Source organism: Setaria viridis, chromosome 1, assembly GCF_005286985.2.
Source record: "Setaria viridis chromosome 1, Setaria_viridis_v4.0, whole genome shotgun sequence".
Classification (NCBI taxonomy): domain Eukaryota; kingdom Viridiplantae; phylum Streptophyta; class Magnoliopsida; order Poales; family Poaceae; genus Setaria; species Setaria viridis.
In genome coordinates, this window is record NC_048263.2 from 14,423,668 (window position 1) to 14,495,266 (window position 71,599).

The window sequence follows — 71,599 nt, forward strand, 5'->3', positions numbered from 1 at the left end:
CCAATTTTCCCTTCATCCTGGGCAAGTGCTGGGAGCCCAAGAACAACTTCCTGGTGGATCCCCAGGTGTTGTGCACGTGAGTCCAACTGGTGACCCATATGCTGGAGAGGCTGCTCAGTCGGTTCCTGCACAATTGCCTGAGGAACCCCCTCATTGAAAACCACCAGAGGCAGGAGTGGATCATCCATACTGGGGGATGGCGAAACATAAGGTGGTGGGGACAAATGGAGGTGGAGGTCTAGTTCCATAGGTGGTTCTTCCTCTTGATGCAGTGCTTGGGCTTCCTCCATAAGAATGTCCAACAGAACTTCATCATCCATTCCCTCCTCTTCTTCCATAGGTTCATCATTCACTGGGTTGCCATTCAAGTCAGGAATGCCCTCATTCTGGTGGATGGCCAAGTTTTGGGGACCCTGGAGTTGATTTTGCTGACCAAGGTTCTGAATCCCAGGGAACACAAAATTATCATCTAGCCCCCCAGGTGGAATGTCTTCATCTTGCAGTTGAGCCCCCAAAAGGTTCTGTTGAAGAATTTCACATTGGACAGTATACGAAACCCCTTCAAAGTCATCGCCCTTAGACAAGATTAGATAGTGAGGGATGTCAATGAGATCAGTGACTCTAGCTTTCAATATGACTCTTGCAAGCACATTATCCTTCTGCCAGAGAATCATCCTACCAAAAGATCTGATGGCATCTTCAATTTCTCGTGCCGAGCGATTGTCCGAGGGGAAGCCAATCAGCATTAGCCAGCATTCCCTGTTGAAAGCAACCCGACGAGCATTGGCAGCCCTATTGTGTTGAATAAAAGAAAACGAGAACCCATTGCGGAAATGTGGACTGCGTGCAATTAGAGCATCTCTATCAGACGGCCTTCCCATCCTAACATATGCTTGCCCCCTTCCAAAGGGGCATCTTTGTACATCCAGCACCTCAAGGCCCAGGTCATGCTCTAAAAACTGTAGAATAGCATTGCGCAGAGGGCCAAAGGGAATCTCACCCAGGGAAAGATTTTCCACCGTGACGATGGCAAGATTCTCATTTCTTGGAAGAGCTCTGGGAGTGACGACCCTTGAGAACTGTTGTCTGCCGTGGACGATGACCCTGTGGAAGCCGTCCAGCATCATCGGTTGTGGGTCGATGTTAAGGAACGCCATCGTTTCTGGTGGAGATGGAGTTTGGGAGTGGCAATGGAGAGGTCCCCGAGAAGTTGGGGGAACTGTTGCAGGGTGGAGGAAGGCGATGGAGATGAAGGGTCTGGGGGTGCGACAGTTGCGATGCTTGCCTGGTTAACTGTTATTGGGGCAGTTGAGTTGGGCCGATGTTCAGGAAGTGGGCCAGCCTTGAACCATGATAGATGGCAGTCCAGGGGCCAATCCCTAGGAGAAACACCTGGGGAAAAGCACAGCCGAAAGAATCCCCACAGCGCTTAATAAAGTTTTGGAGCTCGAGGTAAAGATTGCATGCATTACGCGAGTGTCCCTCTTTTTTACAGTGCCAGCAGCAGATTCGGTTAACACAAGAAGATCTTGAGTGGTTGGCAGATAGACATCGGGAACAATGGAAATCTCTGCGCCCAGATATTACCGGCCTGTTTATCCTAGAGCCTACCGGCCCATGAGCTACCGAAGGCCTAGATTCCATAAAATTTTTCTATTTGAATCTTTGAAATTCAAACATTGGAACACCGAACGCCTCTCTTTGCTGGCTAGGAAGTATTGGGTACCATCGATTTGCCAGACTATGAGATTCTGATGGGAGTAGCGTTGGCTCCAGTAAGAGGAACAAATTTTCCAGAGTTCGCTTTAACTGCATCCGCATAAGAACGAGTAGTTCTTGGGAGATGTTGAGCATTGTGTGGTCTAGAGACACGCCCTGGTAAGATCTGGCCATCTGAAGAAAGTGATTCAAAACCAGAATGCCTATTAGCCGAGAATGTGTGGGAATCCATTCTGCTATGATCAAAATCCATTCTACTGGAATTGGGGACTAAAGCTGATCGACCACTCATAGAATTGTTGTGAACAGTAGAAGGGTCTTCGACCTGATGAAAAACTGCTTTTCCCTTTCTGGGGCGTACAAGCTCCCAGTGATTAGCAGGTCCAGAATCCTTTCGAGCAAAAGAAGATGCTTGAGCCAAACCAGAAACATTATCGAAGAAGAATCCCAAATTGAAACCATCACAAGAGAAATCCTTTAGATCAAGACAAAGGAACCCCACATGCTTGGAAGACAGAAAGAATCTGAAAACTTGTTGGGAAATCTGGGAGACAAGAAATCCATTTGCTTGCCCACCAAGAATAGCTTGGAGGCAGAGACCCACTGAAGCAGGAGTTAACCTGAAGTTGTTTCTACTGAAGGCCACCACGAGAGAGAATCCCCGGGACTTGGAGGACAGAGGAAGAACCACTTGAGAACCAAGGAAATCTCTCACTTTGGCAGCGAAGGCAAGGCCATGACTTTGCGCAAAGTGGAAGTAAGTCATGGCTCAAACGGAGATGGAGAGCTTTGATTGGTCGTCGAGGCCGGAGTGGCCGTCGTCGAACGGCGGTGGACGCCGGGACCGGGGTGGTCACCGGCGGGAGGGACCAGTCGTCCCCCAAGCGCTCATCCCCCCAGTTAATTATTAAGTGCTTCTTTTACCCTTATTTTGATCGTTGACTAGGAGAAAATTGCATTGACTTGTGAATAGCTGAGGGCAAAATCACAAAGTTGAGAAAATAAGGGCAAAATCACAATTACATATCAAAGTTAAGCCAAGAACATAAATACCCCTCAAATAAAAGTGCCAATGTGTGGCACTACAGGAGCAATTCCATCAACCAACAACAACCCTAAGATCAGAGCCCTCAAATGTCAAACAGAGCAATTTCTGTTTTCTGATAGCCTCAAAAGTGATTCCACCTCTAGCAATACACTCAATTCTATATCCCATTTTAATATAAAAAGGATTCATTCATCATTTTCTTGCATTTTTCTTTTTCCTCCACTAATGCATCTGCCCGTGGCCTCCTCTCCAATGCCTCAGCCCTGGTGACCAATGCCGTCGAGAGGCGTGCCCATCCTGACTGGAAGCGCTCCGCCATCGTGGACCAATTATATATGCTATTATAAAAAAATGAAGTAATCGCATATATGTAAATCTGTATTAAGAATAACCTTAAGTAATATGTAAATCTATATCTAAATTACTTATATCTTTTATTGTAAAAAATTCCAAAATTCTAAATTACATATTTCTACCATTGTTAATATAGGAAGTACTAATTTAGTGTATACATGTATGATTGCGTCATTGTTAACAAAATCTCATAATTCTAAATTACTCATTTCTACCATAGTTAATATAGAAAATACAAAATACTAATAATTTAGTGTATACATGTATGATTGCATCACCAAGTAGACCATGTATATGTGCATGTATGCGAGGAGTACTAAAAATATTGATTCCAGGTTCAATAGTGTTTGGTTGGATCAATGAACTTGAATGGGAAACACAACTCAAAGGAAGGGTTCATTTTAAACACATGTTAAAAACATAAAGAGATACAATGCAAAGTAATAGAAGTATGAATTTTGATGAAAAAATGTATAGAATAATTTCTGAGTAAAGTCTATCACAGCCTATTGTTTCATCAATTTCTAGTACTTATGCATTTGAAAATTACTAGCCTATGCTCATGGACTAGTTATGTTTGGGCTAGCAATTTGGTACAGAAAAGGCCCGAGATTGTAAAGCGTTTGGTGCCATCCATTTGGAGGGGAAAAGGCTAATAAGCTATTGCTGATCATGTGTCTTTTGTTTTCTTTTTTGAGATTGTGTAGTGTGTGTATACTCCTATGTTTAGATTTGAAACACGCTCTGCAGCTGATGTGAGGTGGCCAGGGTGTGCTGTTCTTCCCCACTTAAAACTTCGGCCGAGTATGCCCTACCATCCTTGATTGTGTTCTCGAGCTCAATGCTTTGATGCTGTAGGAAGAAGATAATTATGCCGACAATCGACCTTTACTAGCAGGGGAAGGGAAGAGGAGGTATCCTGTTGTGCTGGACTGGCTGCCTAAGGCAGGGCCGGGCAAGGCGATTGTCTCATCTAGGTAGGAATAGTATTAGTAACTCCAATGCATGGATATCGTAGAGATGGTGTCTTTTTCAAGGACGAATCTGTACAATTTTAGCAATATTTGTGCCGAGGTTAAGGAGTCCTCGATGCATACCTCTTCGGATGAGAGGTAATGAACTTTATTATCAAGTGATAGATATATGCATTACTCTTCTTAATAGTTTCAAATACTTAGTGACGAAAAATGTGGCAATGGATACTCCAAAGGCAAATACCTAAGACTACAACTTGAGTACATAATGTTGAACCATTGTAGGTATTTTTGATATTCTATCCAAGTGATTTCTGCCGTTTGATCTGCACATGCTTATCTTGGCGCTTAAGGAGGTGTTTGGCAGCACTCCACTCCATCAACTTCATCCTTAATTTTGCAACTCCACTCCACCAACTCCAGGAAAACATGGAGTTGTTGTACATGTTTGGCCGATTGCGGTACTCCAGCTCTCGAAACATGACGACTTGTTGTGAATAGTCTATTTTACCTCTATGAATGGGATCACATGTCAGTCTCTTTTTTTTCCTCTCTTCCTTTTTTGCCTGTAGCTCAAATCAAGGACCTCACAGCTCAATTCACGGCGGCAGTGCTCGATTCCCCACGCTTCTCATCATCTCCGCCCTCCTGCTCTTGCTCTTCCTCTCGCCGCCGGCAGGAGGCCCGCTGGCCATGGCGCTGAAGGGGGCAGGCGCGCAGCGTGCCCAGGGGACAGGGGGCACGGGCAGCCCAGCCTTGCCCCGTTGTAGGGGCCAAGGGCGGCTCGGTAGGGGCCTCCACTGGGGGCCATCGCTGAGGGGGTAGGGGGAAGGGACGGCGCGCCCCTACGCAGCCTAGCGCCATTGCAAGCCGCAGGGGTGGCGCGGCCCTGCAGGTGTGGTCGACGGGGACAGGGGGCAGTGGCCGTGCAAGCTCGGCGTCCGGAGTCAATTTTCGGGGGTGGCAGCCTGGTAGAGGTGCTCTGGCGTCGTCCATGGCCGACGGGGGTGCCCTCGTGCAGTTGGTTCGATCTCCATGGCCTTTTCTCCATGCGTCACGAGGAAGAAGAGGAGGTTGGAGTGGGGCTCAGTAAAAACGAAGCGGCAAGTTGTTTAACTGGTGGTATTTGGTGGGTAAATAACCCTCAATTTCACGAGGAGGTCTGAAACTGGTGAGGTACTCTCGGAAAAACATGGATCTGACTCCAGCTCAACGTTTTTTCTAGAGCTGAAGTTTGTGGAGCTGGACGTGTTTGGCAGGGAATTTTATGAAGCTGGTGGAGTGAAGCTATTTTTTATGGAGTGATGCCAAACATCCTAAATCGCACACAGTGGGGCATATGGAAGCTAACATGTCACATGGTAAGTCCTTAACATATTTTATTATTAGTAAAAAATGGCATGTGAATTGATCGCCTTGTACATGCATCTAAATCTGGCCAGCTCATTACACAGTTGGAAATAGCCCAACTACATTTCACTGTTAGCAGTTGAAGTTTTAATTTGTCGTGTACCCTGACCGCTTCCCTCCAAATCTGGAGCCCATCACTCACGGATCCACCTCTCCTACAAAACCCCACCGTGGCACCACCACACGCTGGCTCACTGTACCATCGCAAACTTCCCACCAATGGAAATGGCCTCTCACACCGTCCTCTCCCTTCTCCTCCTCCTCCCTTTCCTCTTCGCCGCGGCAGCCGACGTCGCCCCTGGTCCATCCCCACCCGGGGAGCTCAACCTGACCGGCATCCTTGAAAATGGCGGGCAGTACTCGACGCTGCTCCGCCTCCTGCAGACCACCCGGATCGCCCAGCAGCTCACCGAGCAGCTCAAGAACTCGTACGACGGCCTGACCTTCTTCGCGCCCAACGATGACGCCTTCACCAAGCTCAAGACGGGCACGCTCAACGGCCTCTCCGACCAGCAGAAGATCCAGCTGCTGCTCTACCACGTCCTGCCCCGGTACTACAGCGTCACCACCTTCCAGACGGCCAGCAACCCGCTGCCCACCGAGGGGTCGGGCCCCGGCGGCATGTACACCGTCAACGTGACCACCACCACCAGCAGCCACCTGGTGAACATGTCCACGGGCGTCGTCGACGTGCCCATCAGCAGCACGCTCGTGGCCAGGTTCCCGCTCGCCGTCTACTCCATCGACGCCGTGCTCCTGCCGGAGCAGCTGTTCGGCGCGTCGCGCAAGGCGGTTGCGCCGGCGCCCGCGGGGCAGGCTGCTGGAGCGGCGGCTGGGAAGGCGGCAGCGCGGAAGAAGGGTGGTGTCCCGAAGAGCGACGTGGCAGCGGAGCCGTCGGCAGCGGGGAAGGAGACAGAAGACAGCACGAAAGCGGCGGCGGCTTGTAGAGGGATGAGTGCGGGGTGGACGACGATTGCTGCTTTTGCTCTCATGGCCGTTGTCAATCTGGTCGGCGCTTGAGAAGTGTGTTTGCTTGTGTCTCTTTGTAATTTACGTCTTATTTCGCCATCTTCCAGTTACTAATAAGTTTACTTATGTCATGGTTTTGTACGTAATATTGTGATAAATGATGATATGATTCACTTGTACTTATAAGCAGCTCACTCTTCCTCTGTTCTAAATTTCTCATGAATTACAGTCGATATATTTCCGGACCGCCCAATGCATGTTGTCTTCAACATCCAGGCAATCACGTCAGTTGATATACACCTGCTGCTCTCACCAAGGCACCAATGCAAGCCCTTGCTACTCCCTCCGTTCCAAATTGTAAATTATTTTGTTTTTTCTAGATTTATAAATATTATTATGCATGACATTCATTATATCTAAATATCTAAATGTATAATAATATCTATAAACCTAGAAAAGTCAAAACAACCTATAATTTGGAATGGAGGGAGTACATTGCTATGTTGCTGCCTACCGTGCAGAGCATCCATAGAAGCCTGAGGAACCTCCAAAACCCTAAACTCCGTCCAGCGACAATTGGCATAATGATCAAAGCTTGGCATCAACTGTAACAAAGACAATGAAGATCTCAAGCCATTCAGTGTACGAAATTATCGTTTGAACCGAATTTGAGCAAAGGGAAAAGAAATAAAGACAAAATGGAGCAAATTTGAGCTTGCATTGGGCTAGATACTGTTTACATTGCACAGAAGGTACATTCCTTGCTCTGTACAAATGTTGATAAATCATTGATGTTTTCTTGTGCATTAAAACGAATAGCTAGCAATTTGAAACATGCTTGGAATCATTTCAAAACTACATCTATGTCCTTAAACTTCGACAATGACTTCATCTTCTTTTCCTTAGTGTCACGCCATCGTGTGACTAGAAATTCGACGGCAGATGGAGTTCTTAGGGCATCCATAGTGTATAGCACCTTAAGCAGTTCTAAGATGGGATCCATACGGAAGGTGCTAGCTTGGCTAGTTTTAGTTCAACCTTTAGCACTCCTGTGGGACTCAAAAAACCAAATATAAAATTAGAAAGATTCTTCTCTCTACCCACCCAATACGTATTTTTCTCTCCCACATAGGAACAAGCAATAATAGAGCACGGAGAACGAGGTGAAATGTTTTCTAATCCTTTGCACCGGGTGCTCAAGTTTGCACCAGATGCTGCATAGCACCACTTCCAAACTTTGCTCCAGTGTATTGCACTCTTGTCATCTCAATCTCTCTCCTCTTGGCACCATAAAAAGGATACACTGGAGCTGCCCATGTTCATGTATCGGGTTTTTTGTGCTGCAAGAGGCCTCGGGCAGTGGCTGGACCTATGGTGGTGGGTGGCGTTGTGGTGGTGCAGCAAGCTAGCGTTGGTGCCACCGGAACTACAGGTTGCAAGAGACGAGATGGTGGAGCCGATGGCGTTGGAGTCGTGTGGAAATAGCCTGGTATTGGTAACATCAAGTTTGTGTGGCAGCGGTAGATCCGACGACCTGAGCAATACTAGAGACAGAAAAAGGGAGGAGGCGAATGGGGGCAAGTAGCTGTAACAGGGAGAAAGAGGCTGATAGCATCATCCATAGGTTTGAGATGATATGATATATGAACAGTCTCATCGCTGCTCTCAGAATGCTGAGATTTGTCCGTTGACAAAAAGCCAATTTTCCACTACTGGAAAATGGGACCTTAGTCCCAGTTGGATAGAGCCATAGATCCCGAAAATCGAACAAAAACTAATCATTCGAGACAAAGGGGGTCCTTTAGTCCCGAGTCGACCTCCTTTAATCACAGTGGGTAAAACCAACCGGGACTAAAAAATTCAAAAAAAATGGGCCGGCAGCGCGGCGGCGCCCGCTACCCGCCTCCACTCCTCCCTCACCCGCATCCACTCCGCCTCCGCCCACCGCTGCCCCCTGCCGCCCGCCTCGGCCCGCCTCCGCTCCGCCTCGCTCGCTGTTGCCGCCTTCGCCTGCCCTCACCGGCCTCTGCCCGTGCCGCACCCGCCAGCCGCCCATCGCCCGACCGTGCCACTGCCCTGCCCTCGCCCCACTGCCGCTCCTCACTGCCACAGTGAGGAGCGAGTAGAGGGGGAAGGGGAGGGGCAGCAGAAGGGGAGGGGTGGTAGCGGCGCAGAGAGGGAGGAGGGCGGCGCAGAGAAGGAGGAAGGGAGGCGCCGGCGGGAGGAGAGGGAGGATGAGGAGAGGGAGGAGGGGAGGTGCAGATAAGGAAGGTGGAGAGAGGGGGCCGCGTGGAAAGCTCCCCTTTTGTCCCGGTTGGTAATTCCAACTGGGATAAAAGATTTAGTCCCGGTTGGAATTACCAACTGGGACAAAAAGGCGGGCTTTTGTCTCGGTTGGAATTTCCATCAGGGACAAAAGGGGGGGCCCTCAGTGCCAAATTTTTTAGCCATTATAACCAGGACTAAGGGCCTTTAGTCCCGGTTGGTCTTTAGAACCGGGAGTAAAGCCCCTCCCGTAAGTGGCTTTCAGTGCCTCATTCTTGACCTGGGAGTAAAGATAGTTTTTTAGATTCAAAGTCAACCGGGACAAAAGCAACAGGATGGAAGGTCAGTTCTCCAGTAGTGTTAAGGCAGCTCAACCATAAGACCTACCTTATTTTCACAGTAAACAGAGTATCCATCATTGCACAATGATGCAGTATATATAAGCAGAGCCAAGCAATGAAGACATTGACTTCCAATTTCCTACCATATCTGACAACAGTTCCAGCATGAGCAACAAAAGCATTTTCCTCAGTTATTTCGTCGTCTGCAATGAGAGGCATGTTAGCTAACATTTATCAGTACCTGTCAGTCTATCGATCTACTGCCGACGTACTGGATGAAATACATGTGGACTCTGAACGCTGGCATAGTGGCATGGCAGGGTAGATCTGCGACGTGAATCGCCGCCGGGTGACGGAGCCACGCTGGCCTGCCGCAGCCACACAGCCACACAGGCCAAACTCGGCTTAATTTCACTGCCTGGACCACGCGCATGTACGTAGAGATTGATGCAGAGAATGAGGTGCTTCTCTGTCGATGAATCCAGACATGTCATGGTGTTTTGCATGCATATACAGACATCAGCGTATATGCTAGCTTGTGCGCCAATGTAGTAGTGCAGCGTAAGTACTCTCGCTATTGAAAAACTCAACATTGAAAGTTACCATTCATCCTGAGGGTCAGTACCGCTTGCGTTTTAATCCGGTATTAATGTGAGTATCAGTACTGGTACTAAATCGCAACCTCCCCTTACGTGTCAGCCCCCCTTCTCTCTCATCCCACGCTCACCCCCTCCCCACACTTATTCGCTTGTCCCCTCATCCTCTCACCCACGCCTCTCTCTCTTCTTCTCCCCACCGAATCACCTATCTCTTCCTAGCTGAATCCTCTCCCTCTCCCCCACACAGATCCCATCACTGCCCTCCCATCGCCACCCCTCTCCTCCCCCCTTCGCTCGTCCTTCACCTCTTACATGTGGCGAGGAGCGGTGGCGGGGCAAGTAGCGGCGGAGGCAAGAAGGGAGGATGCGGTGGCGGAGCGTCGGCAGGGTGTGGTGGAGTAAGGAGCTCGTGGATCTTGAAGTAGTGGTTATTTGACCCAGTAGTAAAGGTGACTAGTACCGAAATAGCAATACCGAAATAGCAATACCGGTTGCACAACCGGTACTAAAAGGGTTTTGGACCCTATATTAAAAGTGCATTTCCCAGCAATGTGTACCAGTCCAGGTACGCCAGGCATATATACCTCCAGCCAGACGTACAGGTCAGCAGCAGCCGTCGTGTGTTTAGCTGTGTTGCACCTAGAGTCCGTAGCGCAGCAAAAGACAACGGTCCAGCTCTGCTGGCCCAGCAAAGAAGCTAACGGTGTACCAACCCATGCAAATGCCAGTGTCGTATGTGCTCCTAGTACTTTGGCGCAGCCTCCCGCTCTTCCCCAGCTCGAGCAGAAGACGAGAGCATGTGAAGCAAGGGGCGTCGCGCATGTATAGGACGGACGCCGCGCGTGAGCTGTCGCGGGCTTTAGATGCATGGGCGAGGATAGAGAGAGAGGTCGTTTTGAGAGGTAGCAAAATGGTACTAAATTATACTTGGATTTTAGATTTTACCACGAACTACCGTTTAGACCATAGTTCACTACTAGAAAACTGTGCATTCGTCTTGACGGTTTGTACCGGCTGCTTTTTGACCTGGTACTAGTGCAAGTATTAGTAGCGGACCTAATGGCTAGTCCCTTAGGAAGGCCATTGGTATTGGTTTGGGACTCCAACCGGTACAAATTTACGTGCTATAAAGCAGGTTTCTTCTTCCTTCCTGAGCTCGAGCCACCAACTATTTTGATCGAGCTCGGGCTTCTTCTTCCATGGCGACCTAAGGGAGGTGCTGCCAAATTTTTCACGATTTGTGGGGTTTTCACTCATCCAAATGTTTTAACGGTAGCAACTTCATCTTCCTTTCTGTCAGATTTAGTAGCCAGGCAGTCCACTGGGGGTTTACCCAAGTGGTTGATTTGTAGGTGAGGACAATCGCGAAACCAAAAACTCGAAGGTGATCATGAGAACACAAGGGACACAGGGGATTTTAGACAGGTTCGAGCCTCCGGAGAGTAATACCCTACATGCTGTATACTTGTGGATTGTATTGCTAGTATGAGATAAGATGCCCTCGGGGGGCTCCCTTGGCCGCCTTATATAGGCTGACGACCTAGGGTTACAAGTTGGTTTGAATCTAATCTACTCGGTAGTTACATGAAAAGTAATCTGACTCGGACTATAATACATGTTCCATGGTATCCGGCAGATTTGGATTGTCTTGTTACCTTGACATGTACTCCAAGCAACTTCATGTCCTTAGCCCACATACCCTGATCGGGCGGGCCCACTTGCTAGGTCCGGCCAATGTCCTGATCGGTAGGAATCCATGGGGTACCCATATCCCTTAAGCCCCCGAGTGATGTGTAGGCGAACATGAACTTGAGGTCATTATAGCAAAGCTTGAAATGAAGTCAGCTGATGCTGCGATGACGCCATGGTGATGGAGAGACTACGCACTGCTCAAAAGAGAAGAAAATCCGAGCGAACGTAGAGCCAACATGCAGAGCAAAAATGAGTGCCAAGTTGATGGATGCCGGCATCCAGTAGGTCGAAGCGAAGGTTACGGAGGGCATCGCAAGATGCACTCCGTAGGAGTAGCCCCCGGGCATTGAAGCGATTAGAATAATCGGTCCAATAGTCAAAAAAGAAGAAATTGACCCTTGAAGCAGATCCCAGTGCCCGAGCACGAGGATAGGCATAGCCACGGAGGCCTGCCGACCAAAATTACACGTCCAAATCTCTGGAGATAAGGATTCGTGCAATGATAGATAAGCGACAAAAATACCTGCTCATGGGAGTACTGCACCGTCTGAGCAGCGTTAGGATTCCCATCAGTACCTAAAGATCAGTCCGAGCATCACGTGAACACTGTAAAGCCGTATTGGTATGGGAAAGTCTTGTCGTGCACCCTCACGAGTACACTAGCAATTTGGATGTTATCTTGTGATCCGGCTATATATAGACCAACGTTCAGTGCGGAGAGTCATGGCCCAAATAATAGCACTCGTAGGTTTGAAGCTTGTAGTTTTTAATAGGACTAATACCTGCCCGGAAGCCTGATGCCAGAAGAATTCTCGTGAAGAAAATCCGGATACTCCTTCCCTTTGCAGTCTCTTCGATGGAGCCGGGAGGTAACGATGCTAGAAGAATCCTCGTGAGGAGGCTGTATCGTGAACCATGCCACTTTGTCCAGGACACCACTAGGGGAAGTGTTTCACCCAACTTTCTTGTATTGAGCTTTTTCTTTTTCTGCATTGTAGCTTCTTATCCTGGGATGTCAGATATCCCAGAGCTGTTCACAGTCGCTTGTAATATGTGTTGCCAGTAATCTTTCTAGGGAAAGGAACTGTAGCTAAGCAAAAATATGTTCCAGCATCTGGTTTTGGGGATTTATGGGGCCACAGAGGCATACTAACTTGAAACTAGGCGTCTAGTCCCCGAGGACGAGGACTAGCAGAGCTGCGTAGGCACACCGCCCACCCCCCGAGGATGAGGACTAGTGGAACCGCGAAGGCACGCTAAATAAGATTAGGCGCCCAGCCCCCAAGGTCGAGGACTGGTGGAGCCGCGGAGGCACGTCGAGTAGAATTAAGCGCCTAGCCCCTGAGAACGAGGACTAGCGGAGCCACGGAGGCACGTCGAACAAAATTAGGCGCCCAGCCCCCGAGGTCGAGGACTGGTAGAGCCACGGAGGCACGCCGAGTAAGATTAGGTTCCCAACCCCTGAGGTCGAGGACTGGCAGAGCTGCCGAGGCACCCTGACTAAAATTAGGCGCCCAGCCCCCAAGGTTGAGGATTGGCGGAGCTGCGGGGGCACCCCAACCAAAATTAGGTGTCCAGCCCCCAAGGACGAGGACTGACGGAGCCACGGAGGCATGCTGTTGCGCCGCGATAATGAGAGGCCCGCAATTTTTGTCCATAGGTTACGCTGTCACCCCCCTCAAAAGCGCGAGGGGTCACAAAGCCATTTTACTTCTATCTTGAACACTCTCAGCGCCGCCGCCTCGAGGCCACTAAGCACTTCGCCGCCATGCTTGCAAACCCTAGGCCGTGCCGCCACAACCTTTATTCCGCTCGCGCGCATGCCGCCGCCACCACCTGAGTTACCGTGCTATCGTCACTCGAGCTGCCGCACCACCGTATGCGCAGCAAGGCTCTAGTTCTTTTTAGATCTAAATCTCAAGGCATCGAGCTCGAAGAAATGGCACAGTCCAATGCCTCGGAGCCTTCTTTAGTCTGGATGAAGTCCGTGATGACGCAGGAGTGCATCCAAGCCCTCGTCGGCTGAGGCCTCCTCGGCCCTTAGACATTGCTGGAGTGGAAGCCCACTGCCAGCCAAGAATTTCCGTCGGAGGACATGGCGGAGACGGTGGTGTTCACGCCATTCTTCGAATGTGGATTCGGGATCCTGATAGGAGACTTCTTCCATGGCCTTCTCCACTGCTATAAGATTGAACTAGTACATCTGAATCCAAACTCAATCTTGGATATTTCTATTTTTATCCATCTATGTGAAGTGTACTTGGGCATCCCCCGACATTTTCATCTGTGGCGCTACTTGTACCAATTGAAACTCGTGATTAGTAAGGTAAAAAAGACCGGGTTGTTGGGGTTGTGGATTCTCACTGCGGCCCAAGAAGGTGTAGGAGTATTTTGATCTGCAGTTGAGAGAGTCCAACAAGGGGTGGCACAATGAGTGGTTCTTTATTGCGAATCAGCATCCTGAGCTACCGTCGCACAAAGGGTACGGGCCAGTGTCTACGCCTGAGTGGTCAAATCAGCCCACCTCGGCGGAGCAAGTTGAAGTGGATGAATTGCTAGAAAAGATCACCAACTTGAAGCCTCGGGGACTGATAGCCGGAGCCATCTGTATCAACTTGTGTCAAAGGACGACGCAACCCATCAAGTACCGAGTGCACCCGTCGTATGAGTACTCGAGGCTAGATGATCTGACCCAAAAGGTCCATGGCAAGGTGCCTAACTCAGAGGTCATCGACAGGGTGGTCGAGTTCTTCAAGGGTCATATCAATAACAAGGACATCCCTAAAGCTTTCTCGTTGAAGAGGTCGTCGCCCAACCCAGTAAGATTGTACTCAGCTTTGATTTAATGTAGTGTCTATCTGTTTGTGATGTTTGTGAATTGAAGCGATGAATTGACCAGGATGACGCATTTGTGTACTTTTGCCCAGCGCCATTGCCTGGAGAGGCAGAAGCAAGGCCCCCGAAGATCTCTGACCGACGTGCCCGTTGCGCCGGCCGCCGAATTCGAATGGGACTCTGAGTCTTCATTTGGGTCGAATCTGGGGGTGACGAAAGAGGTGGGCTAGGTTCAGATTGGGCGATGGACACGACAGGCCATGCAAGCAGTTCGCCTCCAAGGCTCAGAGTCGAGCTTCACGAAGAGGAAAATGGTCGGCAAGAAGGGGAAGGAGAAGGCCGCCCCTAGCGCGAACAAGTCGGTTAGTGAGGCGGAGTCCGATATGCCACCTACGAAGAAGAAGAAGTCGGTGTCGGGCATACATCCATGGGACCACCATAAGGTTTGTACTGATCCATACGAGGAGAAGTACAACGAGACATACCGGGACATAGAGACTATGATACAGGGTGGTGTAGTCTACATGGACTACCACAAGACTAGTCATAGATAAGGAAACTACTCATCCGAGTTAGAGTAGAACTCTGCAGTCGTATCTGACTAGTGTTCTTGTAAAGCAACTACCCTGTAACCCTGCTCCCCTGGAATATAAGGGCGGGCAAGGGCCCCCTCAAAACAGGTGGAATCCAATACAAGAAAACAACACACAGGACGTAGGGTATTATGCGATCTAGCGGCCCGAACCTGTCTAAATCGCGTGCCTGCGTACACCATCGAGCTCTTGATTTCGGAGACACCTACCAACCAAAACTCTACCTCGAGTACTCCCTTGGTAGGTTGCTAGGTTAAAACAGTGACGGCTGGTGCTCCAGGTAGGGGAAGTCGCCAAAATTCTCCAAGTGAGTTCGATGGCTCAAATCATCATCAAGCCTACGATCATGTTCGAAGCCGGCGCGATGTTCGTCTTCAACTCCTGGGTTTGCATTGCCAATGGCGCTGGAGGTTTCCACCGCTACATCGCAGAGGCCTCGAAGAAGCAACTCGACATCACCCTTCGTCGACAAGCTATGGAGGATTTTGTCAAGAAATTCAGCAAAATTTTTGGCCTGACAAACAGCAAGCTCGAGTACAACTCGGACTCTACAACAACTCGAACTAGCTCCCACGAGCAGGCAAACAAGTCATCATGCGGACCGAATCAAACTCCGAGTCAATTCTCGTTTGGACTCTGAAACGCGGCTTTGGTTTATCAAGCAACTCTATCCAAGTCACAATCCAGATCGGAGATGATTGAAAACCACAACCTCAACTTTTACTCAGATTCCATCGAAGAAATTCCTTTATCAGGTCCGCAACAGGGCCTAGTAATTACTTCAACTCCCCAAGGTAGATTCGTCTACTGGTTGGACATGAAGTCGTCTTTCCTTGACCAGTAACGAGTCACGAATAATCGCCAACCTTGAGATCCTACCATACCAAGAAGGAATACCCTTGTCGCCAATCTATGAAGAAGATGGCTCCAAAGAAGTCATCACCTCAAGCTCTAGTAGCTATACTGCAGAAAGAGAACTTTTCGATTTAATCACAAACGGGGAAGAAGGTGAACAACATCAGCCAAGAACCCCCTGATGAGAGCATTACCCAGATGATGTCTCACAAGATGAATTATTTGCCAACATCGTTGAAGAAACTGAAAGCCAAAGGACTCGGCGGGAGGGCAAGAAATGCACAGAGAGTGGAACGGTGTCTTCACCTAACTGCCCAGCTTCCAATTATGAACCTCGATAGAGCATTCGAAGCAGTGCAAAAGCAGCAACACAATACGCCACTCGCCATTATTGCCTCCATCGACCTCATCAGTCGTGCTATGCCTCAAGAAAAATACAGTACTCTGATAGCACAATTGGCAGAACGCGCCTATGAACTACTCGACAGAGCGACTCCAATTCCATTAGTATCTCACACCTCGTCGGGGCGTAGTCAGCATGGCAGCAGCAGAGACCACGTAGGACCTTTAGCTTGACCACACGAATACGCCAGACAACACGGGGGGCGTAATTCGGGCTCCGAGGCAAAACAGAGATGTACTCAAAAGCCCAAGACAATACAGAGGAGCGCCCGAGGGTAGTCGAACAGCTTCTAGGGGAGGCACTCGCCACAATAGAGCTAACCATGAACCCTCACTCATCGATGGTGATCTTAGGAATAAAATCAATAGCAACCGTGATGCACGCAACATCATCAGCAACCGGCATCGAGAGCATGACCTTGAAGAAGACTACAGGGGTGATGACAATGATCACTTTCCCGCCTTTACAAGTCGGGTTATGAGCACAATCTTACCAGAGAAATTCAAGCCCCTGGGTAACTCCAAGTACGATTGCAAACAAGATCCAGTTCAGTGGCTCCGCTGCTACTCGCTAGCAGTCCAGGCTGCAGGGAGGACTGACGACACTAAGGTCATCTACTTTCTTGTATGCATGGAAATTGCGCCACTGAGCTGGCTCGAATCCTTGAAGCCCAATTCCATCAACTCTTGGCAAGACTTGAAGAAAGCTTTCACCAGCAACTACGCAGGGGCAATGCAGCGCCCCGATAACAGAATAGACTTGGCACAAGTCGAACAGCAATGAGATGAATCACTATGCAGCTATCTACGATGTTTCTTTGACAAAAAGGCCACAATTGTGGATATTTTAGAATCAGACATGATAGAATGCTTCCAGAACGGCCTCTATGATCGCCGCATGTTCCAAGACTTCAGTAGGCGTCGTCCTGCGGATGTCAAGGCACTCAAGATCATGGCCCAGTCATGGGCAGACGAGGAGGATAAAGAACGCGAGAGGTTTGACTCAGATCGCAATCGCGGCTGTGACAACAGCAATAATCACAGCAACAACCAAGAGAAAGATAGAAACCGCAACAGTGACCACCAAAATAACTACTTGGGCAACCAAAATTGCAAGCGCAAGCCCGACAATACCATTGCAGCAATGACGAATTCAAATAAGAAAGGGTCTAATAGAAATGAAGATAGGCCTCCATTCAGCGAGCTGCTGAAGAAGCAGTGTCCGTGGCAACTACACAGCAAGCACGCCATGATAGATTGCTACAGCCCGAACAATAACAATGACAAGGGGAAAGGCAAGGTAGACGAAGGTGAAGACGGTGAAAACAAATTCCAGACCCCATCCAAGACCGTCAACGTCATCTTTGGCGGGATCTCAGGCACTTCCTCTAAGTGGTCCCAGAAACTAGTACTCAGAGAGATCATGTCCATTGAGCCCGCTGCTCCTATGCCCCTCAAGTGGTCTGAGGTATACATTACCTTCTCCAGGAAGGACCAATGGACAAGTTTCTCAGAACTAGGATGGTTCCCCCTTGTCCTGGACCTGGTTATTGCTGGCTCAACACTTACCAAAGTACTCATCGATGGCGGCAGTGGCCTCAATGTCATTTTTACCACAACTCTAAAAAAGATGGGCCTCGATATTGCTAACATGCTCACCTCAACGAACTCCCCGTTCTATGGGATTGTCCCAGGCAACGCAACTGTACCGCTTGGACAAGTAGTCCTACCGGTTACCTTCGAAACCAAAGACTACCGGATAGAATACATCCAGTTCAAGGTGGCAGACTTTGAGACTTCTTATCACGCTATCCTCGGAAGACTAGCACTAGCCAAATCCATAGCAATCCCGCACTATGTTTATCTACTCCTGAAGATGCTAGGACCCAAGGGAGTACTCTCCCTCCATGGAGACTTGCGAAGGTCATACAAATGTGACACAGAAGCTGTTGAGTTGGCGGCGACTACTCAAGTACCCAGCTCGATACAAAAAGTCTTCACTGCTTTAAAGAAGCTCTCCCCGATGGAACTCAAAAATCCCGGAGAACAGGTCGGGGGTTACTAAGGTCAAGCTGGCAAGTGATGTGGACTTCAAAGCCATCGACCTTGAGACCGGCGACTCCACCAAGACAGCCCTGATTGGCACAGGGCTAGATGCCAAATAGGAAAGCACGCTCGTCAGCTTCCTTCGGGCAAACCAAGATATTTTCGCATGGAAACTGGCAGATATGCCAGGCATACGCGGCAGGCTTCATAAAAGAAGTCTTCCATCCTGAGTGGCTCGCTAACCTAGTCTTGGTCCACAAGAAGAACAACAATGAATGGAGGATGTGTATGGACTACACATACCTCAACAAGCATTGTCTTAAGGATCCCTTCGGGCTCCCAAGGATTGATCAAGTTGTCGATTCCATAGCTGGATGCGCATTACTCTGTTTCCTGGGTTACTACTCAGGATATCACCAGATAGCCCTCAAGGATGAAGACCAAGTCAAAACTGTGTTTATCACCCCTTGTGGAGCTTTCTGCTACAAAACAATGTCCTTCGGGTTGAAGAACGCAGGAGCAACGTATCAACGCGCCATCCAGATGTGCTTTGAGAAACAACTCCACCGCAACATGGAAGCATATGTGGATGATGTGGTAGTTAAGAATAGAAATCCAGATGATCTCATCACAGATTTGGAAGAGACTTTCACCAGCCTGCGAAGCGTTCTGTTGGAAACTCAACCTTACAAAGTGTGTCTTTGGGGTACCGTCAGGGAAATTCCTCGGGTTCATCATCAGCCACAGAGGCATTGAAGCAAACCCCAAGAAAATCACCGCCATTACCAATATGCAAGCTCCGTCCGGCATTAAGGACGTCCGGAAGCTGACAGGGTGCATGGCGGCCCTCAACAGATTCATCTCAAGGCTTGGAGAACGGAGCCTCTTCTTCTTCAAACTACTTAAATGGCAAGAAAAGTTCTAGTGGATAGAGGAGGCGGACAAGGCTCTACTACAGGTAAAGGATTTCCTATCAAAGCCACCGATCATCACAACGCCAACCCCAAATGAGGACTTGCTGTTATACATCACTGCTACTACTCATGCCGTAAGCATGGCAATAGAGTCAAAAGATCAGAACCAGGTCATGTATACAAATTCCAGAGACTAGTTTACTTCGTTTGTGAAGTACTCCCAGACTCCAAGACATGTTACCCACCGGTCCAGAAGTTGCTCTACGTTATACTACTCACCTCACAGAAATTGCGACACTATTTCCAGGAACACAAGATCATCATGGTCACTGATTTCCCCTAGGTGAAATTCTCCATAATTGAGATGCCACGGGCAGAATCTCTAAATGGGCAGTGGAATTTGGAGCGCTCTCCCTGGAATTCAGGCCACGAACCGCGATCAAATCTCAAGCTCTACTCGATTTCATGGCAGAGTGGAGGGAGAATCAATTACCAACATCAGCAGAATGCCTAGAGCATTGGGTCATGTACTTTGATGGATCACTCAAGCTCGAAGGTGCCGGCGCAGGAGTACTCTTGATATCCCCAAGGGTGAACAACTCAAATATGTTCTTCAGATATTCTGGGAGGTGTCGAATAACGAAGCCGAGTACGAAGCATTACTACATGGGTTACGCCTAGCAGTATCCCTAGGGATCAAGAGATTACTAGTCTACGGTGACTCGCTAGTAGTCATCAACCAAGTCAACGATGAGTGGAACCGCAACAAAGAGAACATGGATGCGTACTGCAAAGAAGTCCGCAAGCTAGAAAATAAATTTTCAGGCCTGGAATTCCACCACGTTGTCCGTGATAACAATGTTGCTGCGGACGTCCTGTCCAAGATGGGTTCAACACGTTCTCAAGTTCCAGTAGGAGTCTTCATCCACGAGCTTCGCAAGCCATCCATCGTGGAGCAGGCACCCTTAACAACCACCGATCGCAGCATAGTAGAACCAGATCGGGTGGTTATGATGATTGATGTGGATTGGAGAACACCATTTATTGACTACATCAAAGAGCACAAACTACCCTTAGACAAATGTAGGTAGAGCAAGTCTTACGACGAAGCAAAAGTTATGTACTCGTCGGAGACAAGCTATACAGAAGAGGCGCATCTTCAGGAGTACTCATGAAGTGCGTCACACGAGAAGATGGCAAGGACATATTGGAAGAAATATACAAAGGGATCTGCGGCAACCACACATCTTCGTGCACAATAGTGGGAAAGGCCTTTAGAGCAGCGTTTTACTAGCCTACCGCACTAGCCGATGCAGAGGAACTAGTCTATCGATGCCAAAGTTGTCAGTTCTTTGCAAAGCAACAACATGTCCCTGCCTACAAGCTCATCACGATACCTCCAACATGGCCCTTCTCATGTTGGGGACTCGATATGATTGATCCACTTCCAACAGCGCCCGGAGGATTCAATCGAGTACTCGTAGTGATCGACAAGTTCACAAAATGGATCGAAATGAAGCCTGTCACCTGCCCCAAGTCAGATAAGGTACCGCGATGAGTCCATCACTATGGATTCCCAAACCCATCACGGATTTAGGCTCCACTTTCAGCAACCATGAATTCTGGGAGTTCTGTGAAAATAGCGAAATCGACATTCGTTATGTCTCTATCGCTCACCCAAGAGCCAACAACCAAGTTGAGCGCACCAATGGGATGTTACTTGATGCCTTGAAGAAAAGGTTGCACGACATTGGCAACACCAAGGGAGGCAAGTGCCTCAAAGAACTACCCAACGTACTCTAGGAGCTACGTACTCAACCGTGCAAGCCTACGGGGTAGTCACCCTACTTTCTAGTCTATGGTTCAGAAGCCATACTCCCTGCCAACGTCATGTGGAAATCTCCCACAGTCTAACAAAACAATGAAGGTGCGGTAGAAGAAACAAGGCGTCTAAACATAGACAGTCTAGAAGAAGCCCGCTATGCGACACTCGTCCAGTCAGCAAGGTACCTTGAAGGACTCCGCTGTTACCATGATCGCAACATCAAAGAACATTCCTTCAACGTTGGTGACATGGTCCTCAAGCGCATCCAAGACACCATAGGGCTGCACAAACTCAATTCGCCATGGGAGGGGCCTTACATCGTATCCAAGGTCACAGGCCCAGGATCCTACAGGCTACAACATCTCTCCGGTGAAGACGTCAAGAACTCGTGGAACATCGAGCATCTCTATCGTTTCTACCCCTAGTTAGTAGACTATGGGACATTGTACACAGGCCACTGGCCTCAACCTTTTTTTTGCAATTATTTTTTGGTGGCAGTCGACTATATGTCCTCGCCTCAAATAGCAGCTCGCAAAGGCAGGTCAGTTGCAACCATGAGCTATTCAGCTCTCTGGGCCTTAGCACCCCAATATGACTTGTAGTTACAAGTCTACTCACCAAGCGGCTCGCAAAGGCGGGTCAGCTACAACCATGAGCTATTTAGCTCTCTGGGCCTTAGCGCCCTAGTACGACTTGTAGTCACAAGTCTACTTGAGTTATTCAACTCACCAAGCGGCTCGCAAAGGTGGGTCAGCTGCAACCATGAGCTATTCAGCTCTCGGGGCCTTAGCACCCTAGTTCGACTTGTAGTCACAAGTCTACTTGAGTTATTCAACTCACCCACATCTAGCTAGCAAAGGCGGGTTAGTAGCAACCATGAGCTAGTAAGCTCTGTGGGCTATGACGCCCCAACATGGCTTGTGTTCACAAGTCTAAGAGAGTTATTTCAACTCATCCAATGATCTGCAAATGGGGACCAACAGCGCAAGAAGCCAACCAGTTGACAAGAAGAGTACAGAAAACTGCTCGTTTCAACCTACTTATCTCATATATGCATTTTTCGTATTAACGAATCTTGCAGGATACATCAATGCAGTACTAGAAAACCCTCCTTTAGCTACGCTAGATTTAGAGTTAGACACGCTTTATTTCGTCTCTGTGTCAATGTAGGCACGCTTTCATAAAGTGTGTTAGAAGCATCTTCATACGTACCGCTTCAGACCTTGTAGAGACGAATCCTTTAAGCATTGCTACGAAAGAAAGAGACATTTTATAAACACGTTAGATGCATATCTAAAAATATTGATACAATTTTGTAGACATACATGTAAAACGTCTCTAGTGGTGTAGTTATGTAGTATAGTAACGCTTCATTTCATATTAATAAATATAGATACAATTTATAGATACGTATACAAAACATGCCTACTAATATAGACACGTTTTATAGCGATGTCTTATTGCGTAGTAATTAGTATAGAGATGATTTAGTAGAGCGTGATGGGTGATGTGGCACGTGACGTGGCAGATGATGTGGCAGCTGATGTGGCGGATGACGTGGCAGATGTTGTGGCGGGTGATGTGGCACGTGATGTGGCCGGTGACATGGCGAGTGACATGTTTCATAGTAACACCAAATTGCGTGTTAACAAATGTAGAAACAATATTGTAGATACATTTTTATTACGTGTGTACGGATATAGACACGATTTATAGTAACACTATATTGTGTATTAAGAAATGTAGAGACGATTTATAGATACATCTATTTTCGTGTGTACTATAATATAGACACGTTTTATAGCGATGTCTTATTGCGTAGTAATTAGTATAGAGATGATTTAGTAGAGCGTGATGGGTGATGTGGCACGTGACGTGGCAGATGATGTGGCAGCTGATGTGGCGGATGACGTGGCAGATGTTGTGGCGGGTGATGTGGCACGTGATGTGGCCGGTGACATGGCGAGTGACATGTTTCATAGTAACACCAAATTGCGTGTTAACAAATGTAGAAACAATATTGTAGATACATTTTTATTACGTGTGTACGGATATAGACACGATTTATAGTAACACTATATTGTGTATTAAGAAATGTAGAGACGATTTATAGATACATCTATTTTCGTGTGTACTATAATGATTCTTTTATTTGCATTTATAAATTTAATATATCATTTTATTTTTGAATAGTTTAATAATGTCTAATTAAAGTATCTATGATATTGCATTGGCAATCAATTCTTTACTTCACCAAAAAGAAATTGAGTAATTCATTCAAGAACCAACAAGTACATTAATTAAAGTACTGTCAACAAGACAATTGCTTTGATAATGAAACACAAACAAAATAACAATATCATACAATTATTTCTAAATTTTTCAATAACAACTAAACTCTATGCTTCATTGCCTGTTCTTGCCCCTCTCTCCATCGCGGCTTCACTTCTCCCTTGAAAAGTTATATCACCAAGTTGTTTTAGATTTGTACTTGTAGCTTTCTTCACCTGCAACGGGGGGCATGAGGTTAGATGAATACCATAATTTGAAGATATTACGAAACTGTAGGTTTAATCTTTGAAAAAAAATTTACATGTGAATGGGGCCATGCAATAACATAGCCAATAGCATCTATTAGTGTACGAATGTCAGAAACAGGTCTAGGTATTAGCTCATCTCCTTTATTTCTACTGTCAACATTTTCAAGACCTTCAACATAAACCCCAACATATTCCTTTCCAAGCACGCTTCCTCCAATGTCTCGTTTGGCATCAATAGTCACTAACTTCGCATTGGCCACAATTCTTCCTTTGTTTCTTAGTGAAAGAAGATAGACTGGATAACGGCTCTACCATTTTGCAAAACATGAAGATAAGAGTTTTGTACATTTAACTAATTTAACTAGAAAAGAAATAAGCGAAATAGAAGCATACCGATTCTGACCGACACAAATTGGGGGCTTTAACTCTTCGAGCCCTCTAGAATAGGTAGGAATTATATTAGTCAAAATAAAGCATCACTAAAGCAAGTTCACTCATTATAAATAATATTGCAATGTTAGCTTAGACATACCATGTTTGTCAAAAATTTGTGGTTGCATTACCATTACCTTCATGAATAGAACTCTGAATATGTGCCTCCTGTAGCCACAGCGTAGATAGCAGTATGAGTTTGTAGACAACTAGATATGGCCATAGCAGTATGAGTTTGTAGACAACTAGATATGGCCAAAGTAGTTGTATCACAACAGGAATAGGACTGTATCATGCTTTTAGCGCTAGCAAGGTACTATTCAACTGTGATCACCCTGTCTAATATTGTGCTGCAAGACAAATTTGATGTTAAAAAAAGGGACTATTCACTGAGGCTAAGCTCTGCTGTAGTTAAGGAAATCATGACTTGACACCACTAAAAATGGTACTAAAATCTATGTTATTGCTGCCACGCACAACTACATCAAGCTTTATGAGGGTCTTTGTTGGATGGTCTGAAAGTTATATAAACACTCTTTGTGGGACAAGTTTTGGAGACTAAACGAACAGTGCTTTTAGGATGGAGGGAGTAATTAATTAGAAATTTAGAATCATACGGCTAAGATGACAGGAAGTGGTGGTGCATTCCAGATGTTACTTGACTGGCTGAGGATGATAGAGACAGGTTGCTATTGCAATGGCTAGGAATGCCAGTTGAGATTTAGAAGATGGCAGGTACATATTACAACAGTATCAGATGAACGCTATGCTTTGCATTCATTTATTTAAGTCTTTTAGATGGGGCTGATCTATGCCCTTTTTTGGCAATGAAATGTGCAAACAATATGTGGTAAACATTCCGCATGTCTAACTTCCTGTCCCAATAAGATGAAATGGTCTTGAAAGGGACTTGTATCTAATTTCTTGCCCTAATAAAATTATAGTCGTTATCCTGTAACACAACTTCCTTTTGCTTTGACAAAATACAGAACATTTGCTAATTTGCGTGTAATTTTCAAGTGAATTTTAGGATCTTATGATAGGTACACTGACAGAACTCGATGGTGATCTTACTGTAGCTGGTCCGACAAAAACCAGAACCATAGATTGTAACCCAGCAACAACCTCAATAACAATGAACAAGCCAATAGGGATGTAGAATAGACCTATCTACGACAGCGGCACTACGGGACCTGCCTTCCTCTAAACCTTGTAGCTTAGATCTTCTTCACTGACAATAAACTACCATATCTTTTCTAGATACCATTTTTCTTAAATGAAGAAAGCACCGCTTCCGGCATCTGCTCCAACTAGTAATGCACACACAACCAAATATTATTTGATATAATTTATTTGGGGAGGGATTTCCTTTCATATGGTAACAAATTTTTGCATCTATGTCACTACTCTCTTTGATTCATTAATATCTAGGCTTGCTGAATTTTAACCACCTGTATCCCTATGCGATTTATTCAGCAGTTTTGAGTTGGGCAATCTAAAAAATCAGAACAAGGCTTGCATTGAGATTGAGAGAACTAATATTATTGTAAAATCTGTCTTGTAAGAAATATTGTTAACTGGGCAAAGTGGAAGTTATGGGCCTTCAACTTTTTCCGGAGAGATGATGGCAAATTTTAAGACAAATGTAACATGTCATTAAATTAAAAAGTTGATATTCAGGCTAGTACGTGCTACGTATAAGTAATCACAATTACAAGGAGTCTAGGACCAAAAGCAAAACTATTTCATAAGAGAAACAATGTGCCTAGTATTGCTGGCATTCAACAAAAAGAAACAACAGGAAGGGCAAACTTCTAGAAACTTATGACCCTGAAAACTGAGTAATTTGAAGAAAACAAAGCATATCCAAAATCCAGCAAATGGCTATCAGATTAGAATTGAAACGATGCAAAAAAAAGAGTAAGTATCACTTCAAGGAAATAATGTTCATATCCATTTGTCCAAAAAAGGTCTAAGGCATTTTCAGGAGATGCTTGAGAATGGAGAGCATTCTGGAGGGTATAAACAGATGCTATGTATTAATCATTTCCATGTAGAAAGCAATCCAATTTATTAAAGGAACCAGGTCTTAAACAACTACAGTAGGAACTAGGAAGCCAATAAGATAAATCAACATAATAACGTGGCATTTTTTCATAAGAAACCATCATCAGAATTAAAAGTATCCAGGAACATAGTCTACTAAAAAATATTGTCCTAGTAATAATGTAGAAGCAGCAGATTCAGGCGACAATGAAGGAGGTGGAGAATCATATTTAGCATGGAACTGGGAGCTAAGTAATTGGCGGTGCTAGTTTGCAGCACTGAAAGGCTCCTGCTGTGCTGCACCAACAGCCAGCAAACAGCAGCGGCTGCGGCCACACAATTTTAGATGTACCCAACACCCAATTGCAGCAAACAAATTCTATGCAAAGTAATTGTATGCTCTAAACAATAAAAGCATACCTTGGCAACTGTTTGCTCACTAGGTAAAGACGTACGGTCTTGGGTGGATGTCTCCTGCTGCAAAGTATCAACAGCCATTACATTAGCAAAAACTTTAATATTATTGTTGTAGATGTGTACATTAGAAGTAAAGTATGTACTCTATTACCTGCACTTCATTCGTGGGAGAGTACACATTACCAAGTGAGTGTGCAGGGCTGTGATCATGATGACTTTCTGGTTCTAGAAGTCCATCCTTGAAAAAACAAACAATTCAGAGAGGGATGGCTTACTTTCAGGTGTTAGGCATATATACAGTTCATTGTAATATAAAATAACACAGGTCGAATAGATGCTTACTTCATTATCATGTAGATCTGCTACCATTTCCTTGATGAAATCCTCTTCAGGAAACTTTTTTAACATGAAACCAAGCTAGTGCTTCATGAAACCACCCATGTGTTGCATCTTATTCTCCATTTCATTTACTTTCTCTTGGTATCTTCTTTCTTCCTTAGTTTGAGTGACAAAAGTTAACCTTGAGACACTCGAACTTCACTCTAGTACTTATCATCATAGTACCTATGTGCTTTTAACTCCTTTGCAACTATATCATTGAACACCTCATTAAAATCTTGAGCTGAAAGATTACCATTGTTGTTTTGTTGCCTTTTTTCTAATTCCTCATATGTTGCATTCTATAAACAGTGGAAGGTCACAGAATGGTACACAAAATTTCAGATTGAACATAAATGCTTAGGATTAGAAATTGTACCATTATTGCATCCACTTTGTGGGTAGTGTATCTGCCATTCTTTTTCTTATGAGCAACCTCCCATAATTCTAGCCTATGAACCTTCCTTTTCTGGTTATCTTCCTGCACAATAGAGTAAGTTGAGACTCATTATAGATCTGAATTAGATGATAGTGAATATAATAAATAACTTCAGATGAATATATTTCACCATCTCTTTTTTCAGCTTAGCATGGCTTTTTCTCCTTGATGTGTGTGTATTCTTCTATTCTTTTGCGATCCTTGAGTTTGTGGCACATACTTTCTGTAAAGGTAGAAGAGTGATGAAGTGTTGTTACACTCGTTGCTTTCAAACTGCATATAAATGTTAAGTAAAAGGATGTCACCTTATGTTGTTCTCGGCACCAAAATCCAACAAGAGCTTTCCATTGAAGTTCATTCACTTTGTTTGGTTTCCCATTTATGATTTCATCTAGATATCTCTCTTCACGATTGAAATATTGTTTCTTCAACTTTGATTTGTAGGATCACCACCTGTTGTTAACAATCCGTAGCACCCAGTCCCTTGTAAGATTCAGCGTTTGGCGGGGGAACTAAAAGTGTTCCTATAAAGAGTAGAGGTAAATGTTACTAGATGCATGAAAATTGAGGTGCTTGCTTGAACTAGTAAGATTAATTTTACCTCTACATCCTTGATTATTTGTTGCTTGTGAGTATTGAACAGAGCATTGTCCCATCTTTCAATGTGTAAAGGAGCTAATGATGGTTTTTCTGCTGTCTGTCCAAAGTCTTGACCAAGAATGGAGGCTGACCTTTCATTTGGGACACCATTTTCATCCGTACGTACAATTACCTTTCCTCCATCTAAATCCTCTAAATTTAAAATTCTAAAATTCCCTATAACTTGTCTCACCTCTCCATTTGGCCCTACATATATGAAACAGATTGATGTGACACTGCATTTTGATATGAAAGGAAAAAACATGAAACTTACTTATAATCTTACTGGGGGTTTGTGGATGGTGGCGTGGCAGGCGGGCTAATAATCCATCAACATCAGGACGACCCTGTAAGTCATCATCGTTCTCATTTTCTGCTAGGTTGTCATGCCTATTCTCATTCTTTGCTAAGTTGTCCTGCCCATTCTCAATATGTTCTGCATCCCCTTCTTCTTCAAGGTTCAAGTTCCTTAACCTTCGAAGTGGTCTTACCATGATTTATGCTGCATATACATGGGGTACAAAGATCAGCACTTACAGTTTAGTGCATTATCTCTCAGAAGGCAAAATGCAACAGCACAGTTTTAGTAAAGTAGAACAAATCTTTGAAAAGGAAAACTTAAAGTGCAACATTCTTCCCACTTCAGTTGATTCAAATAAAAATTCTTATCTCTAAAACTTGGCTCTCAAATTTTTCAGTTGGTATGCAATTTCATAAACAATAGAATCATAGGGTAGGGAAACTTCAGACCAGATTCCAAACCAAGATGACTAAAAAATTTAAATTACTACTGAATGTCCAGAATTGAATTTCAGCAAGCTGAGCAATAGTATTTTGGGCATATCTCCTAACTACATAATGTAATCAAAGAAGACTAATTACATAATGGAACAACTTAATTAAACACTTGACTGGAAGTTTCCCTCGGCATCCTTGAGCACCTTTCCTCTGTTTTTCTGATGCTTAGGTGCTAAAGTTGATTGAAAGCTAGTGAGGTATAGTAGATAATGTAGAGACGTTTGTCATTCACACCTGAACTGGTGCCTCTGCATTAGTTATCTGCAGGATAATGTGGTATTTGTGATGCATCGCCATGGTCCAGGCCTGCCCTGAGTTTGATACGTGCTAAGTGTACAGGGGTGGCATATCCCGGCTTGCTTTTGGGCTAACTTGACTGAGACAAACTGATGCTTTCCAAACATCAGAGAAAGGATGGGGAAAGGGATAGAGGAGGGACTTCAATTACAGTTACTGCAAACCAGAAGTCCAGAACCCTTGCTAATTCATAGATCATCTCTGAATTTGATGAATCCAAAACCTATGCATGCATTTATCCCCTCCTAATTACCTGAATTTTGCGCCGGCGGTTCCAGGGGTGGTGTCGCAGGCGGCTTCTAGGGGCGGCGTTGCCGGCGGCTTCCAAGGGCGGTGTCGCAGGCGGCTTCCAGGGGAGGCGAAGTTGGCCGCTTCCAGGGGCAGCGCCGGCGACTTGCAGGGGTGGTGGCGCAGGCGGGAGCTTGCAGGGGCGAAGCCGGTGGGGGCTACCAGGGGCGGCGCCGGTGGGGCCTTGCGGGGCGGCGACGCCGGGGAATACCAGGGGCGGCACCGGCAGGAGCTTGCAGGGGCGGCGCGGGTGGGGCCTGGGGCTAACAGGGGCGGCGCCTGGAGCTTCCAGGGCGGCGGCGGCGGGGGGACATTGTCAAAGTCAGATTGACGTCGGCTGCGGATTCCGTCGGCTGCAGATCGGGATACCGAGATTGGAGGAGGCAAAGGAAAAGGAAAGAATATAGGAGATGGGGAGGTTAATGAGGAAGTGGGAGGTTAGATGCGATTTGTTCACTGGCGGGCGGTAAATGGCGGCAGCCCACGGTAAATGGCGCCAAGTCAGTTTTGGCTGCTTAGATGCCAAAATTAATCTGCATGCCGAATTGCTTAAATGCCTGAAGTCGCTTATTTTGTTTCAGAACATTTAATGATGGCCGCATATTCATTACTAGCTTATTTTGTTTCAGAACATTTAAGTAAATCTGGAAGGAAAGAAAAAAAAATAGGTTTCTTCCTCTCTCTTTTTATCCAGTTGTGTTTCCAGCTAGTGAGTCAAGAACGAACTGTCTGAAGCATGTAGAGGAATAAACAACGGATGCACGCAGGTGAGAAGAAGATCCTGACCATCATGAGAAAGAGATGACTAGAAATAGGCCCGCCAAACCTGAAACGTACTAGCATTTCTTCTATACTTGTGCTTGACTGCTTTAAATCAGAGACCTTAAAGCTCTTAAGCCAGTCATCGCGTTCAGAAATGAGCTGCGTTCAGAAACGACGGTTCTGTCTTTTTCTTTTTATCAGTGCTTCTTCCAACCCTGGGAACTTTCTCTGTGTACCGCCCGGCGCAAGGTCGATGGCGACATCGGTTCCTGTGCTGTACTGTACCACCTGAAGTCAAACCAAATCAGCAACCCCCCTAAAAAAAACTAACAAATGTGATGGCACGCACGCATAGACGAGCTTGTTAGTAGTTCAGAGTTTGGTAGAACCTTACAGGTCAAAATTTTGAGGTTTCAGCAAAACTTGCATGGGCGTAGAGGTTGACACGGCAAGTAAACCCGGTGATATGCCCCCAAAATTTCTACGGGAGGAGCAATTGACACCGACATCGTGTTCAGGTGTTTCAGTGCGAGCCGCGAGCAGAGTAACCAAGCGGATAGGGGAGGTAGAGAGCAGCTGCCGCTTGCCAGCTCCCTGTTTCTCACCTGATCTCGCTAGTGTGCTCATCTGCAATCATAAACATCCGGACATCATGTCACCAAAGATAAAATCTAACAAAAAAGCACAATATGCCTACCAACTTTGGAGTCCGTAAGGTAGAAAAGTTCATCTCCAATTACTATTACCATATAAGTGTCCAATTATAAACAATTATTTACTTTGTATAGATAAAAGAATAACCCTACCGAGCCATGTATAGTCTTGATAGTTCAAAAACTAATCTTCATGTAATACATCCACGATAAACAATGGACGGCGTTTCTAGACTACTCAGAAACTCACGATACATGGGTATATGATACAAGGAATAATTGCACTGCAACTTAATTATGCCAAAAAAGTATTAAAAACGTTGGTTGATAAATAAAAAAATCATGAATAAAGTGTACAACAAAATTTTAAAAAAGGGGGTCTATGATACAAGGAATAATTGCACTGCAACTTAATTATGCCAAAAAAGTATTAGAAATGTTGGTTGATAAATAAAAAAACCATGAATAAAGTGTACAACATAATTTAAGGAATAATTGCACTGCAACTTAATTATGGCAAAAAAGTATTAGAAACGTTGGTTGATAAATAAAAAACCATGAATAAAGTGTACAATAGAATTTAAGAAAAAGGGGTATATGATACAAGGAATAATTGCACTGCAACTTAATTATGCCAAAAAAGTATTAGAAACATTGGTTGGTAAATAAAAAAAATCAGGAATAAAGTGTACAGCAGAATTTAAAAAAAAAAGAAAAAAGGAAAAAATCGTGGCTCCTAGGAATTGAACTGCAGCTCCATTGTGAGAGTCTTACAAGCTTACCATTGAGCTAGTAATGTATACCTGTTAAACATCTAAATAAAATTTATTTTGAATAAACAAAACCCGCCCAGGCACCCCATCCCAAAATTGGCAATCTATCCTGGCCTATCCCAAACGCGTCTATTCCAAGCTTTTCTTTTTGACGATGTCCCCCCACCGCCGCCGCCCTGGAAGCCCCAGGCGTTGCCCCTGCAAGCTCCCGCTGGTGCCACCCCTGGTATTCCCCGGCGTCGCCACCGCTATGAGCCCTCGCCGACTTCGCCCCTGCATGCTCCCGCCTGCGCCACTGCCCCTGCAAGCCGATGGCGCTGCCCCTGGAAGCGGCCGGCTTCACCTCCCCTGGAAGCCACCTGCGACGCCGCCCCTAGAAGCTGCCTGGGATGCTGCCCCTGGAACCATCGGCGTAAAATTCAGGTAATTAGGAGGGGATAAATGCATGCATAGGTTTTGGATTCATCAAATTCAGAGATGATCTATGAATTTCCTCTCTTTTTTCCCAGAGAAGATGAGCTATTATATGTTGTGTAGTGCCTTTGACTTTTCACTGTAGCAAAAACAGGAACAATTCTCGGGCTCTTCTGAAGAGTGATGAGTTCCTGGTAGTTCCTATAGACTAGTCTGTTTCCAGTGTTGAATTGTACAAGGTCTTGTTGTTTGGACATCAGGCATGATGCTCAAATTACTCTGCATACATTTTGTCTTGCATAAAGATGGAACTCCCATTCAATGCATGCATATTATTGGCAGTGTGGCAATATACTGAAATTTTTTATATTCAGCTATTTTAAAGTTGATATGGTAGTATGCCATCCTTAATGTAACTAAATTAGGAGCCTAGGACTTTTACTGCTTAACATCTTGAGTAACGAACCCTTTCCCCAATCCTTGGATCATTTGACAACTTCTCAATCTCTGCCTTATCCTCATCGGTTAATTTGTATGCATAAAAGAGGTCCTGCTTTTTTGCCACATAGTTGGCCTCTACCACTGTAGCAAAAATAGGGAAACCATTCCTTGTATTCAAAGACAAGTCAAAATTGTTTATGTATATCCCAGTGACCTCCTGGAAATGGTGACCTCCTTAGGTGGCTGAGCACTACCATGATGCGGCCAAGACCATTGTAAATAACCTGGACCTATAGGGAAAACATTTAAGATGTATCAAACTCTTTGATGAAATGTTGAATGCAATGTTCTTAATTATATGTGATGAAGACAAACTCCATCCCTCCCTTGGTGTATACGACAAGACAGCATGTAGCTGAGGCCTGTAACTGCTAAGCACCTAGCCTCACCTGACCAGCGTCCTGCTGGGATCGGATCTCGAGCTTGTAGAAGGGGTGAACGCGAGGTTGTCTAGGTTTCGCTAGCTAGGACGCCGACCACATGAGTTAGTCGTATAGCCTCGAGAGGGGGAGGAAGAAAGGCATGACCCAGAGGTCGGCGCCTGGGGGAAGCCCTCGAGCTTGTGAGCGAGCGGGTTATTGAAGAAGTCGGATGAAAGGTCCTTGTTTAGTTTTGGTAATTGAGTGACAACCTAGGTGGACTAATATGTGTTTAAGTGAAGTACACAGGTGATTAGTCCACAAGTGATTATGTGATGAAGGAGCTCATTGCATATGAGACATGACATGGAGTCATGTGACTAGGTGGAGAAGATCAAGACAAAGACTTGGCTTGATGGACCGGTTGCAAGTGTGGAGGGCAAGTCAGAGGCTTTGAAGCGCTGGACCGCGTGGCAGGATGCTTGAGCAAAGACTTGGCACCAATGGACCGATGCAACAGTGAAGAGCAAGTGAGGTCAAGATCAATGAACCAATAAGGTCACGTGATGATATGAAGTGGATCATATCATTTGTGATATGGTTGGTGCATATGTTGCATCAACATTTGAGGAGATGAAATGGAATGCGCAAGGCAAAGGTATATTTGTAGGGCATTTCATTTCACTGGTCATAGGTGTGTAGAGAAGTTTATGACTGGGTTTAGGATAGATGACCGTACTATCAAGAGGGGCAAACTTGTTTGCATATTGGTCATCTAGTGCCACTTGAGCGATCTAACATTGCGATGTTGCTAGGATCAAGTGGCGTGGTGAAGAGAGTGAAAACCCTTTGAAAAATGTTTGTGAAAATGCTAACTCACTTACACATAAGGTGGTACACTTGTGGAGTTGACACATTTGCAAAGGGGTTGAAGAAACGGTCAAGAGGTGCTTAGCGGATGTAAATTGACTGGGTTAATAGGCTTGATAGTTGTACTATCAAGAATTTCATTTGCTAGATGGTTCTATAGTGCCACTTTGCTCAAACAATTGCATTGCTTGCATATGGACTAACTTAGTTTGAGAAAGTGAAAAAGATGAGAAGAAAAAGGTGTTGGAAAATAGCTCTAACTGTATAAGGGCGGACGATCCAGCCCTAGGTGGCTGGCGGTCAGCTATATCTAGACAGAGATGTGTTTTTGGGCTGAGAAAAGAATTGTCAAAGGCGGACGGTCCGCAATTGTTTTCTGCAAATAGTCCGCATGGGGCAGACGGTCCGGACCTATAAGGGCGGACGGTCTGCCACCTTCTGTAACGGTCAGTTCTGACATGCACTAAATGCTGCAGTAGCCTTTGGGGCTTGAACTGCGGACGGTCCGCCCCTTGTGAGATGGATGATCCGCCAGTCCCCAGTTTGCTCGTGTTTGAACCTAATGGCTAGTTTCGTAGAATGGTGGACTATTCGGGAATGGACCCCGGACTATCCGGGAGAGCCGTTACAGCTCATGAAAAAGTGGAAAACAGCTAGTTTGTCCCCTCCCTCTATATATAGTGGGGTGGCCAGCCCTTGGGGAAGGTTGAGCACCTTGGGGATGTGTTGCCCTTGGTTGTGTTTGACTTGGGAGCCCTCTAACTCACATGTGCTTGCAAGAGTGCGAATCGATTGTGAGTGAGTATGATTCTAGTGCATGGCTTTGTGAGATAGCATCAAGTGGCACTAGGTGTTCGTGTTGCAAGCTGGTGGTGCTTGTTATTCTTGGAGTTTGCCACCTCCTAGATGGCTTGGTGGCTTGTGACTCCGTTGAAGCACGCAAGAAGATTGTGTGTGGTTCTAGAGAAGGCTTTGTGAGGGGTATTGTGCTCGCCCCGTGGGGATCGCAAAGAGCAACTCTAGTAAAGCGTGTCATAGAGTGCCCTCATCTTGTGTTGGTTGTGCGGCGCCCGGTGTAGGCTAGGCGGGTGATGCCTATTAGCGCATGAACCTCCAAGTGAGTGAGTTGACATAACGGGGACTAGTTTGGTGGCAACCAAGTGAACCTCGGGAGAAAAATCACCATGTCAAACGTGTCATCATCTTCTCGGTGGTTTGCTCTTTACATACACGAGCTCATTACTTATTGTTCATATATATATATATATATATATATATATATATATATATATATATATATATATATATATATATATATATATATATATATATATATACACACACACACACATACATATAGCTTGTGATGTTGCTCGCGTTCTCTGATATTTCGATCGTGGTAGCGCCATATCTGCTGCTCATTGCATGCGTGCTAGATTAGGGCTACCACACGATGCTCTTCAAGGCTGTCGATGTCGACCTGCTAACTTTTTTATAGCCTCTCGCTCCTCATAGTATTGTATGCACGGGGCACCAAAGGCCACGTCGGATGGCAGGACGGCCTCTGAGCCGTACACCATGAAGAAAGGGGTGTAGCCGATAGCCCAACTCTTCTGTGTTCGCAGGCCCCAGATGACAAGGGGTAGCTCGCGTAGCCACTTGGTAGCGTATTTGGATGCGTCATTGAAGATGCGCGACTTGAGGGACTAGAGGACCATCCCGTTTGCACGTTCAACCTGACTGTTGCAGCGTGGGTGCGCTACTAAGGAGTAGTACACGTCGATGAGGTTGTCTTGGCAGAAATCCCAAAACTCAGAGCTTGTGAATTGCGCGCCAAGGTCAGTAATGATCCTGTTAGGAACTCCAAAGCGTTGCATTATTTCCTCCACAAACTGAGCGGCTCTAGCTGACTCAATGCTAGTGACAGCTTTGACCTCGATCCACTTGATGAATTTATCGACTGCCACGAAGATATGTGTGTAGCCGCTCAGAGCGGTTTTGAAGGGTTCGACTATGTCCAGCCCCCAGCATGCGAAAGGCTAGGATGGTGGGATGGTGCGCAGGGCCTGAGTCGGAAGGTGCTGCTGCTTGGAGAAGAACTAACACCCCTTGTACCTTTGGACGAGGTCCTTTGTATCGGCTACTGCTGTTGGCCAGTAGAAACTTGAGCGGAAAGCTTTCCCGACCAAATTCTCTGAGGCGATGTGGTTGCCGCATGTTCTCGAGTGGATTTCATGCAGGAGTTCAATGCCCTTGCTACATAGAATGCACTTCATCAAGATCCCTGTAGATGCAGCTTTCCTATAGAACTCCTTGCCGATGACGACGTAGTTTGCGCTGCGCCGAGCTAATTTTGCATGCTGTATCTTATCTTCTGGCGCCATCTAGTTGGTGTTCAAGGCTATGAACGGGGCGCGCCAGTCTTCTTTTGCCTCAATCATCATGACATCAATGGGTTTTGAGTCGGCTAGAGCCCGAGTGCCAGCGTCGTTGACCTGGTCCAGGTCCAAGATTTTGATGGAAGGTTTCCAAAGATCTTGTAGGAATACGCTGGCCAGAACCTGCGCGCATTTGGAACCGAGCTTGGACAGGATATCGGCGGCGACGTTGTGTTCCCTAGGGACATGATGGAACTCAAGACCGTCAAAGTAGGCTTCAAGCTTGCAGATTTCCGCGCAGTAAGCGTCCATGGATTCCTTGGTGCAATCCTAGTTTTTATTGACTTGCTCGATGACAACCTTGGAGTTGCCATAAGCAAGGATGCGTTTGATTCCTAGAGAAACAACGATGCGTAAGCCATGGATGAGGGCTTCGTACTCGGTGCCATTATTGGTGGCCTTAAAGTAGATCTGGAGCACATACTTGAGCAGCTTCTGGATATCCGTCCACTCAACCACGAAGTCAGCCAGGATCCATGAGTTGATCACATGACGCAGGCAGAAATCAAGGTCAAACTTGCTGAGCTCCATAGACCACTTGACAACTCGGCTGTTGACGTCTCTGTTGTGGAGGATTTCGCCAATGGGGTATGATGACACCACCCGAATCTTGTGCACCTGAAAGTAGTGGCACAACTTTCTTGAGGAGAACAGAACTGCGTAGAGCAATTTCTGAACCTGCGTGTAGCGGGTCTTGGAGTCGCTGAGGACTTCGCTTACATAATACATTGGGCATTGCACCATGTGAGCATGGCCGAGCTCTTGGCGCTCCACAACTAGCACGGTGCTGACAACATGCGTCGTTGCAGAAATGTAGAGGTACATAGTTTCTTGGTCGGCCGGGGCTGTCATGACGGGAGGAGTGCTGAGGAAGGTCTTGAGCTCTTCAAGTGCCTTGATGGTCTCGTCGTCCCACTCAAATTTGTCCGCCTTTTTGAGGAGCTTGAAGAAGGTCGGACCTTTTTCTCCAAGTTTGCTGATGAAGTGGCTAAGGGCCGCCATCATGCTAGTAAGCTTCATGATGTCCTTCTTGTTTGATGGTCTCACCATGTTTCGGATCGCATCCACCTTGGCTAGGTTGGCCTCGATGCCTCGCTAGCTGACCATGAAGCCCAGGAGCTTTCCAGATGGGACAACGAAGACACACATGCCGGGGTTGAATTTCCAGCGGTAAGCTCGAAGGCTGTTGAAGGTCTCCACATGGTCGGCTATGAAGCTTTCCTCATTCTTTGTGTTAACAACCACATCATCGATGTAGGTCTCGACGTTCTTGTGTAGTTGTGTCATGAGGCAACCCTGGATTGTCTTCTTGTAGGTGGCGCTGGCGTTTTTCAGCCCAAAGGTCACGGTGTTGTAGCATTAGATGCCGAAGGGCGTTATAAACGCCATCTTATCTTGGTCGGCAACATCAAGGGCAATCTGGTGATACCCTGAGTAGCAGTCGAGGAAGCAGAGCAGGATGCTCCCTGCCATAGAGTTGACGATTTGGTCGATGCGCGGAAGAGGGAAGGGGTCCTTAGGGCAGTGCTTGTTTAGGTCGGTGTAATCAATGCACATTCTCCGTTCACCGGTTTTCTTTCTTACAAGGACCGGGTTTGCTAACCAGTCGGGATGCTTACATTCACGGATGAATCCGGTGGCTAGGAGCTTATTTAATTCTACCCTAATGGCCTCCTTACAATCTTGGGTGAAGCGATGAAGTTTTTGCTTGACCGGCCGTGCAGTCTTGTTCAAGTCCAAGGAGTGCTCAGCCAGCTTCCTAGGGACACCGGGAATATCGGATGGCTTCCACACGAATATGTTCGAGTTTTCCCAAAGGAAACTGGTGAGCACGAGTTCCTATTTCTCTGATAGGTCGGCCCCTTTGAGGGCCATCTTGGTTGGGTCTTCTAGGCCGAGGCAGATCTTCTTGACCCTAGGGTGAGGTTGCAGTGCCGTGGGCGTCGGCTCTATCTCAGGGATCGTTAGCTGGTCCTTGCTCATTTTCTAGGCCTCGGCTACCAGGGTTGTGGCCTTAGCTGATAACTCCAGGGCTTCTGCGAACTGAACTGCCTTGGTGTCGCATCTGTATGACGTCTTTACATCACAGTAGACGAAGAGGATTCCATTTGGGGCCAGCATCTTGAGGACAACATAGGTGTGGTGCGCAATTGCCATGAACCTCACCAGCATGGGCCTACCAAGGATAGCATGGTAGGAAGTTGTCAAGTTTGCTACCTCAAATGTGAGGTGCTCCGTGTGGTAGTTGGCTTGTGTGCCAAAGGTGACCAGCAAAACAACTCGGCCAATCGGGTAGGACCCTTTGCTGGGGACGATGCCGTAGAAGGGCTCTTCACAGGGCTGGAGTCGCTCGAAGTTGAAGTCTATGCGCTTCAAGGTCTTGGTGAAGAGGATGTTGAAGCCGCTACCACCATCAATCAACACCTTGGGGAGTAGTGCCCGGTCTATGATCGGGCAAACCACTAGCGGGTAGGACCCGGGATCTAGGATGTGGACCTAGTAATCTTGCATGGAGAAGGTTATAGATTGCTCTGACCAGCGCAGATACTAGCCTAGCTGCACGGAGATAAAGTGCACCTCTTGCTGGCGCAGCTTCTGCTGGTGGTTGCTGCAAAAAGCATTGCAACTGCCCACGATGATATTGACTTGGTGCTCCGGTCGCTGGAAATCTCCATTCTGGTAGGCACTGGACTGTTGGACATCTTGATGTGGTTGATTGTGGTGCTCCTCTTGGTTCTAGTCGTTGCGGTCATCGCGCCTGCGGTTGTCGCGGTTGTTGCGATCATCGTGGTTGTCACAACAGCGGTCGCGGTCGTCGTTATAGTGGCCATCGCGGTGGCGATCGTCGCGGTCGTTGCAGTCATCACGGCATCGGTAGTCATGCCTGTTGTCATCCTGGCGGTAGTCGGTGCAGCGAGGCCGCTTGTACTCCACCGGGGTGCTGACCTCTTTCTTCAGGACTGTGCAATCCTGAAGAGTGTGACGTGCATCCTTGTGGAAGGGGCACGGAGCGCTAACGATTTCATTGAATTCTTCCGGTTGAAGGTGGTCGGGCGGTAGTCGGTGCAGTGAGGCCGCTTGTACTCCATCGGGGCGCCGACCTCTTTCTTCAGGACTGAGCAATCCTGAAGAGTGTGACGTGCGTCCTTGTGGAAGGGGCATGGAGCGCTAATGGTTTCATCGAATTCTTCCTAGTTGAAGGTCGTCGGCCTAACAGGATCAGTCTCAGCAGCGAGGACCTCTTGTGCCCTTTTTCAAAGTTCAGACTCTAAACGTGCCTGGGGTTCGTTATGGATCACCTAGCCATAGTCGTCGCCCGGATGGTGCTTGACATTCTGGAACTAAACTTTCGCCACCTCTTCGTTGTCTGCTTGCTTGTTGACAACTTCCATCATGTGCTCAACCATCTTGGGGGCAGCCTCGTACACCTTGCAGAACATTGTGCGTTTCATCAGGCTGGAATGGAAGTAGATAATGATGTCATAGTCTTCAACACCAGCCAACCTATTGCAGTTCCCAAAAAGCGGTTGGCGTACTTCCAGATGGTTTCGCCTATCCTCTAGTGGACTTGGCCGAGTTTCTCCACATTACGGGCCTGTTATAGGTAGCCTGGTAGTTTTGGGTGAAAGCTCTGGCGAGCTGACCCCAACTATCGATGCTATTCTGGGGGAGATTCTCCAGCTACAGGAGCGGAGTAGGACCCATCACCACTGGGAAGTAGGCGGTCATCTGGTCGTAGGTGCCGTTGGCGGCTTTCACCGCGGTGCTGTATGTCTTGAGCTACATGGTGGGGTTAGAGCGACCATCATACTTTTCATTGATGGCCGGCTTGAATGTGGCCAGCCAATCAACAGCCCTAAGGCGTGGAGTGAAGGCGGCGAAGCCATCAATTGCCATGTCATCATCATCGTCATCGAGGTAGTACTGGACGGACGGAGCCCCGGGGCGACTACGGTAGTCGTGCCGAGGTGGAATGTAGGTGTCTTCAAGGGCGCCATACATGTAGTTGTAGTCAGCGCGACGGCGCATCCCATCTTCTTGGCGACGGCAGTCCTCGCACTCGGCATTGTGGTTGGGCAAAGGAGTGCCATAGTCGCTATCATACTCGGCGCAGCGGTAGAGCTCGGCTTCTTCACGCTCGTGGTGGCGGTTGTTGAGGTTGGCGTGGATATCGCGGTGCTGACGGAGGTCGCGCAACTCATCACAGAGATCACGTTGCCGTCCTGGTCGACCACAATCCTCATCATCGCCTCTCTTGCCGCAGCGGCGGTTGTTGTTGTCGTCATGCTGACGGCCGTTGTTGACGTTGTCATTGACAGGACGGTAGGCGTTGTTGTTGGCAGGTGGGTTGGCGCTCTGATCAACCACTTCTGGATTGGCTCCATCCGACCTCCCGCGCGGTCGCCTCATCGGTGATCGGGTCTGCTATGCCCGGATCAGCTTTGAGAGTGTCGGGTAGCTATGGACCGAGAATGTGTGGGCCAATTATTGATCTGCTCCTCCATCTTGGTGTTGGTGACTTGGAGTCGCGCCTAGATTTGTCGGATTTGGTCCGAATCTGGAAGATTTTCTAGGTCAGTGACGGCAGCCCCCAGGTTAGCCTGGGGTGTAGCGAAGACGTTGTGGCCGGCCTGCTCGAGGTCGGCTAGTAGATTGAGGATACGTATAGGGCGCCTGCGTCTGTCCCGAGAACCACCTTGTTTGGCATTGTCGCGGTCATTGTGCGGCTGTTGGCGTTGGTCGCCTGCTGCATCCGCGTTAGCAATGGGTTGCTGCTGGGCGTTGGCTTGCTCCAGTTGGTGCCATGCTGCGTAGTTCTGATTCCTAGTGTTATGGCCTTCTTCTTGAAATTTTGTTTCACCATCACGGGGTGGCTCATCAGTGGAGACCATGAAAGCTTCGTGATCAGGTGTGAAGGAGTTGCTCTCATCGTCGATTCCATAGGGATTTGTCGTCAGGACGATGCAAAGCACCTAGAATTCGCCATAGTCAAAAACTGGACGGGTTCGGGAGGGTCACCAGATTGGATCTAGAAAACCTGGTCAAGCTTAGCGGAGTACTCGGCGGTCGAGTTTCGCAGACCGAAGGGGACATGGGACGGACCCTACGCCGACCTTGTTGAGCGTAGAGTCACCTCAGACAAATCTATACACTTAGCAATGGTGTTGCTGATGCGATCTAGCCCCACGATCGGGTCGGAGGGTATGGGTGGGCTGGCAACAGCGAGTAGATCTGGAACCTTCTCGGAGAGAGAGAGTCCGTCGACTTGCTGGGTAAGTGGCTTGACGATCCTTGGGTGGAGAACTTGTCCTGTTGGGGTAGATCCGACAGAAGCTGAGCTGGTGGTGGACGCCGAGTCAATGAAAGACTCCAAGTCGATGAGAGAAGCGGTCGGATCGGAATCCGCTGGCATGGTCTCGAAGCGAATCTGGATCAGGTTGGTGAGGAAGTCCTTCATGCTCTAGGAAAAAATAACATCGGGACGGAATGCCATCGAGGTTGCTAAGAGAATCTCGCAACCACCCCTACCTGGCACGCCAATTGTCGGATTTAGTAGCCCGGTAGTCCACCGGGGGGTTACCCAAGTGGTTGATTTGTAGGTGAGGGTGATTGCGAAACCAAGAACTCAAAGGTGATCACGAGAACACGAGGGACACAGGGGTTTTAGACAGGTTCGGGCCTCCAAAGAGTAATACCCTACGTCATGTATAGTGGTGGATTGTATTGCCGGTATGAGATAAGATACCCTCGGGGGGCTCCCTTGGCCGTCTTATATAGGCTGACGACCTAGGGTTATAAGTCAGTTTGAATCTAATCTACTCGGTAGTTACATGGAAAGTAATCTGAGTCGGACTGCAATATGCGTTCCATGGTATCCGGGCAGATTTGGACTGTCTTATTGCCTTGACGTGTACTCCAAGCAACTTCATGTTCTTGGCCCGCACGTCCTAGTGGGACGGGCCCACTTGTCAGGTCCGGCCAATATCCCGGTGAGTAGAGACCTATGGGTATCCATATCCTTCACTTTCTTTCATAGTCAGTATGCTATGTTTTATTCTTTATAGATAGAGAAATTTGTGACTTTTAGAATGAGGAAGAATGGAGAGATTTTTATTTATACATCCATTATTTGAGCTAAATATTTTTGATAGTTTGTGTGTTATGTTTCAGAACTTGATCAGTATGAGGGTAGAGGAAAAATAGAGTTAAATAGTTCATAATTTGATCCTTGCAAATATAAGGTAAAAAAATTGTCAAAAATAGAGTTAAATCGTTCATAATTTGGTCCTGCAAATATGAGGTAAAAAAATTATCAAAAATAGAGTAATCCATCGAATCGTTTTTATGTTATTAAGGGATTCATTTAAAATATTCGGATTGGGGTCATTGGCTTGTATGCTTATAATATTCAAATTAGAATGTGCAGCTTGTAAGAGATTGTGTATAGAATTTCTTTTGCCTTTTTATGATTATAGATGATTTTGTTTTATATGATTAAAATTGATTATTTGTATTTGCTTCATCACATGACCTTTAAGGTTTGTGATAACAAAGCGACTGTTGGTTAACTTTATGGTTGTGAAATTCTACTTGGTATTCTCTGTATTCATCGTAAGATTGTACTAAAGAGTAGCCCCTTTCCATGGATATCTACTAACGCGACTAAGTAACCTAAGTAATTCTATTATCTCCCGAGGCAATTTCACCTAAGGAACACTTCTCTGTGGCCAAAGAATTATGTGCGATCGCTAGAAATTGCATAAACGAGAACTACTGAATAGGTGTCTGATCGCTAGAAATTGCATAAACGAGAACTACTAAATAGGTGTCCCCTATACGGGTCCCTAGCATAGAAACTTGTACTGAAAAATCGAACTAGCAGCATAGGGATATTAAAAGGACATTACATTAATACAAACAAGTTTACATATGACTTTCCCTTTCGGGAACCCCAAACACTTGGAGAAGGAAAGGGGAAGATTATCTCAAAACAGCTTATATTACACTAGCGCTGAGCTAATTTACAAGTGGTATACTACTGCTAAGCGTTAGGTGGCCTAGGCTTTCTGCTTCTGGTGCTATGTGAACTCCTCCAATGCCTTTGTTTTGCGCTGTGGCATCTCCTTTCATAGTTGCACAAGGAGCACGGCCTTCATCGTTGATCTTTGTCCCTAGAGCATGGCTCTAACTGCGGCCTAGACTAGAGTTCTCGGATTTCTTGCATTTCTAGTCTTGAACCGCTTATGGACTCCGATCTTTGATGCCACGATGCTGCTGGGGAATCGGCCTTTAGTACGAGTGCTCAACCCCTTTAGTACCGGTTGTACTATGTCGATATTAAAGAGGTTCTTTTAGTACCGGGTCAAATAACCGGTACTAAAGGTTTGTACTAGTATTGGCACCAACTGGTATGTTTTTCGCCAAAAAATAAAGAAAAATTTTTGTTGACCGCCATGCATCGTCACAAGTCACGCGATTTTCACGTGTAATATGCACGTACGCGGTCTGTGAAATTCGAACTCATGACCTCAAGCCTCGCGCGAGCCTCCCTTACCATCTCACATACACAGTACCCATGGAGAGAATTTTTAGTATCGGGTCATAACACCACTCGGTACTAAAAGTGACCCTTTAGTACCGGGTGGTGTTATGACTCAATATAAAAGACCTTCGAGGACCTCTAAATTTGGACCCAGTACTAATACTAATATTAGTATCAAGTCAAATGTATCCGATGCTAAGGCTTATATTTCTAGTGAAGGCAGTACAGTATTCTTCAGTAGCGTTCGTGGCTTCTCTGCTTCAGCGGTTTTTTGTTTCTTTGCCGATGATGCAGCGAAGATTATTTAATCTTGTCTTTTGCTAATTTTTTCCAATATTATTTATATGCATAGTAAATTGTGGGAATCTTTTATGGGATGCGGATTAGGCTGTGAAAACTAGAGCATTTGTAGGTATGCTTCCAATATTTGACAGTATCACTATTAAAGTAAGTATGCTTATAGGTTCTGCATCTCTCCCTCCCTCCCTCCGTGAGAAGATAGGCTTTTGAGGGTTTTTTTTTCCATGGGACAGGCTTTGAGTTTTCAAGCTTTAATTTATATTTTTCTTTTTATTCCAAAGTAGATTACATTTTATTACGGTGACTCGTTAAATTGAGTTCAGTTTAGCAATAATAAAGAAACGAAATTTAGCAATCACTAGATAATCTATTGTGGCACCTGAAATATAGGTTGTCTTTTCATCTTTTTCAAAGTTTTCACATATGCTTATTTAACGCATACGGCTTGGAACGTCATGTAGTAAATCATCTTTTATTATAAACAAATAAACCTGAATAATTATGAAAAATTTGTGAGACGCATCAGTCAATGATACCAGTGTGGCTACAGCAAACTCCAGAGATTATTGCACGCCTTGTTAATGCATATTGTAACTAGAGCATGATTTAATAAAATCCACCTCTGTTTCGCAAACAAAAAATGATACCAGTACCATACAATTGTAGTTCAATTTTTCAGACGGGATTCAAAGCATTATTATGCTGGCCTCACAAGTCACAACATGGTGTTAGAATTCTGTTGGGCTCAAACATTACTGAATATATGCATGGAGCATCTAGGGCCCGTAACGGAAAGCATGTAGGCCCAACAACAACATAGACTAGGTGGAGAGGCGTGCTCTGCGTACTCCCTCGGAATTTGACTCGTGTATTTGCTCTGCCGCGGCAACAGAGGGATAGGATGGCCGAGTTTGCCGGATCTAGATAGTTTGGCAGAGCTCCGTCTCTTTTGAAAACAGCTCCAGCTTTAGTTTCTTTTCTTTGGTGGAGTAACTTCTCCGACTCTAGCTCCTCTGGGCTTTCTTTTGAAAAACTGTTTGGCAAAACGGCTCTTCCGTGTAGTTTAAAATGATCAGATAAGATGCAATACCCATAATACCCTTTCCTTTTCCTTTTCTTTTTTTTTGCCTTCACCTTTTCTTTTTTCTTTTTTTTTTGCCTTCTCCTTTTCTTTTTTCTCCACGTTCTCCATCTGCCTTATCCTTTTGCTCTGGCTCCTCTGGGCTTCCGCTGCCAGCCTACCACGCGCGCCGCCCAGCTACCCGTCGCTGCCCGTTGCCGTGCCGCCTCGCCCCACTACCGGCGAGCTCCCCACCGCCTAGCTCCCCGTCACCATGCCTGTTTGCTGCCGGCTCCACCGCCTACGGGCCCTCCCCCGAGGGTATGGTAGGAAATGGCCGAGGAGGAGCAGCGGGAACTTTTTTTTTTGCTCTGCCTCCCCGAAAGGGCTCCTCTCAGCGGGATTCGTGGGGCTCCACCGCTGGAGCCGAAGCCGTTTCGCCCGGAGCACGTTCTTTGGCAGGACTTCGGGAGAAGCCGCTCGAGGAACCGCTCCCGGAACCCCACCAAACGGCCCCTAGTGTCACCTCGTGTGTTGGAGGCTTGGAGCTACGGCTGTCCGCGTACCGAGGTGCAGTCCGTCGTCGTCTGCGCTCGAGAGCTGCCGCAGCAGCCCCCACCGCTCTGGGCCACGGTCACTTTGGTCCGCATGGCTGATCTCAGCCGTAGAAAGGTGGCGCCGCTCGAGCCATCCTCCGCGCAGGGCACTGCTGGGACGATCCCGTCCTTGCCCACACTGAGCGAAAGCGCATGGCATGGGCGCGGTGATGACGTGAGGTCCAGCTCCGCTCGGCGGTAGCAGCGCGGATTGGTGGCAGGAGGTGCTAGGTAGAGCCCCACGCAGTGAAGTGGGCCGAGGGATGTTGGTGCTCGACGTGTAGTGCTCGGTGCTGGATGAAAGCGCGGAGTTCTGCGTGGCGTCAGGACTCGGAAGCTCGGTGACGGGCGGAGCAACGCGTCGTCACGCGGGTCGGTCGGCGACATGGTCAAGGCAGAGCAGCTAGGCGCGGGTTGGGCGGCCAACAAGAAGCTAGGCGGCGCGGGCTAATCGGAGCGGCTCTACCCAAGTACCTAGCCACCTGCAGAGCTGCGGCGCGTGTGGCCGGTCAAGCGCTCGGCGTGGGCTGGCGGGTGGCACGGACTGAGCAGCCGGCGTGTGTGGACCGCCGGAGCAACCGCCCGACGGCACCTGTCATCCCTCGCCTGGGGCTGCAGGCACTAGCCGGGGCCACAATGCGCTCGCCTCGGCTGCGGCCTGCGGGCTCTCGTCCGGGCCGGCGCGGTGCGCCCGCTGTGTTTTTTTTCAGGAATCGAGCTCATCTCGGTTGGATATAGGGAGCGTTTAATTTGGCAGAGCTCCTTCTCTACTGAATTCAGCAGGTGCTACCGTAGGTATGCTGAAATAAAATTATGCTATATCCATCTACGTGACCATATTCGTGATCTCTTCGTTACCATGTCTGTGTCCGATGTATTGCCATCTGCGCGTTGTGACACTTTCATGTAGCTGAGATAATTTTATTTGTATCATTTGGATCAATAGTTTCAGCCTGTCGATGCGTGGTGACAGTGCACCAATTTAGTATTTTAAAAATTGTATGATTTCGTTGTTGCGTATGTGCGCTTATGTCATTATACGAGTGTGGACCTGTTGGAATGTTTGTGAATTGATTCTCTGAAATGAACTAAGAAGCTGGAAGTTGGAAAAAGTACTAATTTTAAAAGTTTATGCTAGGAATAAAGAGAATCGCTGCACATAACTACCTCCGTCAGATATAATCTCTCAGAGAATCACGCATAGAGAATTAGAATCATAAGAACCGCGTAGCAGCTAGTTTCGGCGAGTACAGCTGTTCTGCGTCCCGTTAGCTCGTGTAGATTCCAGAAGCTACTGTTGAAAGTTGAAGCCTGAAGCCCAGCTGACATCGTATAAAAAAAGAACGCTACAGTAACTTGATGCCCTGAGCGATGGACTAGGCCAAGAACTTTAATATAGAGTAATAGATTACATATTCTTATTGTGCTCCGAACTGCAAAGGCCTGGCAATCCAAAAAGCTTTTGTACTAAAGGAAATAAGGCCCAAAATCAATTCATCGTCTCATTTAAATCAGAGACTCCACGATTTCCTCTTTCAAAAGAAAAGGAGCTCCACAATTTGGCATTGTGGTGACCTTTTAAATTTTAGGTACAGTTATTAGATTTAAGGTATCTGCTAAATACAAAAATTATATGATAGGAAAATACTCTAATCAATTAATAAACAAGTAAAGGAAAAATGCAGCTGTGCTGAGTGTTACATAATGAAATACATGCATGCGATGATTCTTAAAGACAAAAAGAAAATATTCACTGCGTACAAATAGTGAAATACTTAAAAATTTAAATTTCAACACCTGGTCCTCTTCGTGGCTGTCCCCGCGGCCTCGTCGTCTGCCTTCTCATCAGCAGGAGCTTGATCAGCCACCGTAGACGACGGGGCCTGCTCCTGCCGTTTTCCAACCGCCGGCGCCGGCGCCTCGGCTCCATCCTTCACGGCGCTATGACTGAATAGCTCCCGCGGGAGCAGAACCTTGTCGACGGAGTACACGGCCAGCCGGGGTACACCGAGTAGAGCGGCTTCCCGAGCGTGGACACGTTCACCTGGCGCTCGCCGCCGGAGGTCACGTTGACGGTGCACACGCCGTGCTGGCCAGAGGCTTGCGTGCGCAAGGGGTTCGTGGTGGTCTGGAACGACACGAGGCTGTAGTACCAGGGCAGGATGTGGAAGAGCACCAGCTGCGACTGCGCCTGCGCGTCCGGCGTCCATCCGGTTGAGCGTGCCGAACCGGAGCCCCGCAAACGCCGCGGCGGTCGGGGCCAGCACAGTCAAGCCCGTCGGCGTTCCGGTCGCTGCCGATCAGGCTGGTCACCTGCGAGGTCACCTCGGTGTCCTTGAGCAGGCGAATGATCGCGTTGTACTGGGTGTCCTTCGTGAGGATCTCGGTCAGGTTGAGAGGCACCGGCGGAGCTGGGCTCGGCGCGTCGACCACGGCCGCGGCCTCCGCCGAGACGACGGCAGAAATTGCGAGGATTACTACCACAACAAGAGACATTGCTGCTGCCTTGAAGCAAGCCATTTTGTTAACTCGTCACAACACACTACGTGGCGTGCACGGTGCACGGCGAGAAGGCGCAGGTGTATATGATGCCTCTGTGCAATGGAGGCAGGAGGGTTAAGTAATGGATGTTGGGGCTTGGGGGAGAAGTGAGAGTAGGAGAAATGCGGCTTTCTTGCAGTTAAATAACTGCCAAACGGTTGGTTCGGCCATCTTTTCCAAATCGGAGGGAAACACGTCCATGTTTTAAGTGTTTTGGTTTGCCTATGTTGCAGGTGGAATGTGCAGATCTAAACAGGGGACCAGTAGTAAGGCTACATGTAACATGTTTGTTTGGATTACTCTCTTTGAAGTGCTCTGGGTCGGAACACTAGTCCACCCCACTACTAGAGAAAACACTTATTTGTATTAGTTCATCCATGCCGGATATAAATAAGCGGGCACAAATAAGTCATTCATACCAGATGTACAAGTCGACACAAAAATAATGGACTATTCGTGCTGCCTCTCTTTCATTTGTGATGGTGCAAGTTTAAGCCAACACGGATAATACATGAGCTTGGGAGATACATGAGCTCGCTCATCTATGCTGTCATGGCAGCATTCACGGTGACTCCGGACAGCCCGGGTGGATCTCAGATGACCTTAACCAGAGCACCTCAATATATACCTACCATTGGGTATGCATACCCTCTCCCTAAATCCACACCCACCCACTTCTGGAGGGTATGGGTAGAAAATTATATACCCATTAGAAATGGGAGGGTACAATTTATCCATTGGATATGTATATATATGTAGCACAAAGTTAATGAGTGGGATTGAGGAGGGTAAGGAGTGGATAATAATTATTTAGATTTGGGTGTGAATAAGAGTGGATTTGCCCATACCCTTCCCAGTGGTAGGCCGGTATACTCGACTACATTCTTCTAGAGCATGGTGGCCATATGCATGCTCATTTTTTTGTTTCCTCATGCGAACTCCCGTGATCCACAGTCCCTGTATATTGTGGCGTCACTGTGTCATTGAATACCAAGTGGTCCAACAAGGCCATATTATTTTTTTTTCTCAAATACGCAGGAGAGATTATATCTTTGTATTAAAGGTAAAAGTTTCAAACAATACAATGCACGGCAAGAGCACCTGCACCAAACAAATCCCATTGCATGCTTATTACATGAGAGCTATCAACCTAAACACACCCACGGAACTGTCTCTCATCAGGCCATGGTGACGGTCGATCGCTGTCTGCGAGCTCCCTAGGAACAACTCCTCCATGGCCTTGAAGTGCGTCGTCGTCTCGAGTGTTGACCCATATAGCTTCTTGTATGCTTGCTTGGTTTCGGGAGTCACCGGTACCTACCTTCCATCATTCCGAAAACGCTTTATCATGAGGACTTCGCCACGCTTGGCTGCAGCGACATTGGAGAGACCATGCATGGTTTGCTAACCGCTCACTGCGCTTGGGCAATACGGGTGTGACTGTCGTCTCGACGACGCGAGCCGGTTTCGGCTGTGACGCCAACGGTGTGCGTAGCTTGGTCTCAAGATTTTGGGCCGCTTAACGCACTGGAGCGCCGTTCCCTTCGCCATGTTGTCCTCGGGGTGGGATGCATGCGCGGGCGAACTTGGTGAGCTCAGCACAACCACACCCGCGTTGCGCGCCGTAGTCACTGGCGATGTGGACTCATCTGACAAAGTAGCTGCGACCGCCCCAGCAAGAGACGATGTAGGGCGCACTGGGCACGTGTCCGCAGCTGGTGTCGCCAGGGAGCCGGCCGCGGATCGCACCGAGATGCAGCGGGCCGGTGATCAGAGGGGTAGCAGCCAGGCCATGTTATCAACGATCTAGCATCAGCATGTTGATTCCTTACAAAGGGTAACGATGAACAATCTCAGTAAGATGTACAAACACACAGAGACACAAAGTATTTTTTACTCCATGTGTGTGGATCCCCTGAATATAGTGTCAGAGTTACGGTCTAATGGTTCTGGATGAATTAGCATTAGAAAAGACGTAGAGGCTCAGCCGTAGATTTGTATCCAACGCCAGAAAAAGGATTTTGATATTATAAAGGAAGGAATCCGCGACTTAGTGTCATCAGCCAATAGCAATCCGTCATTTGCCCCCATCGATCCGCGTAACAAAACCAAATCAAAATGTTACAGCCGTCCGATCATACAGGAACGTACCAAACAAGGATTTAGGAATAGCACACACCCTTCTCCCGGCCAAGTCGGTTGCGGTGCCTTTTGCGTGCCTCCCTATAAATAGCGCTCCTCTCCTGCTATTTCTACCACTCACGGCTCAAACAGGAAAGGCTCACCAACAAGGCAGCAACGCAGCGCAGCATAGCGGTTAGCAAGCCGCGCACACACGATCTGTGAGAGGTAATATCATTTCCTTTATGAAGATTAGCTATTCTCGCCTAGGTACTTCAGTTTCAGTTTGTGCCCTAATTGGAGATACGTGATGGCTATATCCTTGCTTTGTCCTCCTCATCGAGACAGACCGACATGTTTCATCCTCTTGTTGCACCGTTCAGGGCGTGTGGTTCACACGATCAAAACCCTAGAACCACTTAGGGTTTTGATTATATGTGAAACCTCTAGGTTCTGGATCTTATTAGGATTGGAGTAGAGAATATTTGCTAGATATATATTTTCAGAATCGTCTGATAATTTTCCTAGCTTGCGTCATTTTGGTCGGACATGAGATTCGGTCTTCTTCTGCTGTGTGCTCTAGAAACATAGTTCAACGTTATCACCTCTGGGCTCATGAACGGTGATCAGTCATCAGTGCGATGCGTAAGTGGTTCATGTAAACAGTCTATAGCAGACAAATGCTAACGTCCTACTCCTTCCATCCCAAACTATAAGTCGCTTTGATTTTTTTGGTACATTCATTTTGCTATGCATCTAGATATATTGTTATATCTATATACATAGCAAAGTGAATGTATCAAAAAAGTTAAAGCGACTTATAATTTGGGAAATTAATTTGGGATGGAGGGAGTACTTGTTTACTTGGTAGACCACTGGGGTAATGAGATTGCTTATTCCCTCTGAAATTCTATATCTACCGTACCCAATCCAATGCCCTAATTCTCTTGAAGCCCTGCTGATTGTCCTTTATTTGCATTATAGTCTTTCCATGCCAAACAATCACGTCTCAACTCACATTCTCCATATATATGTATATACAAAATTTTATTTGCTATGATACGTCTGTACTCAATTTTTCTAGTAATACATGATGATTATTTAGTAAGCCATTGTTGTGTGTTTGTCTTCCATCTTCTGGTTCCATGCACATTTCAGTCAGTTACATCCTACCAGATACTAGATGAAGGTTACTAGTATATGCTACGAAGTTTTGTTTCTAATTCTTACAAGCATTTCAATTCCCATGACAGTATCTTGTACAAAGGAACTCATGCTTTAGTTTTAAAAGAAATTACCACTTTGTTTGAAGGATGGCTCGTACTAAGCAGACAGCTCGTAAGTCGAGCGGAGGAAAAGCCCCAAGAAAGCAACTTGCAAGGATATTTGTACGTGCAAGACTTTGCACATTACCTATCATTACGATTAGTATTAAAATTATAACTTCAGTACTAGTATTAACTTACAGGTTCTCTGTGACCATAGGCTTCGGCTCGTAAGACAGCTCCGATAACCGGAGGAGTGAAGAAGCCTCGCCGATACCGTCCAGGAACGGTAGCTATTCGGTATGTAGAGCACAATGCAATTTTATTTCCTCTCATTATGAGTAGTCTTTCACTCATCAAGTATCTGTAAAAGAAGCGAATCACGATGTTATATTATATCTTTTTTTCTTCGGCAATGCAATAACTGATTTCCTCTTACTCTGTAGTGAAATTCGCAAGTATCAAAAGGCCACTGAGCTGCTCATAAGGAAGCTGCCCTTCCAGAGGCTCGTTCGGGAGATTGCGCAGCTTTACAAGGTACAGTTCCTTGATTGCTACATGTCTGAATCTGTCCTAGTTATTTTTCACATGTGTAAGGCACTAAGGCAGAGTATTCAAACAAATAACATTTTTTCTTAGAGTTCTTATAGTTCCTCATGGCTACGCATGCAGAGTGACCTGCGTTTCCAGAGCCATGCAGTGCTTGCTTTGCAGGAGGCAGCAGAATCATATCTTGTGAGTCTCTTTGAGGACACCAACTTATGTGCTATCCATGCCAAGCGTGTGACAATCATGCCCAAAGATGTTCATCTGGCTACAAGGATCCGTGGCGAGAGGCCTTAATTGTTCTACAAATGGAGCAGCCTGCCACGAGCTACTTTTCATGTTCCTGCCTTTATGTTGAGAAGCCCTTAAGATTGTGTTAAACATTGCAATTATCCATCGAATAATTAGTTGATGTTCGGTACCATTATAAGTTGTTTGCTGCAACTGGTCGTGTAAGGTTGCTACGTAACTTCTGTGATGCCATTTGCAATGCTGTGATATCATTCATACGTTCTGCATGCTTCCCTTGTTTTCTATTTGTCTTATGCTGATGCTGTGATACAAGAAACAATCTAACGACCTCGTGATCTTACATAACTGCGATAGCTTCTGGTATCGATCCCCAAGTAGTTGCAAATAGAGATGTGGTTTGCCGGAAGCCTTTTAACGACACCGTACTTATCTGTGCCATAAGAGGTTGCAAGAGGAGGTGGCAGCTGTGTCGGACTTCTCAATCGGGTACGGCTTTATTTGCTCATCCAAACCTATATAATCTATACCTTGATGTTTGGTACGTAGTACGAGATAAGCAGCATATATTCTATTATTAGAGACGAATTCAAGCTCTTTAATATCCTATGCCCGGACAGGACAGTACAATGTTGAGATTGCTTCTGAATATGTTAAACAATGGAACCGACAATGGCTTTGATAGAAACAGCTGCAAACTACTTGAAGCTAAGAAAATGACCTCGGCCCTCAAGTGATTTCGATGCTGCACGTTCCCAAACAAATGATAATCAATTGCTTTGTGTTTGATTTGAGCAACGAAATATAGTATTGGCGGCCGTGAGATGTGTCACACCAAGTAATCATCATAAGATAAGCATGGAGACCTATGCCAAAATGTCCCTTTCCATCCAAGACAAACATCTCGGTTGTTTTTGACCTGTAGTCCCGGGTCAAACGGTCACCATCGACAGCCACATCCGACAGGAGCTTTAGCCTCGGTCGGTTAGTAATATTAACCGTGACTAAAGCTCCCTCTTTAATCCCGGTTGTAACGACTAGGATGGTCGAGGGAATCTGGTGGGGCATTTAGTCCCGGTTGATTTTTAACCGGGACTAAATGTTCACCCTACAAATCCCCTTCTTCCTCCCCGAACCCGAGCCACTCATCAAACCGAGAGCTCGGGCTCTTTCTCCATGGCGAGCAAGCTTAGTGAGGTGCTGCTGGAGAATGGAGAGGATTTTTTATTTATATATGTTTTTAGCTAGAATTTGATGGATAGATAGCTTGGTATATACGATTCATATTAGATAAAGAACTTGATTAATATTAGGTATGGGAAAAATAGACTAATGTATTTTTAATATTTAGTCCTTGCAATAAAATTAAGATAAATAAATAGTCCTTGCAATAAAATTGAGGTAAAAAATAGAGTAAATGTGTTTTTAATATTTAATACTTACAATAAAATGAGGCAAATAAATAGTTTGCATATTAAATTAGAGTGACATGAACCCAACCACCGGTCAACTTAATGCTAGAATTGTGGAATAGAACAACAAAGAAATACTAAAGACTACAAACGCTCTATAATGGACTTCACAGAGTCAAGAATCCAAAAATAATGGTAGAATAGAAGAATTTCGAGTCGACAAACTCTGGCTAAATATCATAAAAGAATCTTGAAATAGTTTTCCAAATAACTTTTGGAACCACATTCTCATAATAGAAGTATGGTGGCCCAATAACCTGTTCAAGCAGAGATTTGTTCACTGATCTTGACCCATCAGCTTTTGGTTTGTTTTGGCTTGCCAAAATGGGTCATGCTCAGTGAATGGGACTTTTGCCCCTATTGTGTGTCATTATACTTCTATTATGAAAATGTGGCACTTGCTCCAAAAGATGTTTGGATAATTATTTGAAGATTCCTTTATGATAATCAGCCAGAGTATGTGGACTTGAAGATCTTCTATTCTACTATTCTTTTCTGGTACTGGAGGAGCGGAGGTAACTCTTCATAGACTTTGGAGAAGATTGAGTCATGTGCAGAGATGGCTTGGAGGGTGAATATTCTGCTCCGTTCTACCATTATTTTAGGATTTTTTCCTCCGTGAAGTCCACTATGGAGTGTCTGTAATCTTTAGTGTATATATATCTTTATTGTCTTGTTGTAGAATTCAAGCATTTTTTTTGTCGACCTAGTGAATGATACGAAGGTTGATTGGTGTAAGTTTCATGTGAATTGTTTTTATCTTTACGAAGGTTAATTGGTGTAAATTATGAGTAATTCTATTTCTTTCATCTTTATTGCAAGGACTAAATATTATAAACACATTTACTCTATTTTTCCCCTACCTAATATTGATCAAGTTTTTTATCTAATTCGAATCCCTATATCAATTTTCCTAGTAATACCATGCAGATGGACTAGCAATGGATGTACAACATGGACAGATGGACCAAGAAGTTCATTGATGACTTGCATTATTTTCTCAAATTGGCCAATACCAACCAACCAGAAAAGGAATTCATACAAAAGATTAGTATGGACTGACAATTGTGGACTTGAGCAAGACTGGATACAAAGATGAACCATTCGTCCTAGCCAATGATGTGCATCAGGTTTTCTATGTGAAGGACATGTCTAGCAAACCCAAGAATAATTCAGAAGATAAATAAAAACCATGGGAGCTAAAGATCTACATAGTTCTTCCAGGTAAAAGAGTAATAGTGGGAGTTGAGGACAAAACAGACCAGTCAGATGATTATGATCAGTTTGATGGCATGCCTCCATTAGCTGTCGAAGTTGATCCAAACATCATGCTAGCTAAAGAAGAGGCTCCATACTTACGTCACGATAATGATCAATGAACTTGCATCAAAAAGAAGTTTTTTAACGTTACATTGTAATGCTCTACGGTCATCAGAACCTTTCTATTATATTTTAGTGATGTGTAAAACTCATTCATGTAATGGACTATATATGATTATCCTTTATGAGAGTTTTTGGCTCATCACATGATTATTCGATCAATATAAACAACAATAAAAAGTTAAAAAAAATTGTATGTTCAATATATTAACTTAATCACATAAGCTAATTGGATATATTTTTGCATGTTTAAAACCTTGATTTTTTTCATTTTTTCTTGATTAAGCAAAAGTATTAAATCAACTTAAAATATATTAAGAATTATAGTTTAGTACTGTTTTTTATTACATCTTCAAAATAGTAATCTAAAGAAATTTATTCAACATCTCATCTACTCTGGTACATTTATTATATATTTATAAAATTTTTAACATTTTGAGTAAATTGATTGTTGAAATAAAATGATGGAAATAATGGTTTGCACGGGGAAGGCAAAGGGGAGGGATCCTTTAGTTCCGGTTGGAACTACCACTGGGGACTAAATGGGGGTGAATTTTCATCTCCCGCGCGCTGCCCCCCTTTAGTCCCGGGTGTGTTGGAGGTATGCCCTAGAGGCAATCATAGAGATGATGATATTCCATTTGTATCCATGATTTATGTTGTGTTCCTTGAATATCCATTAAAGGCTACTTGAATTGATTTGCAATTATGTGAATTGTGTGTGAAACTCTTTACTTGTATGGTTATTTTAAGGTTGTCCCTAGTCGGAGTTCATGTGAGGACACACATGAATATTAGCCTAGCACATGTATTAGTTGATGACTATGTTTCACAAGTCATGGACATGGAGATGTTGAACTAATAATGTGGGCGCATGTGAAGACATGTGCTAGGACTGACCCAACACGAGAAGTAGTTCTCTCTTTAAACAACATATATGCTTTGTCCTTAAACCTGAGATTGTCGCATGTATTCAAGATGTGGATCGACTTACTTAGGGGCTATCAAATGCTACGCCGTAACAGGGTAGTTATAAAGGTAGCTTTCGAGTTTGTCAAGAAGCATGCTATGAGATATGGTCAATCAAGATGGGATTTGCCCCTCTCTGATTGAGAGTGATATCTCTGGGCCCCTCGAGTGATCGGATCCGAAAATGCATGGCCATGCTACGTACGGTTAAGAGTTAACCTACAAAGGGATTCCGAATCACAGGATCGAGAAAGAGCGGTCGGCTTGAAGCTAGACCAAATATCGTGAGGCAAAGGGAATAACATGTATATAATGTTGTGATGGTTCATCTGATATGATCTTCGTGTGCGTATAGGAGTTGGCACGTCTTGCTAGAGGCCACTACCGACTATTGGGCCGAGTAGGAGTACTCGGGCCATGTCTATACGTATCCGAACCCATAGGGTCACACACTTAAGGGGCTGGAAGCCCAATTCGGATATGATCCGAGTTGGATTAGGTTTAGAAGTACTAATGGGCCTCGGACCCAGAGGCCCGTTAGGAACCTCTATAAATAGAGGGGTGGGGGCGCCCTAGGGTTTACACCTTTTGGCGAAACACATCTGCCGCGCCTCCCACGCCCTCGCCTGTTGCAACTCACGGATCTAGCAGTCCGGCTTGCGACGCTTCCTCCCTGCACATGTGGATACCTTGGAGGTGTTGCGCCTGCATCACTTGGACGAGCCGCCGACGAGCCACGACGAGCCGACGAAGAGCCGCGGCACGAGGGCGTTCTTGCTGCACGTGGACGAGCTGCTGAGGAGCTGCTGGACGTCGACGTGATCGACTACGTACGACTACGCTGATCGACTTCGCTACATCGACGCGAATCTACATCTTCCGCACCAGTAATGCATCGAGTGGTAATCACGTGATCCTCATACGGCAGTTTTCCTGGTTTACGCGGTAGAATTTTTTGATTTGCGCCTACCTCGTATCCCAACAGGGTGGTACTACCAATCGGGACTAAAAGGATGGGAGTATAAATATCCAAGCCATTCCCCCTGCTCGGGACTTAGCCGATTTCACGATTCTCGTCGCTCCATCGCCCGCATCGCCACTAGTGCCACCATGATCTCCTCTACGGGCGTCCCCCTCCACCTTGTCATTGCTTCGGCCAGCGTCTTCTCCGCAACACTACCCCGGTGCCTCCCCCGCCTCCTCAACGATGCCTCCAGCGCCCCTGGCAGTAGCACCCTAGCCCTCCCCGCTGGCTGCTGCCACCGCCCCTTTGCCTACGTGCCCCGGCTCCCCGGCGGCGCCCTCCTCCCCGGCCCGACGTCGCAGAGAGCTGCCCCCGATGCCACCGACCACCATGCGGCCACCACTGGCCGAATCGCGCTCCATCGGCGCCATCCCCCGGCCCCGCACACCGGCCCGCCGCCCCGCCGTTCGCCGCCGCACGCCATCGCACTCATCCCCGATGTCCCCTTGCGACGAGGTACGGGTGCGCCGACTCCAACCGTGGCTCGCTAACGTAAGCCGCGTTTTTTATTTCGTTGAAAATTAGAAAAGAAAATTAGATAACTTAGAAGAATTGTATAAATTAGAATAAATCCATAGAAAATTAGTATAAATTAGTTCAAATATTTAGAAAAATTGTAAAAAATAGTTTAAAAACTTAGAAAAATTGTATAAATTAGAAAAATTGTATAAATTAGAAAAAAAGTATAAATTAAGTATAAGTGCTTAGAAAAATGCTCAATAGACTAGAATTAAAATTAGTGCAAATGCCCTATACAATTAGTGGAAATTAGTACAAAATAGTATAAATGCTTAGGAAATTAGTAGAAATCATTATAAATGCTTAGTAAGTTAGTAGAAATCACTATAAATGCTTAGTAAATTAGTACAAATTAGTATAAATGCTCTGAAAAATTGTTATAATTGCTTAGGAAATTAGTACAGATTAGTATAAATGCTTTGGAAATCAGAGGTGCCGCCGAGAATCGTACTTCAATGTTGGTTTCGTGGACCCAACGCTTGTTAACCAAGATCAAATTCGAAATCACCCAAAGGATACATTGGACCGAATATACAAATTCTTGGAGCAATAGAATTACAAGCAATGCATACTATTGCCTTACAACTTTAAGTAAGTGCGGGTACTTCCTATTTTCGTTTTCTATTTCCTTACCTAATTAATGTTAGTTAGTTCTAATATGAACATTTATGTACGGAGTTTCTATTGGATTCTCCTTATAATTATGATTGATCAAAGCGAAGTTATTGTGTTGATTCGTTGAGGAAACCAAAGGACGAGCAACAAGACATTCAAGACATGCTTAACTTGTAACAATTCTGGATCTTTATCTCTATGCAAAAGTTTGATTCCTAAATTGTCACCTAACACTGTATCATTCATTATTTTAATTTGCAGTGAATGGAAATGATTATGTAAGCGTCACCATGGTGATTTCAAAGAAAACTTACATTTAGTACAACGTTCCCAATATGTATGAAGTTTGCACATTTTGTACATTCTACAACACAAATATATTATAAATTATTTTTTTCCACTAAAGTGTTTTAGATAGGAACAAGGGAATAATTTATGTGGATACTATGTCTGGGAGAACATGTACCATTTCGTGAGGGACAAGGTGATATCGGAAGATATAACTGTACGTAAAATAAACCTATTAATAATTAATCGTTTTCTAGCTCATTATATTTAATTGTTGGTGTAACATTCACATATTTCCAAATTACAGATGATGCATATTAGAGAAGAACTATTGGAGAAGGAGAGGCTTTTGGAAATCCAAGAAGCTCTCATAGGATTTATAGTGGACAAGGTGATAAATCCCATTGGAACATTTTATTATGATGGACATTCAATAGCTGAACCGAGCAACACCACGACGGAGGATCCTAGGAATGAAGAGGACAAATTATTATATATATATATAGTAATTGTATAAATACTAGTTTGATGTGTATAAACTACTAAGAATTGTATATATAGTAGTTATAATTAATATTATGCATATACTATCATGAAATATATAGATGGCATGCATACAATATGAGCGTATGCATGTAAGTAGTGTACGCTAAGGATGTATACGTATAGGTATATATATAAGTGAAGCAACAATTAGCATTAATATAGAAAAGAATTCAGGGTAAAAAGAAAAAAAAGGTCTTTAGTCCTAGTTGGTATATTACCAACCGGGACTAAAGGGGCCACGTGCATGCGCATGCATGGCGGCCTCTTTAGTCCCGGTTTTTATTACCAACCGGGACTAAAGACGATCCAACCGGGACTAAAGAGAGTCTTTAGTCCCAGGTGAGTGACCCAGGACTAAAGAGGGTGACCTTTAGTCTCAAAAAATTAGTCTCGGTTGGATGTTCGAGATATATGAGGCTATCCAACTGGGACTAATGTTCATTTTTCTACCAGTGAACTCTGCAAACAAAGATTTTACTCTATCCATATGATTTCAACTTTTGCGTTACTATCTGTGTTCAACTCATGTACTTGACACTGTTGGTTGTTTGCATGAACTCAACAATATGAAATTTGATCCAAGAATGCTGCATAGCCTCTATTTGCTTCTTCCAAAGTATGGACATCCATCCCAAGTCTATCCTAGAGCATGCATCTCAATGACTACCTATCTATTTTCTAAAACATGTGTATGTTAAACTGATACACATGCAGCACGACAACCTTTTATACCTGGGAGAGTATTATTACACAGAATTTGTATATTTTGCAAAACACACTACTCACCAATATGAACACATGACACACACCCTACCCCTATGAAGTACTTCCGAGTGACTCGGCCAGCACATTTTGATATCTGTGAAATCACCATAGGCACCTATCATTGTGAATAATTGGTCGAAACTAGGCTGATTGGCGTGCTATGCTAAGCTGACTCGTGGTTTGGCTATCTAGAGGCCAGGAAAAATTAAAATAAATGATAAAATATTACTAAAGGAAATATAGAATTTTCTTGAGGTAGAGGAATAAATCATGTTGGGTTGTTAACTACTGGGTGTTAAGGAAGGTATATTGCATGTGGCAGAAAGAAAAAAATTATGAGAACATGAGAAAGAAAATATAAGGATTTATTTGGGTCGAGAAAGGAGGATGAATAAACCTGAACATTCAATGGGCTAGGCCGGGCCAAAAAGATTACGGCTATTTTGGGCCTAAAATCCATGCCCTATCATGTCCCATAGGCAACTTCGGCTGATTTTTTGGCTCAGGCTTAGACTTCCCATTATTTTTCAATTAAAAAACAATTAAATTAAATTGTCAATCTAGTATTGGGGCGGTCCAAATTTTCTCCGGGCTTGGTTTCCTCTGATAAAGCATGGCCATTAGACGTGGGCAGGCCAAAGCCTAGCAGCCTTAGGCCAGGCTGAGCTAAAATGCTCAGGTCTATTGGTGAATGTTTCTAAAAGAAACTAGGGGTGATGAAAAAAACTATATTGAAAAACTTGATCCCTGAGAGAGATTCCCCTACCGGCTTTGTTATAAGAAGATGGCATACTTATATGTTGGGACAAGAGTTATTTAAACACTAACATTTCATTGCGAGAAGCTTGGTAAAAACACTATGAATACACTATAGTAACATATATGTTACAGCGAGTACATATATGCATCTCCGAACATAAATGCCTAACTCCTACTTCAGTGATTGTATACTTGCAACTCTTCATGTGAACAGTTTCATTCGCCTGACGTAGAGATCGTTCGTCCAACATGACCCTCGCCTAAATAGAAGGAACTCCATGAATCTAATATCGATTCACGAATATTACCTAGTTGGCTGATTATAAGTACATCACTTGCCACTGAGAAAACTCCTCTCATAGTGTTCAAACTTGGACCGTCCTTTATCATGTGACCCTCCTCATCACATAGATAGCATGTGCATGCCCTTACTCTTGCGTTTCTTCTTCTTGTGATTTTTGACTTTACCTGCTCCACCTGAAACAGCCAATGCTTGATAACCTGAGGATGAAGATTGTTGTAGCTTCTTAAAGGACTCCACCTTCTAGTAGGTATGCAGTTGTCTAGTTAAAGTTGATAGTGGTTTTCCCTATAAGAATATTTATGAAAAATTGTTCCCGTGATGGTGGTAAGGATGAACCCAGTATGATGTCCTTATCGTTCTCCTCAATTTTCTCATCCACACTTACTAGCTGCAATCCAAGCTTGTTGAAGACATTTAGATTGTCAACGAATTGTGCACCTTCCTCCATGTGTAACCTAAATTGTAGATGCTTCAGCACTCATGACTTTGCCATATAGAGTTCTAATAAGCTCTTCCATAATTACTTCGATGAATTCGCCTTGATTATAGTGTACTTTACCTCATTGAATAGACATAATCAAATTGTACCGGTAGCCTTCCACTCCATCACCGTCCATTCTTCATCAGTTGTCTTGTCCGATTTGCTTCCCAAGAGCATCAATCAACTCTAGGGGCTTTTTTAATTGTATACGTGACCCAACTTTCCATTACAATGAAAGTGAATTGTTGGTTACAAGAAAGCTCGAAACCAAATAAGGAAAGAAAGGGACACAACTCAACAAAGACTTAGCAACTCGAAAAGCCATTTTTACTCAAACAAGATCATCGAGTTTATAGAGAGGGTGGAACCCTATTTATAGGAAGGTGAATTGACTTTTCCTTGACCTATTTACCCATGTTTACCAACTCTATCTTGATAATATGCCTTCAAAGATGTCATTAGTGAAGATTTGTTCGACTTGAATTCCTCTACTTTGATCCCACCAATCCTGCCTTCTGTTCATGGTTGTTATTATCATCCAAATTCAAGCGTCCAATCCTTGGAAAATATGAAGCATATGAAAGGACCCATGCATAATTTAAATAAAATAATACTTCTCCATGAGTTTTGGTATCTATTCAATGCAGGTAATAGGTGGGCCAGAGCTGGGCCAAATATGGCTCAGTGCAGGTTCGGCCAAACCCACCAGTTTGGCTGAAATAAGCCTATTCCCTCTCGGGCTCAGGTTCACACACATGCAAGGAAACACTATTGGAACTAACCTGGGGTATCAAACTAAAGTCAGTTTGATCCCAGGGATGTGGTGAATCAAAGTGGACATCCCATAGATCCATGGCCCCACCAAAGAAGCACAAATGACTAAACTCACACGATCACATACCCAAGAGGCAATCCAGAGCATCCACGAGCCGAGGAGGTGGATGAAAGGGACAAAGGCACCAGGGCCATTTCGGCTGAACCATCCTTGGCCAACACGGATATGCAACCGCCAGGCAATGAAGTTATTGACCTCAGGAGGTATTGACAGTTGTTAAGTACCAAAAATGACCGTCAACTATACCTGAAAATAAATGAGAACTAACATTTCTTACACGCATATTTATTTAAAATAATGTAGTTCCGCTCTTGGAGGTTATTTGATTGTAGGTGAAGTATACACAAAAAGAGGAGAAAGCACAACCTATGTGGCAAGGAAACAGAACTCCAACCAATCATGGACCGCAATAGGAGCAGCACATGGATTGAAGGGCCCACACCCAAGACCAAACCACCTCAACTCCATAGGAATCACAAAGCACAGCCACAGGGCCCCACCTGGGAGCCTCCCTACCAAAGGTGATGGCAAGCGCAGACCACCAGGGGTTCAGCCGAACCCTTAGATCAGTCAAACCACCTCTGGCTCCCCTCATCCCTGGCAACCATGTGTCAGCCTTGACTGCCTCCCAAACATCAATGGCGACTGATTCCCTGAAGATTCCTGAGCGGAACTGCCTCCACTCACCTATAAATAGAGGGGTGTAGCCTCCATTCTAAACACATCAAGAAGAATCACTCTCTCCCTCATTTAGTCTCTAAGCTAGTGGAGTTAGGCTAAAGTAGCTCTACTTTGACTTTAGTCCCTCATTTAGTCCCAAGTCCTCTTGGAACCTAAGGGTATGGCTCTTGTATCTTTCCTTCCTTGTTTGACTTTATGCTTATCAATGCAATTACCTTTCTTATATAGTGTTGTGCTTAATTCTTATGCTATGCTTATAGTCATAGGCTCTTGCCATACTTTATATTCATTTCATATACGAAAGCATGTTTAGGCTAGTCGATCTATGTCACAGCATCAGCTCCAATAATCTTTATGGTCCTCACGGAATGCAAAGGTAGGTGGCAGGTGGTGATAGCCATGTCCGTCCTTCGTAATCCTCTATATTTGGGTATGACGTAAGATCCCACAAATTGTCGCAACCACACTGCAAGGGACAATCTCTTGATAGTGTTTGGGTGCATGGAACTAAGTCCTAACCATGTGTATGTATGTGCTTGTGTATGAGCTATGCGGTATATAGGAAGTACATATGAAACTAGTGCTTTCTCAGGCCTTTCTCCCTAGTCATATTTATCTGAGTTTGATTCTCTTGTGTGTCACACTTCCTCTATATTATCATTTGCCCATGTTTGTACTTGGATTGCTCAATAAAGAAACATTCATGAACATAGTAAATCTTTTGATCACCCTCTAGGATAAAAATAAATAACGATACCCCTGAATACTCACGGGTGAAATGCTACAATGATATATTTATGCGCTTGCGGATTTACCTGTGATCATAAGAATTACCAACAGGAGGCAATCAGGAGCGTTGATGCATGGAGGTGGTGGATCAGAGGGGTTCGACTGACCCCCTCCCCCAATCTGTTGAACTAGGCCCACCACCAACCGACCTCTACTTCACCTACAAGTATCCTCTACCTCCTAGACACTGTAAATAGGATCATTGGCACCATCTCTCGGACACTCACTAAGGAGGACCTCTCTACTTCACTTAGTTAGGCTAGTTAGGATTGGGAGTTAGAGTCGAGTTGAGCTTAGCCTCGTATTTTGGAGTCATCTTCAGGAGTTCTAGTATAAGCTCTTGTATCTTTTACTTTCCTCTTGTAAGACTTCAAGTTATCAATAAAGAATTATCATATATCTATCTTGATTCATTATATTTCAACGTTACTCTCTAGTGTTGAATATCTAGTTTAGAGTATAGTGGTTAGAGTACAAGCCTGAGTGCTTTTGTCATAGTCCTTTGTTTACTGGTTACTCGTTATACCAATTCTTGTTGGAGTGCTTGCCTTTTGGATCCGGGAGTAAGTATTAGGATACTTCTATGAGTGTGGTGCTTAGAGTTGTAGTCTGGCCTAAAATACACCTAGCCCCACAGATTGCTTATGGTAGCCAGTAGGTGGTGACAGCCATGTCCGTCCTATGTAATCCACCTCATAAGAGTGGCTAGTTCCTATAGGCACCCCTTAAGAGCGATGTATGTGATGGCTTCCTTCTCATCCCTTTCCATAAACAAAGATCACTAGAATATAGTATTTCTTGGTTTATATTTTCTATCCTATTGCTCTACTCTAGAGGTTATTGACGAACACAGAAGTACTTAGGAATTTATCCCGATCTCGTTGTTCTCCCGATTAGCTACATTGTAGTTATCCTTTATCTTTAGTGTCCTTGTGTGTCACGATTATCAATCCTACCTATCATTACCACTGCTGAATTCTAGTTCATTAAGTTGTGGTACATTCGGGTGATTTATTTATCGATCGTCTATACCACTAAGTGCTTCCCCATGAAAATATAAATACGATACTCTGCAATACTCATAAATGAAATACTACATCGGATATTAAGTGCACTTGCAGAATTAGTCTTGAATTAATCTTAGGAGCATAGGAAATACCGATACCTTGCTCCCTGATACCATCACCGCAACCACCTTTGACATTCCACCTCCATTGATGGGAAGAATTGACCACTGCAGGTGATTGGCCATAGGCATCATTGAATAGAGGTTACACCTTGTTTCTATGTCATGATCCCCTATGTCACCTTTGCTCTTGGACCACCATTTGGGTGTACCTACATACAAAAAATGGCTATGTTTCTACTATGAAAGGTCAGATTGTTCAAGCAAAAGTAGATTCTCAAATCGACCCAAGGTTTGGCCCCTGTAGAGCACCTCCAATCCTTTTTGATAGCACCCTAGAAATGGCAACCAACATTTAGAGGTGGAGAGCAATTTCTGTGATCCCAAATAGTAGCCACTCGCAAGCGAGGGATGACTCCAACGGACCGCTCGAAAGCGAGGGCTGGCTCCAATGGACTGAACCTAGAAACCATTGATTGCATCCTTGAACGTGGCATAAAAATGTCATTCCTGAACATGGGAGTTGGCACGAGCCGAAGGTTCTATGCTGCATGTTTTGTTGTATCATTGGCTATCGCTTCATGCTCTCAACCCCTTCACCAAGGTGGTAATTGTTCAAGTTTTGTCATCTATATAAAGCAAGGGGGGAGAGCTAACTCTTACATTTGCTATTGCAAACACAACTTGGTTTCTTCGGCTAACTATCTTTGAGATTCATGCGACGATGTTGGTTGTTCGTTGCTTTCCATTTTGCTGCGACCAAAAGGTTAGTATCTTCAATCCTAGTGTTTATTCTTTTAAGTCTTCACTCTTTCATGGCATTTAATTGTTATTTATTTTCTACCTAGAGATGGCTTACATCATGATTGCTGCTAAACTAATAGATTAGACGAATGGCTCACTTGGGTATGAGCAAAACAAAAGGTGTTCATGAAAGGAATCTCATTGAAACCGCTCATGGCCTAGACTGTGAAGGTGAGAGTAAAAGTGAAGACTTGGGATATGTTGACCCTAATGCTAAGGACCTTGTGATAAAAAAGGTCATTTTGGAGTCTACGTTGAGGTTCGGGAAGTCTTTTGTGATACAAAATGACATCAATATTTACGTTTCCCGATGTTATTTCCCTATGGGGGTTGCTAGCGCTCCTGGCGATTAAGTTATCTCAATCCCTAGCGATGGTGAGGTAGTTATTTTTCATGATTTTTTATCATGGGCCTTAGATTTCTCTATGATGAGAATCTTGCCCCTATACTGATTAAATACAAAGTAAAACTTCATCAGCTTACTCCCAATGCTAGTTCAACTTTCGAAATCTATGTGGGCTGTGACTTATGAGGGGTCATTGATGCTGATGTTTTCGCCCACTTCCATGAACTACATCCTCAAAAAAGGAAGGTGACCTTCTAATGGTGATGATGAGCTTTTTTATGCTGGGTTTGGATGTTGTACCTTTCTCCCTCATCGAGAGAACAAGAAACAAAAACTAACTTGGATTGAGCTTTCATATGCACGAAAATCAGTGGGATGACGATTGGTTGCAGTACTGGTTTTATGTCACAGTTGTTGTCCTTGATTTGAAAGACCCCTCCATCGTAACTTTTTTGCTAGCTTTGAAGGGTGAGAACTTGTCTCACACCGTTGTTCCATCTTGTGCCAAAAGCCGCAATATACTACAAGTTTCGTGAAGCCTTTGCAATGACCATTAGGATTAGTGGTGGTCATGACATCATTGAAGAGAGCATAGCCGCGAAGATCCATCCCCTCTCTGATGGCCGCAAACCTTCCAGGTTTCAGCATAAAATGTGGCTGGTATTTCACACAAGAGAAAGTGTCAACATTCGACACCATTGACTAGTAAACTTGTGTCATGCGTTGGGCTCGGATGGCTTAGCACTCAAACACTCACGATGAATGCTGGTTTAGCCAACGTGCTCTACATCCAATTGGGGGGCTATTCATGATCCTAAGCTCCAAGGGCTCAAAAGTTTGTAGTAAGGGTTACATATGAGAGAGTGTAATGCATTGAGAATGTCAAAGCGAGAAAAGAAGGTCATAGTTTCCCTCTTATACGTCTTAGGGAGCAGGGTTACAAAAAGGAAGGGTCGACACGTCAGCCGATAGTGGTGGGGTCCACATCATCACATTTTTTATGTACCTTCATTTCATTACCTCGCCTGAGGCCATGGTGAGGAACGTGGGTCACGGCTCTATGTCATACGCACCCACACAAGGGTTTCGGTGGAAAAGTGGCCCTTTCAATAGCTTCAATTTAGGAGTCGAAGAACTTTTGGTTTGATCGTTGGACCCGCTTCCCTGAGACTTGCTCTTGGTTGGTTGGGGGCGTGGACATGGACCCGCTTCCCTGAGACTTGCTCTTGGTCGGCTGGGGACGTGGATGTAGACGTACTCAAGCCCTCTTCTCCAGTTGGGGACTATACCCATGATATAGATCCTCGAAAGATAGTGGTTGCACTACAAAAAATCTTTTAGTCTATGACGAACCAAGAAGTGTCATAAACCTATTTTTTCATCATAAACAGTGATTTATGACGCTCGAGTGACACAAACTCTCCATCATTAATCGAGCGTCATAAATCACGACCAGTGATGTTTCTTATTTCGGTGCGTAATTGTATCTATGACGCCTACGAAATGTCGACAGAAATGTCATAAATTGCCCCCTGCTATTTTGCCACAATGGACAGAATCTGATGTGGCATCCGATGTGGCATGACAAATGTGATAAATTGTTTTGTCATAAAATGAATTGGGCCCATTTGTTGTTGAGTCGAGCCTAAATTAGTTCCCATAAGCCAATGTTGTTTCAATAGCCCAAAATTGATTCTAGTAGACCCATATGTTGTTGGGTTGAGCCTAAATGTTGTGTATATTGTTTGCAGTCCTTTTAGTCCCAATTTATGAATGAAATACACTTTAGGCCCAATTATATGTGGGCTAAGCCCACTTAAGGCAGATCTAAATTTAACTAATTGGGTCTGACCAATAATTGATTTCATTTCAAGTCCGATATGGTTGGCAATATAATAGACACAACACACATTTATGTATACAAGAAAATAAATTATTGTTCCCCATAGAGACAACCACTACCATATTGTTCATCATAGATCACAAAATATTACAAGATAATTATCTCACAAAGAACAGAGATTAACAAAGCTACATCCAAGTCATAAGCTCAAGAGAAAAAGTAAAGCATTGATCTTAACCTCTAGCAGAGGTTAGCAGTTGACGAAGAAGTGCTTCAATATCTTGTACTACCTTCTTCAAGTTCTCAATCTCGGCTGACTGCAATTTGAGAGTTGATTCCCAATGTTCTGTCTTCTTCTTCATGGTAGCTATTTCTTGCTGGTGAGCAAGAAACAATTCTCGAAGTTCTACCCCATCTTGTTTGTTGGCGTCAACTTGCTCCTCATAAACATTGCCGCATAAGCATTTGGTAGAGCTTCTTGAGTACTCCACTGACTCATCAGATTCTTATTTTGCAAGAAGCAGCATTAAATTAATTTGAGAACTTTCATCTAGCAACTGTGGATCCGAAGTCAGATATTGATCTTGTAATTGATTTAAACTAAGGAAAGAATGAGCATCAATAATGATCATGTGTTTAGTTTGTTACCCTGGAGTCGGCCTGAACATGAGCGACTATAGAAATTAACTGTGGGGGATATACCCTCGGGTACCACAAGGAAGGTAGAAGATAGAGTCCAAACCGAGACTCCTCATCTACAATTGTAATTCAGATATATCTTTTTCATTATAACCGACTAGGACTTTCCGTGTAACCCTACCTTCCGGAGTATATAAGGAGGGGCAGGGGTCCCTAGATCGGCAGAACGACCTCAGGACTTAGAGCCTAGAAACACACCAAAATACATGAGCACTGGGAGCAATACAATCCACCACAAACAAGAAGTAGGGTATTATGCTACTCCGGCGACCTGAACCTGTATAAACCTTATGTCTTTGTGTCCCTACGTTACCATCTTGCTCCTGGTCCAGCGACCCCCTCCAAACAATCTACCTCCATGGGTAATCCCATGGTGGACTGCCGGTATATTCCCTCGACAGTTGGCGCACCAAGTTGGGGTGGCGCCAAGATTCTCCGGCGAGCTCGATGGTTGTCATCTACATCTGCCATCTAGTTATCAAAGCCGGGTGAGTCGTTCTTACTATTGGAGTTAGATTGATCTTGTTTTGCATTAGCTAATCACATATTGGTTTCCTCCTACTCACGATGCCATCTTCTTTGGATCGCACGGTGCCATCATCTTCCACTGGTGGAAAAGTCACCTTTAGTCTCAGTTAGAGAAACACATAGGTCTCGAAAATCCAACCGGGACTAATCATTCAGAACTAAAGGTGCCCATCTTTAGTCCTAGGTATTTCACCCGGGACTAAAGACCTCCTTTAGTCCCGATTGGTAACACCAACTGGGAGTAAACAGGTTCCAAAAAATAAAAAAATGGGCCCACCCAAGCCGGCCCACCCGCGACCGCGCTGCCCGCCCGTGCTGGTAGAGGAGGAGGAGAGAAGATAAGGAAGAAGAGAGAAAGGGAGAGGAGGAGAAGGTAAGAAAGGGAGAGGATGAGAAGATAAGATGGACAGAGAGGGGTGCACATGAAAAGGGATATTTTAGTCTCGGTTGGAGCCACCATCAGATTTCCTCCATTACAACCGGGATTAAAAGGGGCTCTTTAGTCCCGATTGATATTACCAACCGGGACTGAAGAATCCGTCGGAGGTGACCGTCGGTGGTAGGAATTTGATCCGAGACTAAAAACCTTTTAGTCCCGGGTCCAGAAACAATCGGAAAACAACGTTGGATGGAAGGTCTCGTTTCTACCGGTGCTCGGGTTGAGCACCACTCGTCTACGAACACAAGCGTGTCGTTGGCCCTGGCCGACATATGGACAAGGCAGGAAGTCGCCAGAAGCCCATGCGTTGATCATCGCTGGTATGCATGACATGCATCAGGAGTCAGGACTCTGGAGTCTCCAGCGACGAAACAGGGAAGATTATTCCTTTTTATTTTTACTACGCAAACATCTCCTGCTCTAACGCTAATTAGATTGGATCTGATCCTAAGGCCTCATTCGTTTCACTAGGATTGGATTCCAGCCAGGATTACTTTCAGGTCCGGTTTGAGTGATTCCACCCGTGTCACTCAATCCGGCCAGGATTCATTCTAGGGGTGAGGAGGTATGGTTTCAATCCGGGCCATCTAATGTAGAAGGATTCCAATCCAGGCCGATTTTCATTCCAGGCCAGACTAAAACGAACAACATTTTCAATGCAAGTCTGGTTTCAAACCGGGCCACTTCAAACCACCCGGAATGGACCTCATTCCGGGTCAATCCAGTGAAAACGAACGAGACCTTAATCTGGTTGCTTTGGATGTTCTATTATATACGAATAATAGCTTGCACGGTGGCTATTAAATTCAGGACATCGCCGGAGCTGCGTGGACCTTGGTGGTAGCGGCATCTCCGGCGACCTATCGGCTCGTCACCATCATCAGCACTTCATCGCCGTCGCCATCACCGGACACCTTGGATTGATGTCGTCGATGGATCAAGGAGATACTTGTGCATGTTGGCAAGCGTAACATGACAGCATACAGGCACGCACAAAAAAAGAGGCTTGCGAGCTAGACCGCACACAAACATTTTTCTAATTTGACTCGGCAATGATTATTTGGTCAATTTTCTTTATGATGTGTGTGATGCATGCACATTCATGATTTACATGGCAAGTTTTGAGTGGATCATATACACAGATGGATGGTCGTGGCCATGATTATCAACTCGGCGATGCAATCGTCACGCGAGTTGCGGTTTGCTTTAGCTCTATGCAGGAACGGCAGAAGGCTCAGGTCCTGTCGGATCAGCGATCGTTACAAGGGTGCAGGGTGCTTGGCATGCACTTTGCCGATGAGGAACCTGAGAACAGCTTTAGGGCTCGTTCGGTTCCTCTGGAATGTTTCCTGTCCAGGAACCATTCCAGGGCCGGATTGAGTGAATCCGGCTCCTTCACTCAATCCTCCAGTTCTATTCCGATCCAGAAACTATTCCAGCTTTCAAAATATGTGTTGTTTGACTGGACAGGAATAGATTGTCATGTTCTTAAACCAGCAAGTTTATAGCAGCAAGTTTAAGTTTACTTGTCCACTTAAAAGAAAAATACATTATGATCGCATAGAACCATGTTGAAAATTTAACATTACAATTTTGGATAGTCAGATCAATCAAACAATTCTAGATATATTACATAGATGAACTAGAACTAATAGCTGTTTTCAGTACGTTCACTAGGTCAACTCAATATCTCAATTCTTTCAGAATAACTTGTACTAAAGAACCTTGCTCGACCAAGCACCATCTTTCTTCGATTCTGAAAATTTCGAAACCAAAATATTCACCCATTAGCTTCAAAGTATACCTGCTGCTCAGTGCTAAACTAACACATTCAATCACTATGGTCTTGACACATAAAGATGAAGCAACGCAAAATAAAAAGTGACAAGTAATTGGAACACAGAAACAACATCAACTGATATTCCTACTGTCTGAGCAGAAAAAACAAATGACAGGAGCTCCATAGTTCTGATTGCATAATATCAATATAAAATATAAATTCAGAACCATGCCTCTTAAAGTACAGATAAAACTTATGATACCTTATTAATTCATGAAGACTAATTTACATGTTGCTGGTACCAAATCATAGAATGGCCAGCTAGTGATAAAAGAGTAACAGGTATGAATAGAAAAAAAGCATTACTAGTACATAATAACAGGTTTCTAAACAGGTTTTTGTACCTATTTTGAATAAAAAAGAAAGACTTAAACATAGACATAATTCTGTACCTATTGAAGTTGGTACCGAATCCTAAGAAGGCGGAGGTTCACCTTCCCT

The 71,599-nt window shown here is 45.2% G+C and overlaps 3 protein-coding genes and 1 pseudogene across 17 annotated transcripts; 2 read left to right on the plus strand and 2 right to left on the minus strand.

Annotated features, from left to right (window-relative positions):
* The first annotated feature begins 5,682 nt into the window (after window positions 1-5,682).
* LOC117843557 (fasciclin-like arabinogalactan protein 6) lies at window positions 5,683-6,663 on the plus strand. The gene has a single exon (XM_034724197.2). The coding sequence runs from the start codon at window positions 5,725-5,727 to the stop codon at window positions 6,523-6,525; it is 801 nt and encodes a 266-aa protein (XP_034580088.1). The 5' UTR covers window positions 5,683-5,724; the 3' UTR covers window positions 6,526-6,663.
* Window positions 6,664-23,113: 16,450 nt separating this feature from the next.
* Window positions 23,114-29,531, minus strand: LOC117849986 (uncharacterized). Of its 14 annotated transcripts, none has more exons than XM_072292784.1 (13): window positions 29,081-29,531; window positions 28,019-28,234; window positions 27,695-27,939; window positions 27,399-27,617; window positions 27,224-27,316; window positions 27,034-27,135; window positions 26,619-26,767; window positions 26,428-26,514; window positions 26,280-26,336; window positions 23,951-23,981; window positions 23,775-23,819; window positions 23,435-23,689; window positions 23,114-23,348 (listed from the first exon to the last, which is right to left on the minus strand). In XM_072292784.1, exons 8-13 carry the CDS (start codon window positions 26,484-26,486, stop codon window positions 23,241-23,243), a joined length of 555 nt encoding a protein of 184 aa, XP_072148885.1. In that variant the 5' UTR covers window positions 26,487-26,514; window positions 26,619-26,767; window positions 27,034-27,135; window positions 27,224-27,316; window positions 27,399-27,617; window positions 27,695-27,939; window positions 28,019-28,234; window positions 29,081-29,531; the 3' UTR covers window positions 23,114-23,240. The 14 variants fall into 14 exon arrangements, 10 of the variants coding, with proteins under 10 accessions (XP_072148885.1, XP_072148884.1, XP_072148883.1 ...); XM_072292783.1 differs by having other exon boundaries at window positions 26,619-26,771; XM_072292782.1 differs by having other exon boundaries at window positions 26,619-26,865.
* A 17,595-nt stretch (window positions 29,532-47,126) lies between these two features.
* Window positions 47,127-47,883, minus strand: LOC117854226 (fasciclin-like arabinogalactan protein 11; annotated as a pseudogene).
* A 2,307-nt stretch (window positions 47,884-50,190) lies between these two features.
* Window positions 50,191-52,301, plus strand: LOC117845378 (histone H3.3a). 2 transcript variants are annotated; one of them, XM_034726414.2, is made up of 5 exons: window positions 50,191-50,274; window positions 51,300-51,434; window positions 51,532-51,611; window positions 51,758-51,848; window positions 51,984-52,301. In XM_034726414.2, exons 2-5 carry the CDS (start codon window positions 51,360-51,362, stop codon window positions 52,152-52,154), a joined length of 417 nt encoding a protein of 138 aa, XP_034582305.1. In that variant the 5' UTR covers window positions 50,191-50,274; window positions 51,300-51,359; the 3' UTR covers window positions 52,155-52,301. The 2 variants fall into 2 exon arrangements, with proteins under 2 accessions (XP_034582305.1, XP_034582297.1); XM_034726406.2 differs by having other exon boundaries at window positions 51,359-51,434.
* Window positions 52,302-71,599: the final 19,298 nt, after the last annotated feature.

What these genes read in the sequence shown, in the direction of transcription:
- LOC117843557 (XM_034724197.2), top strand. Translation starts at nt 5,725, where the DNA reads ATGGAAATGGCCTCTCACACCGTCCTCTCCCTTCTCCTCCTCCTCCCT.
- LOC117849986 (XM_072292784.1), bottom strand. Translation starts at nt 26,486, where the DNA reads ATGATCACAGCCCTGCACACTCACTTGGTAATGTGTACTCTCCCACGA. An exon ending in GTGAGCAAACAGTTGCCAAG is followed by an intron (nt 23,982 to 26,279) that starts GTATGCTTTTAT and finishes CTGTGGCTACAG; the next exon opens with GAGGCACATATTCAGAGTTC. An exon ending in TTGCATGGCCCCATTCACAT is followed by an intron (nt 23,349 to 23,434) that starts GTAAATTTTTTT and finishes CCCCCGTTGCAG; the next exon opens with GTGAAGAAAGCTACAAGTAC.
- LOC117845378 (XM_034726414.2), top strand. Translation starts at nt 51,360, where the DNA reads ATGGCTCGTACTAAGCAGACAGCTCGTAAGTCGAGCGGAGGAAAAGCC. An exon ending in CCAGGAACGGTAGCTATTCG is followed by an intron (nt 51,612 to 51,757) that starts GTATGTAGAGCA and finishes CTTACTCTGTAG; the next exon opens with TGAAATTCGCAAGTATCAAA. An exon ending in AGATTGCGCAGCTTTACAAG is followed by an intron (nt 51,849 to 51,983) that starts GTACAGTTCCTT and finishes CTACGCATGCAG; the next exon opens with AGTGACCTGCGTTTCCAGAG.